This window comes from Ahaetulla prasina, chromosome 17 (genome assembly GCF_028640845.1).
Source record: "Ahaetulla prasina isolate Xishuangbanna chromosome 17, ASM2864084v1, whole genome shotgun sequence".
Lineage (NCBI taxonomy): Eukaryota > Metazoa > Chordata > Lepidosauria > Squamata > Colubridae > Ahaetulla > Ahaetulla prasina.
Genome location: NC_080555.1, coordinates 12,013,860 through 12,085,201, shown reverse-complemented (window position 1 = coordinate 12,085,201; position 71,342 = coordinate 12,013,860). Strand labels below are relative to the sequence as shown.

The 71,342-nt window shown below is 46.8% G+C and overlaps 1 protein-coding gene across 1 annotated transcript; it reads left to right on the top strand.

Moving 5' to 3' along the window:
- The first annotated feature begins 16,753 nt into the window (after positions 1-16,753).
- On the top strand, positions 16,754-52,577 carry EHD1 (EH domain containing 1). Its single transcript, XM_058160536.1, has 5 exons — positions 16,754-17,216; positions 27,692-27,789; positions 39,145-39,557; positions 48,503-48,667; positions 50,918-52,577. The coding sequence occupies exons 1-5, from the start codon at positions 16,813-16,815 to the stop codon at positions 51,440-51,442; spliced, it is 1,605 nt and encodes a 534-aa protein (XP_058016519.1). The 5' UTR covers positions 16,754-16,812; the 3' UTR covers positions 51,443-52,577.
- The last annotated feature ends 18,765 nt before the right edge of the window (positions 52,578-71,342 follow it).

Sequence of the window (71,342 nt, the reverse complement as noted above, 5' to 3'; positions counted from 1 at the left end):
AAGAAGAGGAGGCAGCATGGGAGTCACAGCCAGCATCAACGCAACCTGGGATCTCCGAGGGTGAAGAGGGAGTGGAGCTGTCAGAGAGAGAGAGAGACAGAGGCGGAGCCTGGACCGCCCGTCAACCCTCAGATGGAGAGTCAACAGCCCCCAGGTGTGGAGGTGTCTGATGAGGAAGAGGAGGAACAGCTGGGTCCAGTGCCTGACGCACGGATGCACTGAAGGCAGAGGAGAGGAGAGCAGTGGAAATCTATGGGCCGGTCCTCAGGACGGAAGAGCCATCGCTGCTAACGAAGCCCCACCCTAGCTCTGGAGATAAAAGGCAGGAGGCGGAGATGAATAGGTGTGGCAGACAACTATTCATCTCCCTATTGGACAGACTTGTTAGCCTGTAGTGAGAGAGAAACTTTTTAACGAGGCTGCTGACGCTCCTAATAAAGGAATCATTGATTTAACTACAGAGGGTTTAGCGTGTTTGGGGATCTGGGTCAGAACACTGAGTCACTCTCCTTAACCTACTCCACAAGGTTGTTGGGAAGGCGAAACTGGGTATGAGACAAAACTGCTGACATTTTAGCGACGTGAAGAGGAGTCAAGTCTCCCCAAATCGATCTCACGACAGCATCCTAGAAAGGTTAGCGGCTGCCTTTTTCTTTCAAGAGACTTTGCAACTTCCCACTGTGGTCCTAGTGTGGTCCTAGATCGCCTAGTGGCCTCCTTTTGAAGGGAAAAAAAATGCTTAAGCTAAATGCAGAAGGCAGCCAGGCTCAACTAGGCACTGCCCCCTGCTGGATCAGCGCGGAATCGCTGTAAGAAATCTCCAGCTTTGGTTCAATGAAAAAAACATTCCTCCAAACTCAATCTGGAATTCAACAATAAATTGAACTAACAAACAAATAAATAAATTTGGTCTTTGGTCTTTTCAGGTCACAGATGACCTCACTCATGTATCCCTCTTTGAATAAGCATATCGCAAGTTGCATTGTGCGTGTGTGTCTATCTTAAACTAAACAGAGTCATGTGGCTGATTAATAGCTTACTTACTAAACTGCACTGTTGTGGTGTGCTTTTGTTGTTTGTGTTCTCTTGAAAACTATGGTCAAAGTTCATACATCAATGTTTGCGATAGCCTTAAAACCTCTCAGCTCCTGCACTGCAGTAATGGAACGGTTTATTGCAGTGGTTTTTTTTTTCAAATTTAGTCACTTTAAGATAAGTGGACTTCGACTCACAGAATTCCCCTTAAAGCCAGCATGCTTTAAGAGGAATTGGACTTCGACTCCCAGAATTCTTCAGGTAGCATGCTTTAAAATGCGTGGACTTCAACTCCCAGAATTCCCCAGCCAGTATTTTTTTAAGATGGGTGGCTGGGGAATTCTGGGAGTTGAAATCCCCAGATTTTAAAAGTGGCTAAATTTGAAAAACACAGGCCTATTCGGTTAGTTTAAACTTTGATCCATTGAGCAACGTCTGTAAATGTAGGAGCAGAGTTAAGAGCAGGGGTGAAATCCAAAATTTTCCCATACTGGTTCTGTGGACGTGACTTGGTGGGCGTGGCAGGGGAAGGATATTGCAAAATTTCCATTTCCCCCTCCCCCCCACGCCAGGGGAAGGATATTGCAAAATCTTTTTATTTTATTTATTTTTATCATTTATTTATTTATTTATTTGTCACAACAGTATATATAAGCATAAGCATGAAATAACTATATGATATATAAGCATATATAATAATAATAATAATAATAATAATAATAATAACAATAACAATAACAATAACAATAACAATAACAATAACAACAATAACAATAACAATAACAACAATAACAAAATAATAATAATAATAATAATAATAATAATAATAATAATAATAATAATAATAATAATAATATAATAATATTTTAATTTGTGTATCGCCCTTCTCCCGAAGGACTCAGGGCAGTGCACAGCCAGAATAAAATACAAAGAAAACAGTACATATAATATTAAGAACAACCCCTTAAAAAACTTATTCGATTGGCCAAAAATTTTAAAATACAGTAACACCCTATAAAAATTTATAAAAATCTAAAACCCATAAAAGCAAATTAAAATTTTTTAAATCAAGCCATATATATAAGCATAAGCATGAAATAACTATGCGAATTGGATATAATCAAAGGGAACATTAGGACAGGAACGGTAGGCATGCTTGCGCTCTTATGCACGCCCCTTACAGACCTCTTAGGAATGGGGTGAGGTCAATAGTAGATAGTCTTTGGTTAAAGCTTTGGGGATTTTGGGAAGAGACCACAGAGTCAGGTAGTGCGTTCCAGGCATTAACAACTCTGTTACTGAAGTCATGTTTTCTGCAATCAAGATTGGAGCGGTTCACATTAAGCTTAAATCTATTGTGTGCTCATGTATTGTTGTGATTGAAGCTGAAGTAGTCTTCAACAGGAAGGACATTGTAACAGATGATTCTATGAGTTAAACTCAGGTCATGTCGAAGGCGGCGGACTTCTAAATTTTCTAAACCCAGGATTTCAAGTCTGGTGGCATAAGGTATTTTGTTGTAATCAGAGGAGTGGAGAACTCTTCTTGTAAAATATTTCTGGACACGCTCAATTGTATTTATGTCAGAAATGAGGTGTGGGTTCCAGACAGGCGAGCTGTATTCAAGAATTGGTCTAGCAAATGTTTTATATTCTCTGATTAGTAGTGTAATCTTTCTGGAGAAGAAGCTACGCAAGATTAAGTTTACAACTCTTAAAGCCTTTTTTGCGATGTAGTTGCAGTGGGCTTTGGCACTTAGATCATTTGATATGAAAACTCCAAGGTCTTTAATGGGGTGAGGGTCATCAACAAGGTAATGTCCATCGAGCTTGTATTTAGTGGCTTGGTGGGCGTGGCAGGGGAAGGATATTGCAAAGTCTCCATTCCCACCCCACTCCAGGGGAAGGATACTGCAAAATCTTCATTCCCTCCCCTCCTGGGGCAAGGATATTGCCAAATCCCCATTCCCTCGCCACTTTGGGGCCAGCCAGAGGTGGTATTTGCCGGTTCTCCAAACTACTCAAAATTTCTGCTACCGGTTCTCCAGAACCTGTTAGAACTGCTGGAAATGTAAAATTTGTTACCGGTTCTGTGGGCGTGGCTTGATGGAGGGGTAATGTGACGGTGGGCGTGGCCAACTTTTTTTTTCTTTTACAAGCATTTTTTCTACAAACTCTTTGGTCGAAGAGGCTGTAGAAAAAATGCTTTTAAAATGTTTTGACAATTTCAGCTGAGCCGCGCGATCATCAGAGGCTTTTTTTTTACTTTTAAAAGCATTTTTTCAGCCGAAGAAAAAATGCTGTTAAAAGTTAAAAAAAAAAACCCCTCTGATGATTGCGTGGCTCAGCTGGGGCGGGGGGGATTTTTGCTACTGGTTCTCTGAACCACCCACTGCCATTGCTACCGGATCAGGCGATCCGGTCCGAACCGGTAGCATTTGGGTGGTTAAGGGGCTGTGTGAATGCAACCAGTGTCTTTTTTCTGAACCATGATGTACCGAACAAGTAGAAATGGCTGGATTGCACATTACATTATAAATAATGGCTTACTAATCCATGGTAAAAGTAAGGTTCTACATTTGCACCTCTATAACTGTCTAGTTTGTTTCTGCAACCCAACAAGAAAGACACAGACTTCAGAGAATAATTAGAATTGCAGAAAAAATAATTGCTACCAACCTGCCTTCCATTGAGGACCTGTATACTGCACGAATCAAGAAGAGGGCCGTGAAAATATTTACAGATCCCTCGCATCCTGGACATAAACTGTTTTTTTTTTTTAATTTGCATTTATATCCCGCCCTTCTCCGAAGACTCAGGGTGGCTTACACTATGTTAATCTTCATCCATTTGTATATTATATACAAAGTCAACTTATTGCCCCCAACAATCTGGGTCCTCATTTTACCTACCTTATAAAGGATGGAAGGCTGAGTCAACCTTGGGCCTGGTGGGACTTGAACCTGCAGTAATTGCAAGCAGCTGTGTTAATAACAGACTGTCTTAGCAGTCTGAGCCACCAGAGGCCCTCAAAACGACGCTATAGAGCACTGCACACCAGAACAACTAGACACAAGAACAGTTTTTTCCCGAAGGCCATCACTCCGCTAAACAAATAATTCCCTCAACACTGTCAAACTATTGACTAAATCTGCACTACTATTAATCTTCTCATTGTTCCCATCACCAATCTCTTTCCACTTATGACTGTATGACTGTAACTTTGTTGCTGGCAATCCTTATGATTTATATTGATATATTGACCATCATTTGTGTTGTAAATGTTCTACCTTGATGAAGGTATCTTTTCTTTTATATACACTGAGAGCCTATGCACCAAGACAAATTCCTTATGTGTCCAATCACACTTGGCCAATAAAAAAAAATTCTATTCTATTCTATTCTATTCTATTCTATTCTATTCTATTCTATTCTATTCTATTCTATTCTATTCTATTCTATTTTTCTATTAGGCAAGAAAAACCAAATGTACAGCTACTTGCATTTTTTACGTGCTTTTGAACTGCTGGGTTGGCAGAAGCTGGGACAAGGAACGGGAGCTACGCAGCACTAGAGATTTGAACCACCGAAATGGGGAACTCATCAAATTTGCAGATGACACCAAGCTGGCAGGAATAGCCAACACTCCAGAAGATAGGCTCAAGTTACAGAAAGATCTTGACAGACTTGAACATTGGGCGCTATCTAACAAAATGAAATTCAACAGTGAAAAAAGTAAGGTTCTACATTAAGGCAAAACAACCCAAAATGCACAGGTACTGTATATGGGGTACCTTGCTCAATAGTAGCACCTGTGAGAGGGACCTTGGAGTCCTATTGAACAACCATTTAAATATGAGCCAGCCATGTGCAGAAGCTGCCAAAAAAGCCAACACAGTTCTGGGCTGCATAAACAGAGGGATAGAATCAAGATCACGTGAACTGTCAATACCACTTTATAATGCCTTGGTAAGGCCACACTTGGAATACTGCATTCAGTTTTGGTCGCCACGATGTAAAAAAGATGTTGAGACTTTAGAAAGAGTGCAGAGAAGAGCAACAAAGATGATTAGAGGACTGGAGGCTAAAACATAAAGAAGGGTTCCAGGAATTGGGTGTGTCTAGCTCTAGTCTAATGAATAAAAGGACTAGGGGTGACATGATAGCAGTCTTCTAAGGGGCTACCAAAAGCAGAGGAGGTTATTATTTATTATTATGAATTATTTTCCAAAGCACCTGAAATCAAGGCAAGAAGCAACCGAGACCTAAGGAGAAATTTTCTGAAAGTCAGACCAATTATCAGTGGAACAACTTGCCTCCAGAAGTTGTGGGTGCTCCCCACAATGGAAGTTTTTAAGAAGAGATTGGACAACCATTTGTCTGAAATGGTGCAGGGTTTCCTGCCTGAGCAGGGGGTTGGACTAGAAGACCTCCGAGGTCCCTTCCAACTCTGTTATTCTGTTCTGTTATTCTGTGAATCTAATCCCAGTGACATGATGGTTGCGCTCATCCTGCACACTAAACGTGACACTGAATACCAAGCTGCCCGGTGAATTCTGGGAATTGAAGCCCACCCATCTTCAAGGTTGAGAAATATTGCCCTTAAATCATGCTTCGTAATGGCTGAGTTCACACAAGCAGCTAAACTAAAGGCAAGCTGAGTTTGGCACAATATGTAAATTCAAACAGGAATCACGACTAAAAAAGATGAACTCTCCTTCAGCTCAGCTGTGGGTGACTTCCTCTATTTTGGCAAATTTACAGATGTGGTACATGACCACATCCTCTCAATCTTTATTAAAACATTTTTTATATAGTAAAAAATCCATATCTATCTGAACAGCGTGTTGTCTGGGCACAATTCATTTTAAGTAAAATGTAAAGGTAAAGGTTCCCCTCGCACATATGTGCTAGTCGTTCCCGACTCTTGGGGGCGGTGCTCATCTCTGTTTCAAAGCCGAAGAGCCAGGGCTGTCCGAAGACGTCTCCGTGGTCATGTGGCCGGCATGACTAGACACCAAAGGCGCACGGAACGCTCTTCCCTTCCCACCAAAGGTGGTCCCTATTTTTCTACTTGCATTTTTTACCTGCTTTCGAACTGCTAGGTTGGCAGAAGCTGGGACAAGTTACGGGAGCTACGCGGCACTAGGGATTCGAACTGCCGAACTGCCGACCTTTCGATCGACAAGCTCAGCATCTTAGCCACTGAGCCACTGTGTCCCTGATTAATTTTAATTAATTGCTTATTAATTAATTAAATTAAAAATTAATTAATAATTAATTTTAAGTAGAAATGCCATATTGATCAACATTAATCATAATGATAAACATAATAAGCGTATCAGTAATAATCTCAAAATAATAATACAGTTAGTTTATCTATCTTACAAAGTTTTCAATAGAAATGTTCTGATTATCTTTTGGATCTTTTTAGATTCTAATCTCTGATTCTGTTAATTAACCATTGGTGAAACAAATCCCATGTCAAAAAATATTCTGTTTCTTCCTTTTCTTTTAAATGTTAATCTGTCCATCTCAGCACATTCTAATATTTTTTATAACACTTTCATCTGTAGAGATCTCTTCGTTTTTCCATAGTTGCGCAAACAAAATTCTTGCTGCCATTAATACATGTAAAATTAAATATATTTTCCCTTTGTCATATTGTTCTGGTAATATACCCAACAAGATATCTCTGGTTTCAAATCTATATGTTGTTTTACCATGTTTTCTAGCCAAGTATGTATTTTAGTCCAATATTTTTTCATCTTTGAGCATGTCCACCACATATAATAGTATGAACCTGGTATCTGAATTTAAATTTAACTGATAAAAGATAAAAGTGACCGAGGACATTTTTAAGCAGTCTAGAACAGGGATCTCCAACCTTGGCAACTTGAAGCCGGGAGCTTTGCTGGCTGGGGCATTCTTGGAGTTGAAGTCCTCCAGGCTTCAAGTTGCCAAGGTTAGAGACCCCTGGTCTAGAAGGAAATGGAGCATTTATATACAAAGAAGAAATTACATCAGATCCAGAATGGACCAGCAGTTGGTACATGTCGTCTTCGAATTACGACCACAAGGGAGGCTCAAAATTCTGTCGCCAACCAAGGCTGGTTAAGCGAGTTTTGCTCCATTTTATGACCTTTCTTGCCACGGTTGTTAAGCAAATCACTGCAGTTCTTAAATTAGTAACATGGTTGTTTAAGCGAATCTGGCTTCCCCATTGACTTTGCTTGTCAGAAGGTCTCAAAAGGTCATGACATGGCCCCACCCCAGGACACTGCAACCGTCATAAATACGACTCAGTTGCCAAGTGCCTGAATTTTGATCGTTTGACCCTGGGGAAGCTGCAAGTGTGAAAAAAGATTTGTCAGTTTTTTTTCAAGTGCTGTTGTAACTTCAAGCAGTCACTAAACGAACCGTTATAAATCAAGGATTTCCTGCAATGGGTGGAAGCTCGTTTAAAGATAGATCCAGCTTTGAGTACTACCTGTACTCTAAATCTATTTTTCTCAATTCTAGCCACTTTAATGTGGGTGGACTTCAACTCCCAGAATTCCCTAGCCAGCCTCTCTGGCTGAGGAATTCTGGGAGTTGAAGTACACCTGTCAGTGGTGGGTTTCAAATTTTTTTACTACCGGTTCTGTGAGCGTGGCTTGGTGGGCGTGGCATGGCTCAGTGGGGCGTGGCAAGGGAAGGATACTGTAAAATCTCCATTCCCACCATACTCCAGGGGAAGGATACTGCAAAATCCCCATTTCCTCCCGATCAGCTGGGACTCGGGAGGCAGAGAATAGATGAGAGCAGGGCCAGTCAGAATTTTTTACTACCAATTCCCCAAACTACTCAAAATTTCCGCTACTGGTTCTCCAGAACTGGTCAGAACCTGCTGAAACCCACCTCTGCCACCCGTTGTCAGGGGGCTTAAAGAACTGCTGCCTGGGGAATCCTGGTAGTTGAAGTCCATGCATTTGAAAAGATGCTATCTGAAGAATCCTGGCTATTGAAGTCCGCATATCTCAAAGCACACTGGCTGGGGAATTCTGGGTGTTGAAGTCCACCCATCTTCAACTTGCCAGGTTTGACAAACACTGCTCTAAATTGTTTTTTTTCCCAGGGTCTCATCTAGGCCAGCTCGGGGTCTCCTGAGGTTGCAGTGGGGGACCCCCCTAATGCAATCAGCCTCCTTCCCTCTTCAGCTGTGGCTTTCATCTCCTTCCAGCCTCAGCTTGGCCATCCTTGCTGAAAAGGCGTCTCCAGCTGGGCTCACGTGGCATGGAAGCAGCTGCAGGGCAGGAGGTGAGAGCTCAGATGTTGAGGGCTGCCGTCCAAATTTCCCTTCTCCGCTCTTGGATGGATCGAGAGAGAGAGACCTCCTCCTTCTGGGGAATGAGCTCCTTGGAGGCTGCAGGGATGTCCTGAGATGCCCCCTAGATTTAGGGGGGTGGGGGCTGCAACCACTCCCCCTACTGCCAACTTCTTGGCAAACCCCAGTAGAGAAGGAAAGGGGCTAAGGTTGCAACTCCCCTGTGCCAAGTGGCTGAAATAAATGCAGGCACTCTTGGATTGATTCTCCCCAGAAGTAGCAACGCAGTGTAGTGTATTGTATGTGTAGTGTATTATGTAGTGTATTATGTAGAGTAAAATTGGAGGTTTATATGCCAATTAGTGTATAAAGTGACAATAAAGTATGTCTCTCTTATCTATCTATTTATCTATCTATCTATCTATCTATCTATCTATCTATCTATCTATATTAAGGTGAACCAACTTTTTTACAATGAGAAGGGGAACACAAATAAATTGAAGAAAAAAAATATCTTAAATGAAAGAAACATTTTATTCATTGCAACAATAATACAGAATACACTATAATATGATAAATGCATAATAGAATAGAATAGAATAGAATTTTATATTGGCCAAGTGTGATTGGACACACAAGGAATTTGTCTTGGTGCAGATGCTCTCAGTGTACATAAAATAAAAGATACCTTCGTCAAGGTACAACATTTACAACACAAATGATGGGTCAATAAAATAAAATAAAATAAAATAAAATAAAAAACATCTGTAACAATAACATTTTATATATTGCAATTATGCTTACATGCCTGTTAATTATTCACATTATTTATTGTTGTTGTTGTTGTTGTTATTATTATTATTATTATTATTAACATTATTATTAAAGCTTCAACCAAAAACTGTCTACCATTGACCTCACCCCATTCCTAAGAGGTCTGTAAGGGGCGTGCATAAGAGCACCAACGTGCCTACCCTTCCTGTCCTATTGTTTCCTTTCGTTATATCCAATTAATATAGTTATTACATACTCTTACTTATATATATGCTTATATATTGTATTTATGTTTATATATACTGTGTGACAAAATAAAATAAAATAAAAAAAAAAATTTAAATGAGCACTTTTCCATTGAATAAACTTGTAAATAAAGTTATACATGTTTGGAAATTATTAAATAGATATTGAATTAATAAAAGGTGAATTATTGTGCTCACCTGCGTATGGTTGAATATTCACTAAGAAAGAAGTGAGTCTAATGCGTGCATGTGTGCCATGTCTGTTTCGGTAAGAAGTAAACAAAGCCACTTGCGTGCGGCGCACTCTCTCAAAACAATTCTCCTGCGCAGAGCGCATGCGTCTTATAATTGCGTCTCGCCGCACTGTACCGAGCCTTGACGAATCGTCATGTCAAATACAAACACGTCACATCACACGCAACGGATGGCTCAGCATCAATCGAATATGGAGATTTACAGATTTTTGTTGTTAGTTGCGAAGTCATGTCCGACCCATCGCGACCCCCTGGACAACGTTCCTCCAGGCCTTCCTGTCCTCTACCATCCTCTGGAGTCCATTTAGACTCATGCCTACTGCTTCAGTGACTCCATCCAGCCACCTCCTTCTCTGCCATCCCCTTCTTCTTTTGCCCTCAATCTTTCCCAGCATTAGGCTCTTCTCCAGGGAGTCCTTCCTTCTCATTAGGTGGCCAAAGGATTTGAGTTTCATCTTCAGGATCTGGCCTTCTAAAGAGCAGTCAGGGTTGATCTCCTCTAGGACTGACTTGTTTGTTCGCCTTGCAGTCCAAGGGACTCACAGGAGTCTTCTCCAGCACCAGAGTTCAAAGGCCCCAATTCTTTGGCGCTCAGCCTTTCTTATGGTCCAACTTTCACAGCCATCCATTGCAACTGGGAAAACTATCGCCTTGACTATACGCACTTTTGTTGGCAGGGTGATGTCTCTGCTTTTTAGTACGCTGTCTAGCTTTGCCATGGCTTTCTTCCCCAGGAGCAAGCGTCTTTTAATTTCTTGGCTGCAGTCCCCATCTGCGGTGATCTTGGAGCCCAGGAAAATAAAATCTGTCACTACCTCCATTTCTTCCCCATCTTTTTGCCAGGAATTGAGAGGGCTGGATGCCATGATCTTAGTTACGTTGAGTTTCAAGCCAACTTTTGCACTCTCCTCCTTCACTCACATCAAGGGGCTTTTTAGTTCCTCTTCACTTTCTGCCATTAGAGTGGTACAGATTAGTCTTCAAATATCGAAAAGGAGGTCATGTAGGAGGACACTTTTCGAGAGAGGACAGAACTTACAAAAGAAGGATTGTCCTCCCTAAAGGATGATTGGTCACCTTATTCTATCTATCTATCTATCTATCATCTGTCTGTCTGTCTGTCTGTCTGTCTGTCTGTCTGTCTGTCTGTCTGTCTATCATCTATCTATCTATCTATCTATCTATCTATCTATCTATCTATCTATCATCTATCTGTCTGTCTGTCTATCATCTCTATCTATCTATCTATCATCTATCTGTCTGTATGTCTATCATCTATCTATCTATCTATCTATCTATCTATCTATCTATCTATCTATCTATCATCTATCTGTCTGTCTGTCTATCATCTATCTATCTATCTATCTATCTATCTATCTATCTATCTATCTATCTATCTATCATCTATCTGTCTGTCTGTCTATCATCTATCTATCTATCTATCTATCTATCTATCTATCTATCTATCTATCTATCATCTATCTGTCTATCTATCTATCTATCTATCTATCTATCTATCTATCTATCTATCTATCTATCTATCTTTCTATCTATCTATCTATCTATCATCTCTGTCTGTCTGTCTATCATCTATCTATCTATCTATCTATCTATCTATCTATCTATCTATCTATCTATCTATCTATCTATCATCTATCTGTCTATCTATCTATCTATCTATCTATCTATCTATCTATCTATCTATCTATCTATCATCTATCATCTATCTGTCTATCTATCTATCTATCTATCTATCTATCTATCTATCATCTGTCTGTCTGTCTGTCTGTCTATCTATCTATCTATCTATCTATCTATCTATCTATCTATCTATCTATCTATCTATCTATCATCTGTCTATCTATCTATCTATCTACCTCCAAGACAGAGTGGCTGTGGATGCCGGCATCCCGGTACAGTCAGCTAAGTCCGCGGCTGACCGTCGGTGGCGAGTCACTGGCCCCGATGGAGAGGGTTCGCAACTTAGGCGTCCTCCTGGATGAACGGCTGTCTCTAGAAGATCATTTGACGGCCGTCTCCAGGAGAGCGTTCTACCAGGTTCGCCTGGTGCGCCAGTTGCGCCCCTTTCTGGACCGGGATGCCCTGTGCACAGTCACTCACGCATTCGTGACGTCTTGCCTGGATTACTGCAATGCTCTCTACATGGGGCTCCCCTTGAAGGGCATCCGGAGGCTGCAGTTAGTCCAGAATGCGACTGCGCGGGTGATAGAGGGAGCCCCTCGTGGCTCCCGCATGACACCTATCCTGCGCAGACTGCACTGGCTACCTGTGGCCTTCCGGGTGCGCTTCAAGGTTTTGGTGACCACCTTTAAAGCGCTCCATGGCATAGGGCCGGGTTACTTACGGGACCGCCTACTGCGACCGAATACCTCTCACCGACCCGTGCGCTCTCATAGAGAGGGACTCCTCAGGGTGCCGTCAGCGAGGCAATGTCGTCTGGCGGCGCCCAGGGGAAGGGCCTTCCCTGTGGGGGCTCCCACCCTCTGGAACAAACTGCCCCCAGGACTTCGTCAGCTTCGGACCTTGGACCTTCCATGAGCTTAAAACACACTTATTTATTTGCGCGGGACTGAGTTAGATTTTAAATTTATGGGTTTTAAATTGGGTTTTAGTTTTATATTTTTAATCATAATTTTAACTATCGGGCTTTTAGAATAAGTTTTTTAATTGTTTTTATGTTGTATTTATGTATTTATATGTTTTTTTAAGTGCCTGTTAACCGCCCCGAGTCCTTCGGGAGATAGGGCGGTATATAAATATGATTAAATAAATAAATAAATAAATAAATCTATCTATCTATCTATCATCTCTGTCTATTTATCTATCATCTATGTCTGTCTGTCTGTCTATCTATCTATCTATCTATCATCTCTGTCTGTGTCTCTGTCTGTCTATCTATCTATCTATCTATCTATCATCTATCTATCTATCTATCTATCTATCTATCTATCTATCTATCTATCTATCTATCTATCTATCATCTGTCTGTCTGTCTGTCTATCTATCTATCTATCTATCTATCTATCTATCTATCTATCTATCTATCTATCATCTATCTATCATCTATCTATCTATCTATCATCTATCTGTCTGTGTCTGTCTGTCTGTCTGTCTATCTATCTATCTATCTATCTATCTATCTATCTATCTATCTATCTATCTATCTATCTATCTATCTATCTATCATCTATCTGTCTGTGTCTGTCTGTCTGTCTGTCTGTCTATCTATCTATCTATCTATCTATCTATCTATCTATCTATCTATCTATCTATCTATCTATCATCTATCTATCTATCTATCTATCTATCTATCTATCTATCTATCTATCTATCTATCTATCTATCTCCTTCTCCTCCCTCCCTTGCAGTGAAAAATATGTGTCGCAGGTCTGTTGGGATTTGTCGGGATGTGGCTTTTCCCATATTTGGAAGGAAAACCTCATCCTTTTCCTTTTTCACCCAGCCCAACTTCCCTTCCTGGCTTCCTGGCCCGGCTCTGCCTGGAGCCCCTGATGCGCCCAGTCGGAATTTCTGGCTCCGATCCTCGGAATGCAAGGAAAACAGGCCAGGCGCAGCTTAGCAACGACTCAGCAGCCACGGAAAGCTCACGCCACCCAACCCAAGTTCCAGGATTCAGCTTCCTGACAGCCGAACTGCCGTGATTCACTTAACAACTGTGGAGAGAAGTTGTCGTAAAATGGGGCAAAATTAATGTAACAACTGCCTCACTTAGCAACAGAAATTTTGGGCTCAACTGTGGTCATAAGTCAAGGACTACCTGTACAGACTAAAATTCTGTTGCAGAGCCAAGTGGGTTGGACCTGATCTTATGACTGTTTTTGCCACAGCTGTTAAGCGAATCACTGCAGTTGCTAAGTGAATCAAGTGATCCAGTCTCCCTCCTTCAATTTGCTCGCTGGAAGCTAGCGAGGAAAGGTGAGAAAGGATGACCAGACGACCCCAGGACATCCTTAAATGTCACAAATGAATGCCAAGCGCCTGAATTTTGATCTTGTGACCGTGGGGGAAGCTGCAACGGTCATAACTGTGAGGACCAGACATAAGCCTTTTTTTCAGTGCCATTGTCACTTTGAAATGGTTGCTAAATGAATGCTTGTTAGGTTGAAGACAATCTGTAATTCCAATCTCCGCTTTGAAAGAATACCACTCCCCAAGAAAGCAGCTTCGCATTGGAGGGACTCAAAGTGCCAACCCACTAGGCTAACCCACCCAGAGCATGCACAGTCTTTAAAATGAAACTTTTGGGGCAGTTTTCTCAAGCTTGGCAACTTTAAGATCGTAGACTTTAACTCCCGGAATCCCCCATTCAGCCAGGGGAATTCTGGGAGTTGAAGTCCACGTGTCTCAAAGCATGCTGAGTAGGGAATTCTGGGAGTTGAGATCCACATATCTCAAAGCATGCTGAGTGGGGAATTCTGGGAGTTGAAGTCCACGTGTCTCAAAGCATGCTGAGTAGGGAATTCTGGGAGTTGAGATCCACATATCTCAAAGCATGCTGAGTGGGGAATTCTGGGAGTTGAAGTCCACATGTCTCAAAGCATGCTGAGTAGGGAATTCTGGGAGTTGAGATCCACATATCTCAAAGCATGCTGAGTGGGGAATTCTGGGAGTTGAAGTCCACGTGTCTCAAAGCATGCTGAGTAGGGAATTCTGGGAGTTGAAATCTACATATCTCAAAGCATGCTGAGTGTGGAATTCTGGAAGTTGAGATCCACATATCTCAAAGCATGCTGACTAGGGAATTCTGGGAGTTGAAGTCCACGTGTCTCAAAGCATGCTGAGTAGGGAATTCTGGGAGTTGAAGTCCACGTGTCTCAAAGCATGCTGAGTAGGGAATTCTGGGAGTTGAAGTCCAGGTATCTCAAAACATGCTGAGTGGGGAATTCTGGGAGTTGAAGTCCAAGTATCTCAAAGCATGCTGAGTAGGGAATTCTGGGAGTTGAAATCTACATATCTCAAAGCATGCTGAGTGGGGAATTCTGGGAGTTGAGATCCACATATCTCAAAGCATGCTGAGTAGGGAATTCTGGGAGTTGAAATCTACATATCTCAAAGCATGCTGAGTAGGGAATTCTGGGAGTTGAAGTCCAGGTATCTCAAAACATGCTGACTGGGGAATTCTGGGAGTTGAAGTCCACGTGTCTCAAAGCATGCTGAGTAGGGAATTCTGGGAGTTGAAATCTACAAGTCTTATAGTTTGATAAACACTGCTATCTCCCAGCCTTGGAAGGGGCTGGGGAGAAGGAACCAGTAGTATTTTCCAATCATTTAAGTAGCTCTTCAAGTAGCTTCTATGCAACAGAAAATCATGGTTTGCTTCACCTTGACTTATCCAGCAAGCCAGCATCTTACCCCAGGGCAGCCTGGCCATTCTGGAACCCTCTGACCTCAGCTGCAACCCACAGGCCGTTTCACAAAGAGGAATTCCATCTCAGGCGGGCGGTTCAACTGCCGAGGCTGTCATGCAAGGGGCTCAGGCTGGGGCCCTCCGGAATTTGGACATGGATGAAGGCAGCTCAGGTCAGGGGGCTTCCCTGCCCATCGAAACGGGAAGAGTGGGACGGTCAAAAAAGTCAAAAATGGCAGTCCAGAGAAGCCTGGTTTTTATAAGCCCTGATTGCAGGCTTCTTCAGGGGCCTCTTTGGGAACAGTTGAGAACAGGGAGTGTATTTTGCGGGAATCTAGGTTTGGGTCCATCTCATCCACGGAAGCTTATGGATGTCTTGCACCAGCCCACCTCGCAGGGTTGTTGGGAAGAACGGGAGGAAAGCATGCTGGCCTGAATTCAAGATAGATAAAATGCAGGAAGGATAGTTTATTTGGAAGAAAATTAAAAGTTTGACAGTTCTATCCCCGGCTTAGTCCCAGCAGGAGGGAAAGAAGAGTCCAAGGGGTTCAAAAAAGTCAAGATGGCGGAAGGTGGATGTGGCTGTAGGGGGGTAGGATCGAGGCTCAATTTCTTTATTTTACACATGTTGCATTGAACAAGGTCTAGGGCAACGTGGGTGGACTCCAACTCCCAGAATCCCCCAGCCAGCCTCCATGGGAGTTGAAATCCACCCATCAAACATGGCTGAACTTGGGGGGGAAATATTGTTTTTTAATCGGTTTGTGATCTTGGTGGTGCACATTTAATTTAGGCAGCCCTAGATCCGAAGATTAAAATTATGATGAAGTACTCTGCACATGCTCAGAGGCAGTCCCACGGCACCACACTCTCCTCTTCCCTTTTAGGTCACCTCTACATTCCCACCCACCCACGCCACTTCTCTTAAGCCACGGCTCTCCAACCTTGGCAATTTTAAGACTTGTGGACTTCAACTCCCAGAATTCCTCAGCCAGCAAAGCTGGCTGAGGAATTCTGGGAGTTGAAGTCCACAAGTCTTAAAGTTGCCAAGGTTGGAGACTCCTCCTCTGAGCGCCATTGATCCCTGAGCGGCGTTATACTTCCGCCTCGCCTGCTATGGCCGTAAGCCAATCGGAGCCGAGGGGGCGTGGCCTGGGCGGAGGCTTTTTGCAAGGGAGAGAAGCGTGGCCGGTAGAAAGTGGGAAGAGCCAATTGAGGGGCTGAGGGGGGGGCGTGCCCCTGGAGGTGGCCTTATAAGGGGAGGTCCTCCAGAGAGAGATTTAGGCCAATCAGCGCTAAGGGGTGTGTGCCCAAGACGAAAAACTTCGTACGAGGAATAAGCCCAGCGCTATGGGGCCGGGCAGGCGGAACTCAGCCAATCAGCGCCGAGAGGGTGCGGCCCGAGCGCAGGCTTTCTAAGAGGAACATCCCCGGGTGGGTGTGGCGAGGCAGGCTTAGAGGGGGAGAAGCCAATCAGAGCCGAGAGGGCGTGTCCCGAGCGCAGGCTTTCTAAGAGGAACATCCCCGGGTGGGTGTGGCGAGGCAGGCTTAGAGGGGGAGAAGCCAATCAGAGCCGAGAGGGCGTGTCCCGAGCGCAAGGCTTTCCAAGAGGAACATCCCCCGGTTGGGCGTGGCAAGGCGGGCGGAGAGGGCGCGGCCGCCGGGCAGGAGCCAATCCCGACCGGCGGGGCGTGTCCCGAGCGGAGGCTATATAAAGGGCGGCGCGGCGGGGCGCGTGCGTTCGTGCGTGCGTGGGGTCCGCGCTGGGACTGAGCGGCTTTTCTCCCCCGCAGCAGGGCTGAGCTCGGCCATGTTCAGCTGGGTGAGCCGCGACGCGCGGCGGCGCAAGGAGCCCGAGCTGTTCCGCACCGTCTCGGAGGGGCTGAAGCAGCTCTACGCCGGGAAGCTGCTGCCGCTGGAGGAGCACTACCGCTTCCACGACTTCCACTCGCCGGCGCTGGAGCCGGCCGACTGGGAGAGCAAGCCCATGGTGCTGCTGGTGGGCCAGTATAGCACGGGCAAGACCACCTTCATCCGCCACCTGCTGGAGCAGGACTTCCCCGGCATGCGCATCGGGCCCGAGCCCACCACCGACTCCTTCATCGCCGTCATGGGCGGAGAGAGCGAGGGCGTCGTCCCGGGCAACGCGCTGGTGGTCGACCCCCGACGCCCCTTCCGCAAGCTCAACGCCTTCGGCAACGCCTTCCTCAACAGGTGAGCTGGGCGGGGGGGACGGACGACCCCGCGGGGCTAGCTCTCCAGCTGCGGAGGGGGGGGGAGGAGAGAGAGCCGGATCCTGAGGACTAGAAACCCTGCTGCTGGCTTTGCAGCTGCAACTAGGGGAACAACACCCTCTTGAGTCTGGTCTTGAGGACTAGCAACGCCGTTTAGGATTGCAGATGTGGGTGGGGGGAGGAGAGGCAGCAAGGAGGGAAGAGGACTGGATCCTGAGGACTAGAAGCGCTGCTGCTAGCTTTCCAGGTGCAGGGGGGTGGGTGGGAGCAGGGCAGCACAACACAGGAGAGTCTTTTGAGTCTGGTCTTGAGGACTAGCAACACCGTTTAGGTTTGCAGATGTGGGGAGTGGGGGCAGCAAGGAGGGAGAGGACTGGATCCTGAGGACTAGAAGCACTGCTGCTAGCTCTCCAGCTGTGGGGGTGGGGGGGAGAAAGCCACTGTTGCTGGCTTTCCAGATCCAGGGTGGGTAGGAAGGTGGCAGTAGGGAGGAAAGAGGGTCTGATCTTGAGGACTAGAAGATTGCTGCTAGCTTTGCAGCTGCAAGCGGGGATGGCAACAGGGAAGCAGGAGAGTCTTTTGAATCTGGTCTTGGGGACTAGCAACACCATTTAGGTTTGCAGATGCAGGGGGGCAGCAAGGAGGGAAGAGGACTGATCTTGAGGACTAGAACCACTGCTGCTAGCTTTCCAGGTGCAGGGGGAAGCAGGAGAGTCTTTTGACTCTGATCTTGAGGATTAGGACCGCTGCTGCTCAACCCTTGGTGGCTTTAAGATGGGTAGACTCCCCCAACTCCCAGAATTCCCCAAACAGCCAGCCATGGAAAAGGTGCCATCTTTTCTTTTGCAGCCAAAAGAAATGCTTTGGTGCCCTCCTAGTGCCAGGTAGTGCCCAGGAGGTCAGGGCAGAATACAGAACCACAGAGTTGGAAAGGGCCCCTTGGGAGGTCCTGTAGTCCAACCCCCTTCTAGTCCAGCAAGAGACCCCATTCCTAGAAGGTGATTTATATATTTAAATTATATGCTGACCATCTCACGGGTCAAGTGACTCGGGTTTAAGTCTGACACCAGTGGTTTAGAGAGGCCTAGAGCTGGATAGAGGACAAGAGAGGAGCCAAAGCCGCCACAAGCCTGAATGACCAGAATATCGGAGCTGGGAGAGGGACCTTGGAGGTCTTCTAGTCCAGCCCGCTGCTCAGGCAGGAAGACCCTATAGTATTTCGGACAAATGCCTGTGCAATCCCATCTTAAAATCTTCAACAACTTCTGAAGGCAAGCCGGTCCTTGGATTAATTGTTCTCATTGTCAGGAAATTTCTCCTGAATTGGCATCGAGGGAGGGTCAGAGGTCAGCAGTCGCTCTTGCAAAAACATCTGAATAATGCCACATACAACAACACCCCCCTTGGTGTAGCTACACTGGAATTCTCTTCTCTCTGAATCACTGCAAACCCTGGGCGTGGCTGCTGGTTGGAGCTTTGCTTTTTTTGCTGCCAGCCTTTGCCCCTCTCGGTGGCCTGTTCACTTGCACCATTGCAGCCATCTCCTGCCCAGCTTCTCCTCCTCTCTGCTTCATGCTTGATTTCTCTCTCTTGGCAACGTCCGGTTGCACCCCACCCAAAAGCCTTTTGAAACTGGGAAAGTCTGAAAAACTCTTTTTTTAAAAAAAATCACATATAAATCTAAGTGGGCTTCCTTCCCCATTACAACAATCCATTATTCCTTTATTTGGTGCTGATCACATTAGAAAACTCCTGGAATAATAGACTAGAGGGTGCAGAAAAACTCCTGGAATAATAGACTAGAGGGTGCAAAAAAACCAGTGTGGATTTAATCTGCCTTTTTGAAAGTCAGAGTTGGTCCATTGTTCTCTTTATTGCCGGTGCTGGGAGGCGTCTGCCAATTGTGTTGGCCAACCAGCGTCATTAATTCACAAAAGAAAAGACAAAAATTTCTGGAATGTTGGCTTTGCAGCTGTAGAAACATGATTTTTTAAAAAGGAAGGAGGGTGGGGGTTCTGGTGGGGGACAGCTCTGGATATTTACAAATATTTACAAATCTTAAAAATAGCTCAGCGTGTTCTGAGCGAAAAGCCCAATAAAACACATTTGCTGAGTGTTCTCAGTGCTTAAAATCAGGGATATAAGCTGATTTTATCAGCTTATAAATGCCAGGGATGCAGGCAAGCGTGGCTTCCATATGAAAACGTTTGCAACTTTTCTGCTGTGTCAGATATTGGTTTTGTGGACTGGCAAAGGACTTTGTGGGCCTGGGATCAGCCCATCAATCCGCAGCCTAAATTTCTGCAGCCTAAATTTTCGAGTTTTGTTCACATACAACACAAACTGAACCCCAATTTTTTTTTTAAATTTTGCAACACCTTCGACTGCTGTTTTTCAAACTTGGCAAGTTTAAGAATGGGTGGACGGACTTCAGTTCCCAGAATTCCCCAGCTGGCTGTGCTGGGAGTTGAAGCCCGCCCATCTTAAACTTTGCCGAGTTTGGGGGGAAAAAATGCTGCTTTGAATTATGAGTTGCCCAAACTCTAAACCAGGGGTCCCCAAACTTGGCAACTGCTGGCTGGAGAATTTTGGGAGTTGAAGTCCACAAGTCTTAAAGCTGCCAAAGTTTGAAGACCTCTGCTCTAAACTTTCTTCGCCAAATACACCAGGGTTAAAAAAAACCCAAAAACCTGCCAACCTTAGTGTGTTGTGTAAATGTGGGCACCGTGTCCTTTTACCGGTGAAACTGAACTGGCTGGGTCAACGCAGAGCTGCAACGTTGGCAACTCAAAAGCGGGCAGAGCTCAGGGGAGGACCGTCGCTTGGGTTTGCAAACCCCCAGGTTCTGCAAATGGCGGCTTATGGTTTTCGGGATCCTTGCCACTGGCAGAGTTTGCAAAAAAATGTAAGGCACCTTTCTCTCGTTGCTCCTTTGGGTTGGGCAGTCTTGCGGGCGTGTTAATTCAGATTTCAGTCCTGGGCAGGAAGGATTTTTGCGCCAGTGAGCGCCAGGTGTCCTCTTCCCCACCCTGTCCAGTCATCGGGGAATGCCCGGTTCTTAAAGAGAAAGTGATGATCCCGACATTCTCAATGTGGCTCAACAGAATGGAAACTCCCCACCCACCCACCCACCCACAGGGACATCCAAGGCAGGAGGTCCTGGGGTCAAGGCTTTGGGTTTGGCCTGGTTAAAAAGCAGCCCCTGCAGAGACACCACAATCTGACTTTATTGTTGCAGAGCGAAGATAAGAGAAATTGGAAAGCAAGTTTCAGTAACGAGAAAGGAGAATATTTGTAGTCAGGGTTTGAATTGAGGCGTCGGCTGTGCTCTCTGAGCTTGGTTATTTTCTTGCAGGCGTTCCATTACCCAACTAGGTAACATCATCAGGGACAGAAGAGAAATGTAGTGCGCAGAATGGAGGAGGAGGAGTAGTTATGACACTGGAGGCTGTGGTGCTCTCTGAGCTTGGTTGTGTTATTGAAGATTTAGAATAGAAACATACTTCTCGCCCTATGAGAAATTAACCTGTGGAATTCATTGCCACCGGACGTGACCACTAAAGTCGACTTGCATGGCTTTCAGAAAGAGCTGGATAAATTTAAGGAGGCAGATTCTTTATGGCATATGGGAATAAAGATAGCCCTCAACTGACATCACAACTGGGACTTGCGAAGCGGTTGAATAAATTGTGTCTGCTTTTTACAGCCATGCTGGTTAATTAAGTGAATCACATCTAGTTGTTAAGTAAATTATGCAATCATGATGCAAATGTGACTTCCTCCATTGACTTTGGAAAGCCCACCAAAATCTTGAGAACCCACCAGAGTTTCAGTTTAACAGATTTAACAGAGTTGGAAGGGACCTTGGAGGTCATCTAGTCCAACCCCCCGCCCAAGCAGGAGACCCTACACCATTTCTGACAGGTGGCAGTCCGGTCTCTTCTTGAAAGCCTCCAGTGATGAAGCTCTCACAACTTCCAAAGGCAACTTCTGTTCCATGGGTTGATGGTTCTCACTGTCAGGAAAATTTCTCCTTATTTCCAGGTTGAATCTCTCCTTGATCCGTTTCCATCCATTATTCCTTGTCTGGCCTTCGGGTGGTTTGGAAAATAGCTTGACCCCCTTCCTCCTCTCTGGGGCAGCCCCTCAAATGCTGGAAGGCTGCTCTCTTGTCTCCCCTGGTCCTTCTCCTCACTAGACCAGCCATGTCCAGTTCCTGCAACCGTTCATCGTATGTTTGAGCCTCCAGTCCCCTCATCATCCTGGTTGCTCTTCTCTGCACTCTTTCTAGAGTCTCAACCTTTTTTTTATAGTGTGGTGACCAAAACTGGATGCAGGACTTTAGGTGTGGCCTTACTAAGGCTTTATAGAGTGGTATTAAGTACCTCACTTGATCTTGATCGTATCCCTCTATTAATGCAACTACCCCAAACAGGATATATTTATCAATATATATATATTTATCAATATATATATATTGATCATCAATTGTGTTGTAAATGTTGTACCTTGATGAACGTATCTTTTCTTTTATGTACACTGAGAGCATATGCACCAAGACAAATTCCTTGTGTGTCCAACCACACTTGGCCAATAAAAATTCTATTCTATTCTATTACTTTGTTTTTTCTCACGCTTTCCCGTTTTCCCACCATGAAGATTCTGCAACATGGAGTTGATCTCTCCGCTTTGCAACTTGGTTTTCTTGTGACAGCCGCGCCGATTTTGTCATCCTTGGCAATTTCAAAGAAAGGAAAGATATTTCTTCAGAAGCCAACTAAGCTGGTCTCAGTTTAAAGAGTGTTGAAAGATGAGAGCCTGGTCCAGTCTTCCTCATTCTCACAGCTTTTTGGGCTGTGAGGGGCGATTAACAAACCCACATGTGGTGGACTACAACTCCCATCGCCTCTCCAGCCAGCACCGGCTTGGGTAAGGCAAATCTTCCAAGGGGGAATATCTTCCCCATCTGCCTTTCCCAGCCTAAGTTTTTCGGTCCCCATCGCAGGGTTTTTGCGTGGAACTTCCTTTCTGCGGAAACCCGAAGCATTTTGTAATCGCACGGAGGATGTGGTTTGTGGCTACTGCGGGGGGGAAAAAAACATACAGAGGTACTCCTCGACTTACGACCACAATTGAGCCCGACATTTCTGTTCCTCTAAGCCAGGGGTCTGCAAACTTGGCTCTTTTAAGATTTGTGGACTTCAACTCTGGGAGTTGAAGTCCACAAGTCTTAAAAGAGCCAAGTTTGCAGACCTCTGCTCTAAGTGTAACAGTTGTTGAAGGAGTTCTGCTCCACTTTACGACTTGTTACGCGCGGTTGCAGTTGTTTGTTAGTGACGTGGTTGTTAAGTGAATGTGGCTTCCCTCATTGACTTCGCTTTTCGGGAAGTCACAAGTCGGGATCACATTACGGTCCCGGGACACTGCATAATACCGTCGTAAGTATGAGCCAGTGGCCAAGTGGCTGGCCATTTTTTTAAAAAATTTTTTTTAAACAAACATAAAAACATCTTCAATACAAATACAATGTGTTGGTTGGTTGATTTTACAAATCTTTTGTGCAATTTCAGCAAATGTATAACATACAATTTATCTAGTTTTACATTTTATCAATCTGCTATGTTCCAAATATGTTGGTTTAATCACTTGATTAAATATAAGTATTTTTTCCCCTCATTTCATGTAAAGTATTCTTGGTTTTAGGTTGATCATATTACATCATTTTATCTTCTTAAATCAATGTGTATTTCAACCATTTTTCCATTATAAAAACCTCTCAGACTTCATTAATATGTTTTTCCCTCTAACCAATGATAAAATAAGTCCCAATATCTTACAATATTGTTTATCTTCCAGCTCTCTAATTTCAAATGTCAATTTACTAATTTCTGCACGTTCCATTATTTTCTTGATAATTTCATCTTGCGTTGGTATTTTTTTTTCTTCATTTATCCAGTTTTTAGCAAACGCAATCCTAGCCGCTGTTACAACGTTCACAATCAAATATCTCAATTCTCTATTATAGGTTTCGGGTATGATCCCCAATAAGGAAACTTCAGGTTTAAAATCTATGTGGTTTTTTAATCGTTTTTTCCAACCACGTGTGCATTCTAGTCCAGTGATATATATATTTTTTGATCACGTGACTCGGGGGGGGGTCGTAAATGTGAAAAACTTTTTAAAAAGTTTTTTCCCCCAGTGCAGTCGTAACTTCAAACAGTCATTAAATGAATGGTTTGTAAGTAGAGGATTACCTGTAACAAAATTCCCCAAGATCTTCATCTCTTTAAGAAAAACCTCCCGGGAGGGGATTGGGGAAAACTTCTCTCGTGTTTGAGGGCCTGCTTGTTGGGGAAGGCAGGATGGACAAATGGCTGGATTTGCTGGTTGTGGCTGTCCCTGCTCCTCCGGTTGGCCAGTTTTCGTGCCCTTTGAACCCGCTGTGGCCTCCCGAGTCCTCCTGGCTGCTGGCTTGCTAAGTGCTTTTACAACAAGGCAGGAGTTTCTGCTACGGGGAGCCTGGACTTAGGACCGGAAAAGGGAGAATCTGAAAAATGCCACACGGAACCCTTGAGGTTTCTCCTTCAATTCTAGGTTGGATGGATACGCTCCCCCCACCCCACCCCCGTTACTTCTTAGTATCCTGTGACCATCACTAAGTGGTATCTTATGATTCTTGATGAATGTATTTTTCTTTATGTGCACTGAGAGCTTATGCAACAAAGACAAATTCCTTGTGTGTCCAATCACACTTGGCCAATAAAAAATTCTATTCTATTCTATTCTATTCTATTCTATTCTATTCTATTCTATTCTATTCTATTCTATTCTATTCTATTCTATTCTATTTGTTCTCTTCTATTTTCTATTTTCTCTTCTGTTTTCTTCTATTCTCTATTCTCTATTCTCTTTTCTATTTCTATTCTAATTTTCTATTCTATTCTATTTTCTATTCTATTTTCTATTTTCTATTCTATTTTCTATTCTCTATTCTATTTCTAATCTATTCTATTCTAATTTTCTATTCTCTATTCTCTTTTCTATTCTATTCTAATTTTCTGTTCTATTCTATATTCTTCCATTCTCTCTTTTCTATTTCTATTCTAATTTTCTATTCTATTCTATTTTCTATTCTATTTTCTATTCTATTTTCTATTCCCTATTCTATTTCTAATCTATTCTATTCTAATTTTCTATTCTCTATTCTCTTTTCTATTCTATTCTAATTTTCTGTTCTATTCTATATTCTTCCATTCTCTCTTTTCTTTTCTATTTCTATTCTATTTTCTATTCTATTTTTCTTTCTCTTCTCTTTTATTCTTCTCCTGCCCTCAGGTGCTATTCTCCAAAAGACCTGAGGACGACAAAGAAGCAGCAGATGGAAACTTATCAAAGAGAGAAGCAATCTGGAAATGAGACATTTCCTGCCAGTGGGAACAATTAACCAGTGGAACTACTTGCCTCCAGAAGTTGTGGATACTCCCATCACAGGAGGGTCTTCAAGAAGAGATTGGACAACAATCTGTCCGAAATGGTATAGGATTTCCTGCTTGAGCGGGCGAGTTGGACTAGGTGACCTCTGAGGTCCCTTCCAGCCCTAGGATTCTGTGTTCTATGTCTCAGTGCAGTCTCTGGAACTTGAAGCTTGCCATATCCTTAGGGTGCCATCCACCAGGCAGTGCCAACTGGTGACACCCAGGGGAAGGGCTTTCTCTGTGGGGGCTCCCACCCTTTGGAACGAGCTCCCCCCAGGACTGCGCCAACTTCCTGACCTTCGAACCTTCCGCCGCGAGCTTAAGACACATCTATTTATTTGTGCAGGGCTGGCCTAGGGTTTAGTTTTTAAAAATTAGTTTTAAATGGGGTTTTGTAGTATTTTAACCATAATTTTTTAAATTTGGCCTAATGTAATAAGTTTTTTAAAATGCTGTTTTAACTTGTATTTATTTTTATGTTTTTTATGTTTTATAAGGCTGTAAACCGCCCTGAGTCCTTCGGGAGATAGGGCGGTATAAAAATTTGAATAATAAATAAAAATAAATAAAATATCTGTCAGAAATGGTGTAGGGTCTCCTGCTTGGAAAGGGGGGGGGTTGGACTAGATGACCTACAAGGTCCCTTCCAACTCTGTTATTCTGTTATATCTCTGGGATGTTTTGATAATTTGAAAAGGAAGGACCCTGCGGAGGGTAGGATAATGAATGGGGAGGGGGGCTGGGATTGCACACATGTGCACACCCACCCACCCACAAACCCAACTTGGGATATCCTCCTTTGCTTTCTAACGCAGAAGCAGAACTTTTAAAAGACTCTCTCACTCATGTTTTCATGCTCTTCCAGGCATGAAAAGTTTGGCTCGGCAAAGCCAGAATTTTCAGCACTTGAGATTCTCAGTCATCCAGGTCACGTTTGTCCCAAAGGTGCTTTTTCAAGAGGCAACTGGACTTGCTTGTGTTTTTTTTTCTTTGAAGATGTTTCGCTTCTCATCCAAGGAGCTTCTTCAGCTCTGACTGGATGGTGGGGAAGGGAAGGATTTATACTCCTTGCGACAGCTGGTCCTTTGCATCCTTTTAGAGCAGTGGTAGTCAACCTGCTCCCTACCGCCCACTAGTGGTCGTTCCAGCTTTCATGGTGGGCGGTAGGGGTTTTGTCCGATACTGAAGCACTTTCCTTTTTTTTAAATTTAATTGACTTTTTAAAAAAAATTCATAGCATTATTTAAAAACATTTTCATTAGGTTCCCCGTGACAATTTAAATTTCTGAAAATATACTATTTGTATTGCCCGCGTATAAGTTTAGTTCACATTACATAAGTGGAATTAAATGGCGCTATAGTGCGACCGCAAACAAAAGAGCCTCGTCCCAGAATAGCTCGCGCATCTCCTCCCCCCCCACACCACCCAGCTGTAACAGACAAGCAGAGCTGGTAGCTGGCACACCCCCCACCCCCCAAACCCAATCCACGATGTGTGAGAGGCATGCGCAGATGACGATACACGGCACATTACTGTGGAACCGGTGGGCGGTTAGAAAATTTTACTACTAACAGAGATACAAAAGTGCTGTGAGTGTACAGCTGGACATTTGCATCCTTTTAGAGCAGGGGTCTCCAACCTTGGTCCCTTTAAGACTTGTGGACTTTAACTCCCAGAGTTAAAGCCCACAAGTCTTAAAGGGACCAAGGTTGATTACCCCTGTCTTAGAGGGTCGTTGAGGCCACTTGGAGGTTTATCTGCATCCTCAGGATCCATCTGAGTGGGGCAAATGGGTGTGGAGCCGCCTTGGAACTGCTGGCAGGACTGTGTCGTAGATTGGAGATATTTGGTGTGCATTGGGGAAACAAAACAGCCACTTCATAAACACGTGGCGCAACACAGCAGAACAAACCCATCAAGACAAAATCTAGCAGTTCACTTGCATTTAAAAGACATTTTAAAGGCCACTCTTTTGAAGGCAACAAAGTCCACATTTTGGACACACAGGACCGCTGGTTTGAAAGAGGGGTCCAAGAGGTCATCTATGTCCAAATTGAACAGCCCTCTCTCAACAGAGGGGGAGGGATACAACACAGTCTATCTCCGGTCTACAACACAGTCCTTTCAGCAGCTCCAAGAAGGCTCCACACCCATTTGCACTACTCAGGTGACTCTGAGGACACAGATAAACCTCTCAGTGGCCTCAACGACCGTCTAAAACAGGGGTCCCCAACCTTGGTCCCTTTTAAGACTTGTGGACTTCAACTCCCAGAGTTCAGCAAAGCTGGCTGAGGGACTCTGGGAGTTGAAGTCCATAAGTCTTAAAGGGACCAAGGTTGGAGACCCCTGCTCTAGACCTCAGCTTTGCTGGCTGAGGGACTCTGGGAGTTGAAGTCCACAAGACTTAAAGGGACAAAGGTTGGAGACCCCTGCTCTAAAAGGATGCAAATGACCAGCTGTCTGCAAAGAATATAAAACCTTCCATTCCTCACCCTCCAGTCAGAGCTGAAGAAGCCTCTTGGATGAGAATCGAAACGTCTTCAAAGAAAAAATAACAAGGAAATCCAGTGACCTTTTGAAAAAGCACCTCAAGGGTTTTCAGCACTGGTCATCTAGGGCAGGGGTCTCCAACCTTGGTCCCCTTTAAGACTTGTGGACTTCAACTCCCAGAGTCCTTCAGTTAGCTTTGCTGAACTCTGGGAGTTGAAGTCCACAAGTCTTAAAGGGACCAAGGTTGGAGACCCCCTAATCTAGGGAGGTTTTGAGGGGTCAGAATGGGAAGGTCTCGGGGTTTGCCCGTCCCCGAAGTCTACCATAGCCGTGGTCTCAGGTTTAGCGGATGAGTCCATCCTCGTTAAGTTTCAGGAAAAGAAATGAGTGGGTTCAAGCAGAATGGCAAAAATAAAATGTCACCCGGGGAGCCCCGTTTCTGTCCCGGCTCCGGCCGCCTCCTAACCCTGTCCCTTCCCTTCTTTGCAGATTTATGTGCGCGCAGCTGCCAAACCCCGTCCTGGACAGCATCAGTATCATAGACACGCCGGGCATCCTATCTGGGGAGAAACAGCGGATAAGCAGAGGTGAGGCTGAAGAGCAGGGCTTCAACAATTTTAGCAAAGGGTTCTCTGCCCAGTTGCCGGGTGGCCGTGGCCTAGTTGGCCGCCTGCACCAGGGCGGGGTTGGTGGGTGGTTTTTGCCCTCCCCGGGCTCTCGGGGCTTTTCTTGAGCCTCCAGGAGGACAAAAACGGCCTACCCAGGCTCTGGAGGCACTCTGGAGGCCAGAAATAGGCCCATTTCCGGCCTTCCCGAACTTCCGGTAGGCCCGTTTTTTGCCCTTCCCGAGCCTCCGTGCGCACCCTGCACTTACCTGCATCCAAAACGGGCCGCGTGTGGACACCTGGGCGGGGAGGGGCAGGAGGGGCCAGCCAGGAGTGGGATTTGGGGGGTTCTCTGAACTGCACAGAATCTTAGCTAGAGGTTTTCCCGAACCCCCAGCAGCAGCCCCAACCCCTGCTTAAGAGGTTGTGCGGATGGTTAAAGTCCTGGGTCCCCGTTTTTCCACCCTCCCGAAGAAAGAAAAATAAATAAATATAGGTTTTAAATACAGGTAGTCCCGTATTTAGTGACAGCCCACTTAGTGCCCGTTCACTTTAACGACCATTCGGAGTGACATCACTGAAAAAAAATGGCTTACGACCATTTTTCACACCTATGGCCGTTGCACCTTCCCCTCGGTCATGTGATCGAAATTCAGACACTTGGCAACTGGCTCATACTTATGATGGTGGGCAGGGTCTCCCGGGATCAAGTGGTCCCCTTTTGGCCACCTCCCAACGAGCAAAGTCAGTGGGGAAGCTGAAGCAAACTTAGGAATCGTGTTTCTAATTGAACAACGGCAGCGATTCACTTAACAAACGTGGCAAGAAAGTCGTGAAATGGGGCAAAACTCACTTAAGTACTCGCTTAGCAACATAAATGTTGGGCTCCGGTGCGGTCATAAGTTGCGTTACTCAGGGTCATATTGTGAGAAAGACCTTGGGGGACGCCCACAAGAAATAAATGCAGCAAGACAAGGAGCAAGGCTATCAACGTTGTTTTCCGGCAAAGAGCCCAAATGACGTTGCTGGTCTTTTAAGCCTTATGGGAGGGGCCAATCATCTCCTGGCCTTACTCCTGAGTCGTCCTCTCTGCTTGAGCTGCTCTTGCCTTCTGGCAGCTCTTCGCATGCATGCATTAGAAACGGGCTCCTCCTGTCCCTCTGCCTCACTACTGTCAGCCTCTGGAGGCTCCGGAGTCCGCAGATCACTACCAGATGGCCCTGGCCTCACCTCTCCCTCCGATGCAGAGCCCTCATCTGGGCCTTCCCCAGCCTCCAGGACTGGCCCGTGTTCTTCCTCAACCTCATCGCTCTCCGATTCCGTTGCCAGCTCCGCAGGCTGCTGGCGGACCACAACAATTTCCCCCCAATAAGTCTATAAGGGATGAGGGGCTCCATTTCCCCCCCGTTCCCCTCCCCCACTGTCTGGAGCCCATTCCTAGGAAGGAATTACATTCTGGGAGCAGAATAACAGAGTTGGAAGGGACCTTTGAAGGTCTCCTAGTCCACCCCGCGCTCAAGCAGGAGACCCTATACCAGTCCAGACAAATGGCTGTCCAGTCTCTTCTTGAAAGCCTTCAGTGATGGGGCCCCCCACAACATCTGGAAGCAAGTCATTCCACTGATTGATTGGTCTAGAGCAGGGGTCTGCAAACTTGGCTCTTTTAAGACTTGTGGACTTCAACTCCCAGAGTTCCTCAGCCAGCAAAGCAAAGCTGGCTGAGGAACTCTGGGAGTTGAAGTCCACAAGTCTTAAAAGAGCCAAGTTTGCAGACCCCTGCTCTAGAGTCTCCTGCTTGAGCCGGGGGATGGACTAGAAGACCTCTGAGGTCCCTTCCAATTGCTTTGTTCCATGGCTGGTGGGAAAATGTGGTTTCCCGTGCGGGTGGTGGATGAAATGAAACACTGGCCAAGGATAAAAATAGCTGCCCGTCCTCAAATGCTTTTCCTTCCTTGACGGAGCTCGGCGGGCACCCTCCTCGCTCTGGGGGAAGCCTTCCCATCCCAAGTTCTCCATCTGTGCCCCCACCCCCCCGCCGACCCCACCCAACCCCCGGCCACGGTTCGGGACTCCGAGCGGTGCATTCCTCTCTGCGGGAACTCAGGATGGAACGTTTCCTGGCTGAGTCGAAATCCCCCTCGTGCCGGGCCGCTGAAGGCAGGAAACGCTGCGATCCATGATAAGGCCCGGCTTGACCCCCGGCTAGGCGAGGAAACGGCGGGTGTGGCGCCCGGCGAAATTCAACGCGGGAGATTTGGCTGATTTTTGGGAGCCCACGATTAGACAGGCGCCCCTCTGCTCCGCAGGGCTCAATACCTTAGTTGCCCCCCCTCCCCTCTCCTGGGTGTGGAGAAATGCATGCGCTTATTTCCCCAGTTGGGCATTTGACCCCTTTGGGAGCTGCCTTCGGACATTCTAGGGACACCAGTGCCGCCAAATAAGGGAAGATGGGGGACGCAAACTCTGGTGTGGCGTGGTTTTATCCAGGCGGAAGGTGGATGAGGGTCCCTTCTCCCTGCTTCGCACACGTGCAAAGTTAGGACAAAACTTTTCGATCGAGATCAAGGGAGGTCCTAATGCCACTCTATAAAGCCTTAGTAAGGCCACACCTAGAGTCCTGCATCCAGTTTTGGTCACCACACTATAAAATAGATGTTGAGACTCAGAGTGCAGAGAAGAGCAACCAGGATGATGAGGGGACTGGATGCTATGAAGAACGGTTGCAGGAACTGGGCCTGGCTGGTCTAGTGACGAGAAGGACCAGGGGAGACAAGATAGCATCTTCCAATATTTGAGGGGCTGCCACAGAGAGGAGGAAGAGGGTCCAGCTATTCTCCAAAGCGCCCGAAGGCCAGACAAGGAAGAATGGAGGGAAACTGATCAAGGGAGAGATTCAACCTAGAAATAAAGAGGAATTTCCTGACAGTGAGAAAAATCAACCCATGGAACAGAAGTTGCCTTCAGAAGTTGTGGGAGCTTCATCCCTGGAGGCTTTCAAGAAGAGACTGGACAGTCACCTGTCAGAAATGGCGTAGGGTCTCCTGCTTGGGTGGGTGGGTTGGACTAGATGACCTACGAGGTCCCTTCCAACTCAGTTAATCTGTTAATGTCTAGTTTAATGAAAAGAAGGATTGAGGTGGCCTGATATCAGTGTTCAGCTATTTGAGGGACCGCCACAAAGAAGAGGGAGTCAAGCTGTTATCCAAAGCACCTGAAGGCAGGATAAGAAGTAACAGAAGGAAACTAATCAAGGAGAGAAGCAACCTAGAACTAAGGAGAAATTTCCTGTTAGGAAAAAATAATCAGTGGAACGACTTGCCTCCAGAAGTTGTGGGAGCTTCATCACTGGAGGCTTTCAAGAAGAGAGTAGACTGACATCTGTCAGAAATGGAGTAGGGTCTATTTGGGTGGGGGGTTGGACTAGATGACCCACAAGGTCCCTTCCAACCCTCTTATTCTGTTATTATTCTATTATTCAGAAGTTGTGGGAGCTTCATCGTTGGAGGCTTTCAAGGAGAGACTGGACTGCCATCCGTCAGAAATGGTGTAGGGTCTTCTGCTTGGGCGGGGGTGGGTGGGGGTTGGACTAGATGATCCACAAGGTCCCTTCCAACTCTGTTAATCTGTAAACTACCACCAGATGCCCAACCCAACTGTTACTGGATGGGAGGTTTACATGCAATGGTTTTTGCCTTCTAAGGGGAACATTTTTCTCTGCTGTTGCTACAGTTTTCCACAGGAAAATGTTTGGCTTTTAACGAGTTGAATTGTTCCATAACTTGAAACTTGGCGTAGATGAATTGTTTTTGAGTGCTTGGGGTTGGGTAAAAATCTAAGCTTTGGGCGTTTTTCCAGGTACCGATATGTTTTTTTTTTAAAAAAAAAATACACAACCTGCTTATTTATGCAAGTGTAAATCTAGCCTGCTAAAATTGATGCATTTGTGTTTCTCTTTCCTCGATTTTCCCTTGAAATTGTAAATACTGAGACGTAAGCTTGAGCATAAATCTGCAAAATACAGCCCTTTATTTCTGAGTTGTTTGCAAAGTATAGGGAGATAGTTTCTTTTAAAAAGGGCTTTGTTTTGGTTGAAACCCTTGCAATTAAAAGGGTCATAAGTCACTCTTGCCTGCTGGTTTCAGCCCAGTAAGTGGATTTCTGTAATATAGGTAGTGCACAATTGAGCCCAACATTTCTGTTGCTAAATGAGACATTCGTTAAGTGGGCTTTGCCCCGTTTTACGACCTTTCTTGCCACACTTGGTAAGTGAATCACGACGGTTCTTAAATCAGTAACACTGGTTGTTAAATAAATCTGGCTACCCCCTTGATTTTGCTGGTCAGAAGGTCGCAATAGGGCAGGGGTCTGCAAACTTGGCTCTTTTAAGACTTGTGGACTTCAACTCCCAGCTTTGCTGGCTGAGGGACTCTGGGAGTTGAAGTCCACAAGTCTTTAAAGAGCCAAGTTTGCAGACCTCTGCAATAGGGGATCACGTAACCCCGGGACACTGCAACGGTCATAAATATGAGTCAGAACTCTGGGAGTTGAAGTCCACAAGTCTTAAAAGAGCCAAGTTTGCAGACCTCAGGGATGCTACATCCTCTTTTAAAACGACCCCATGATCCCTCGCTGGGTGGTGTCTGGGCAACTGAATGGAGCCGAGTGTTTACTGGCCGGATGCCCTTCCTGTCGCCAAAGTGTAATTTTTTGCATCAGATCTATCCTCATTGTGCCCAGAGAGAGAAATATCTGCCTCTACCTAGGATCGAACTCGCAGCCTCCGGATTGTCAGGTGAGAGCTCCCTGCCTCTAGGCCACCTGCAGCACTGTCACCTCAGGGATGCTACAACGGTTTGCAAATGTGAAAAACAGTCATAAGTCATTTTTTTCCCCAATGCCGTCGTAACTTTGAACAGCTACAAAATGAACTGTTGTAAGTCAAGGATTACCTATAACCTGCTTTGGAATATTTTGAACTTTTCCATCTCTTGGAGACGAAGCAAACCAGGGGAAGCAAAATGCCTGTTATAAAACACTCATTTTTTTGAAAAGCAGTGATTTATTGGACTCTAAAGCAGGAGTCTCCAACCTTGGTCCCTTTAAGACTTGTAGACTTCAACTCCCAGAGTCCCTCAGCCAGCAAAGCTGGCTGAGGAACTCTGGGAGTTGAAGTCCACAAGTCTTAAGGGGACCAAGGTTGGAGATCCCTGCTCTAAAGAGACCCAGCATAGAAGATGTTGAGCCGACAAGATACTAAGACTCTACAAAGAGAAGAGCCACGAAGGTGATTAACTAACAGGTTAACAGAGTTGGAAGGGATCTTGTAGGTCATCTAGTCCAACCCACCCACCTCCGCCCAAGTAAGAGACCCTACACCATTTCTGACAGGTGGCAGTCCAGCCTCTTCTTGAAAGCCTCCAGTGATGAAGCTCCCACAGCTTCCGAAGGCAACTTCTGTTCCTTTGATTGATGTTTGTCACTGTCAGAAAAATTCTCCTTATTTTCCAAGTTAAATATCTCCATGTTCAGTTTCCCTCCATTCTTCCTTGTCTGGCCTTCGGGTGCTTTGGAAAATCGCTTGACCCCCTTCCTCCTCTCTGGGGCAGCCCCTCAAATATTGGAAGATGCTCTCCTGTCTCCCCTGGTCCTTCTCTTCCCTATACCAGCCAGGCCCGGTTCCTGCAACCGTTCTTCCTATGTTTTAGTCTCTAGTCCCCTAATCATCTTGGTTGCTCTTCTCTGCACTCTTTCTAGAGTCTCAAGATCTTTTTTATAGTGTTGTGACCAAAACTGGATGCAGGACTCTAGGTGTGGCCTTACTAAGGCTTTATAGAATGGTATTAATACCTCCCTTGATCTTGATTGTATCCCTCTGTTAATGCAATTTAGGATTGCGTTGGCTTTTTTAGCTAAGAAGATGATTCAGGGACTGGAAACTAAAACCTATGAAGAAGGGTTGCAGGACTTGGGAATGTCTAGTCCAGGGGTCTCCAAACTTTTTGAAGTTGAGTCCAGAAGTCTTAAAGTTGCCAAGTTTGGAGACCCCCCCGGTCTAGTCAAAACAAAGAGAAGGATCACGGGTGACACGATAGCAGCCTTAAAGTGCATCAGAAAACATTTTAAACAATGCGCTGGAGGGTCTCTGAAAGGCATTAAAGGGGATTTTGGTGGAAGCATGAAAAGAGAAATTGCAAGTAACTTGGATTGGAGGTGGGGGGAGGATGCCTCGGCAGCATTTTGACAGGTTTAGCAACACACAAGCACAAAGTTTTGGGTTTTCCCTGTTAACAGGAAAACGTTGAACTGCTGAGATCAGAAAAAAACGGGTGGGAAACTGTGGGCCACTCACCCCATCAGGGCCTGCAAAATGCTGATGCAATTTTTCTGGCCCTGAGAAAATTGCACATTTTTTTTTTTTAAATGTCCTTAAGCATTTTGTGGTCTGCAAAATGGGGATATTTCGTCGACTGCTGTTCTGTCCAAGCCTCTTGACACGACTTTTTTTTTAATTTCTTCTTCAAGATTGCGGTCTAAATTCTTGTGGAGTAAAACTGAAAATCCTAGAACTGCATTTTGATTCCTGGAATTGTGATTCAGACACTAATGCAGGTGGTCCTTGACATACGACCAGAGTTGAACCCAAAATTTCTGTTGCTAAGCAAGACGGTTATTTAAATGAGCTCTTCCTTCTTTCACGATCTTTCTTGCCAAGTTTAACAGAATCACAGAGTTGGAAGGGACCTTGTAGGTCATCTAGTCCAACTGGTGGTCCGTGAGAAAATTTTGGTGGTCCGCAGAAAAAGTTACTTGCGTTTTTAATATTGCACTAAATCAGGGTCCTCAAACTAAGGCCACCGGACTGGTTACGTGCAATGAATGTTTGTGTTGCTGCAGAGAGTCTCTCCCTTTGGGGTCTTTTTGTGAGGGTGGGGGGGGGGGGCAGAAATTCCGACTCGGGGTCTGCTTCAGCCTCCTGGTGTGGGGCTATGGGTGAAGGCTGGAGGGAAGCGCCGATGGTGGCAAAGAGCCGAAGGGCTTCGTTCCAGTGGGACTGCATCATGGCCTGGAACTAGCTGACCATCTCAGCCTGCTGAGCCTCCAGGCGCCGGTCCCTGGCCTTGCACTCCCGCAGGTCTTTCCTCTGCTTGGAAAGCCCATGCTCCTAGTCCTCAGTGAGGTGCTTCTACTGAGCCTCCTTCTCGGACCGATCCAATTTGAACTGAGCAGCTGTTTTGCCAACTCTTTCTCATGGTGGCTGCTTAGCTCCAACAACTGCTTCCTGTTGGGGCCGTAAGGAGCCCGGGCAGGCAGGCGAGGAGTGGCTGGGAGGGGAGGGGTGAGTAGAGGCCGGCAAGGCGCCCCTCGATGCGAGTGACATCAAGTTGGCCATTGAGTTGGCCATGCCCACCCAGCCAGTCATTAAACAGATCATATTAGTGGTCCACGGGATTTAAAATTATGAATTTAGCGCTCCCTGAGGTCCGAAAGGTTGGGGACCCCTGATCTAGTGCCCAAGCAGGAGACCCTACACCATTTCTGACAGACGGCAGCCCAGTCTCTTTCTTTTTTTTTATTTGCATTTATATCCCGCCCTTCTCCGAAGACTCAGGGCGGCTTACACTATGTCAAGCAATAGTCTTCATCCATTTGTATATTATATACAAAGTCAACTTTTTTTATTGCCCCCAACAATCTGGGTCCTCATTTTACCTACCTTATAAAGGATGGAAGGCTGAGTCAACCTTGGGCCTGGTGGGACTTGAACCTGCAGTAATTGCAGGCAGCTGCTGTTAATAACAGACTGCATTAGCCTGTTGAGCCACCAGAGGCCCTCTTCTTGAAAGCTTCCAGGGATGAAGCTCTAAACAGCTTCTGTATAACAGAATAACAGAGTTGGAAGGGACCCTGGAGGTCATCTAGTCCAACCCCCCTTTCCAAGCAGGAAGACCCTACACCAGAAGAGACTGGACTGGCGTAGGGTCTCTTGCTTGGGCGGGGGGTGGGGGGGTTGGACTAGATGACCTACAAGCTCCCTTCCAGCTCTGTTAATCTGTCTCACTTAACAGCAGAAATATTGGGCTCCGTTGCGGTCGTAAGTCGAGGGCTACCTGGATATCAAATCAAGTCAATCCTTATGTGCCCGGCTGACCCGCTCCCAACATTCTTGGCACGCCCCTGTGGACCGAAGTGGAACCGTCCACCCCTGAGTGTTTTTTCCTTTTCTTCCAAATGACTAACATCTGGGCAAAACTTGGGAGTTTTCCTGTCGCGGAGACCTTTGGGGAGGGCTGGGTGCAGCTAATTGCATGCATGGAATTTCCCCCCCCCCCCTTTCTCGAGAAAGCCTCCGTGCTCCCGTCTCCCTCCCGAGCGCATATTTCCATCGTTTGCAAATCGGTTTTGAGAGCCAGGAATGATTTCAGCGTGGAGCCACTCATCCCTCCCGCCCCCTTCCGAGAAAGCTGGCTTGTGCAACCTTGGAAGAGCGTTTTCTCTCCTTCGCCTTCCTGGATTTGAGACAATGGAGCCCTCTTTTTTCCTCTCTGCCCTTCTTCCTCCCCGCCTGGGCGGAGTAGCAAGGCTTCCCCTCCAGAGAAAACGAAGGTTCTAGTCCTCAGGGTTCAGAAGAAAAAAAGGAGAGATTGGGACCCGGTGCAAATCCGGACAAGGAGGGTGTCATGGGTGGGATTCCCCAGCTTGCTAAATAGATGGAATTTGCCAGAGATGGCTAAATTAAAGGGAAGACTATCTCTGCCTTTGTGGCCGAGTGGAAATCCCATAATAGATTTTTTTTTTTGCATTAAATAGGGGAAAAAATGCACTTACGATTTGTGGTTTTGACGATTATATGGAGAAAACAGTGAGCTCTTTTTTGTAAGCTTCGACTAGAGGAAGAGAGAGTTTGTAAATGGTACTTAGATTTCCTGCAATGGAAATCCCAAACTTGCTTCTCCCCCCCCTCCGTCTCTTTTCCTTCCTTCCTTCCTTTCTTCCTTTCTTTCTTTCCTTCCTTCCTCCCTCGCCTCCCTTCCTTTTCCTTCCTTCCTTGCCTCCCTGTCTCTTTTCCTTCCTTCCTTCCTTCCTTCCTTCCCTGTGTCCTTTCCTTCCTTCCTTCCTCCTGCCTCCCTCCCTTTTCCTTCCTTCCTTCTTCCATCTCCTTCCTTCCATCCTTTCTCTCTCTCTCTCTTTCTTTCTTTCTTATTTTTTATTTTCTTTCCTTCCTTCCTCCCTCCCTCCGCCTCTCTTCCTTTTCCTTCCTTTCTTGCCTCCCTGTCTCTTCCTTCCTTCCTTCCCTGTTTCCTTCCTTCCTTCCTGTTTTCTTTTTAAAGATTCTGTTCTTTTATGATCTGTTCTGTTCTTTTCTGTCCTTCATTTGTGTTTTTTGTAAAAGATGTAATAAACATTTTTAAAAATACACTTCTAGTCCTCATGGTTCAGAAGGAAACAGAGAAGTTTGGGCTCAGCAGGAATCCCTGCCTAGTGGGATGGTCGAGCCCTTTTCAAAGACCCATTGCCTACAGATTGTCTTTGACTTCCAACCGGGTTCTTACCGGCAGTTCAGAGTTACAACAGACCTCGGTCTCTGGGATACATACAACCTGGTTCTGAGGGCCAAATATTTCCCCTCTTCCCTCCGTGTTATATGACCCCTTTGGGCTGTGCTGCACAACCAGCCAGTCACCACCTTTCAAGACATTTTCAACCAAACCGGCCATTTACTTTCGGTTTTCTGCAAAGCCAACCTATAGACACCCATTGGTTCACTTAATGACCACGGGATTTGCTTCATGTCCGTTGCAACAAAAAAAAATATCATAAAATTGGTGCACTGAGGTGGGTTTTTGACCCTCACGACATACGACTCCTCTAAGGGGCAGCCCCATCGCGGTTTTAAGAGAAGGCCGGGCCCTCTAATCGTGGTTGGAGTCCACCTGTCTGAAAGCTGCCACGGTTAAGAAACAACAGAACAGAATGGAATAGAATGAGCTGGAAGGGACCTCGGAGGTCTTCTAGTCCAGCCCCTTGCTCAAGCAGGAGAATCTATACCATTTCGGACAAGTGGCTACCCGGTCTCTCCTTAAAAGTGATGAAGCACCCACGATTTCTGGTGGCTAGCTGTTCCACTGGTTAATTGTCGTCAGAGTTAGGAAGTTTCTCCTTAATTCCAGGTTGCTTCTCTCCTTGATTAGTTGCCATCCATCGTTTCTTGTTTGTTTTGTTTTGTTTTATTAGATTTTTATACCGCCCTTCTCCTGAAGGACTCAGGGCGGTGTACAGCCAAAATAAAATACAGAGTATATACAATTAAAAGAAATTAAAAGAAACTATTAATAAATGGCCGATAATTTAAAAATTTAAAAAATTTACAAATGTTTAAAATCTCTAAAACCCCAATTTAAAATCACTATTTATGCCAGTCCTGCTTGAATAAATAAGTATGTTTTTAGCTCACGACGGAAGGTCCGAAGATCAGGAACTTGACGTAAGCCAGGGGGGAGTTCGTTCCAGAGCGTCGGTGCTCCCACAGAGAAGGCCCTACCCCTGGGAGCCGCCAGCCGACACTGTTTGGCGGACGGCACCCTGAGATGTCCTGCCTTCAGGTGCTTTGGAAAATAGGTTGACTCTCTCTTCTTTGTGGTAGCCCCTCAAATATTGGAAGGCTGCTCTCCTGCCTCCCCTGGTCCTTCTCTTCACTAGACTGGCCAGGCCCAGTTCCTGCAACCGTTCATCGTATGTTTGAGCCTCCAGTCCCCCAATCATCTTAGTTGCTCTTTCCTGCACTCTTTCTAGAGTCTCAACCTCTTTTTTATAGTGTGGTGACCTAAACTGGATGCAGTATTCCAGGTGTGGTCTTTCATAAGACTACAAAGCAGTACATGAGAGGAGAAAAAGTTTGAATTTGTAAAGCTCATCCTGGCAGGGGACTTAGGGAGTGGTGTGGTGGCCTACAGGTAGAGTTCTCGCCTCACAATCGGGAGGCTGTGAGTTTGATCCTGGGTAGAGAGAGATATTGGGCACGCTGAGAATATATTTGCTGAACAAAACTCCGCATTGGCGATAGGAAGGGCATCCGGCCAGTAAAACACTCTGCTAGCTCCATTCAACTGAATGGACTCCGTCCCAGCAGGGATTATGGGGTCGTTAAAAGATGATGATGATGATGCTGGCAGGGGACTTGAACCATCCCCAGTTGCATGACAAGCTTTATGGCTTTTGAATATCCAAAATCTGGACGAGTTGGCCGTATGAGTTCAGCTCCTTTGAACGAGCTGGGCTTTCTCAACGGGACTGGCCAGGCCTCTCCAGCCACTGACCTCTGCCTCGGTTTCCCCGCAGGTTACGACTTTGCCGCCGTGCTGGAGTGGTTCGCAGAGCGTGTTGACCGCATCATCCTGCTCTTCGACGCCCACAAGCTGGACATCTCGGACGAGTTTTCGGAGGTGATCAAAGGTCTGAAGAACCACGAGGACAAGATCCGGGTGGTGTTGAACAAGGCGGACCAGATCGAGACTCAGCAGCTGATGCGAGTCTACGGGGCGCTGATGTGGTCGCTGGGCAAGATCATCAACACCCCGGAGGTGGTGCGCGTCTACATCGGATCCTTCTGGTCGCACCCGCTGCTCATCCCGGACAACCGTAAACTCTTCGAGGCGGAGGAACAAGATCTCTTCAAGGACATCCAGTCGCTGCCCCGCAACGCTGCCCTCCGGAAGCTGAACGACCTCATCAAGAGGGCCCGGCTGGCCAAGGTCAGTGTTCTGATCCAGCTCCCCAAACACGACCAAGTTGTAGCAGTGATTCCTTTATTAGGAGCACCAGCAGCCCCGGCAGAAAGTTCCTGTCTCACCGCAGGCTAACAGGTCCGTCCGGCAGGGAGACGAATAGTTGTCTACCACATCTATTCATCTCTGCTCCCTGCCTTTGATCCCCAGAGCTAGGGTGGGGCTTTGCTAGCAGCAGTGGCTCTTCTGTCCCGAGGACCGGCCCATAGATTTCCACGGTTCTCCTCTCCTCTGCCTTCTGCGAATCAGGCACTGGACCGAGCTGTTCCTCATCGGCCACCTCCAGACCTGGGGGCTGTTGACTCTCCATCTGACGGAGGGCCCAGGCTCCACCTCTGTCTGTCTCTCTCTCTCTGACTCCCACGCCTCCTCCTCCTCCTCCTCTGGAGGGCCCAGCAGCCGACAGGCCACAAAAATCAGAAGTGCTACCCGTGCAGACATTTGAGAGATGGCTGGGGATGATGGAGATTGCAGTGGTGATGGGGGATAGGTAGCCTTGGGCATCTTTGGAGTCTGGCTAGGATGCTATGGGCTGTCAGGGGCAAAGAATCAGGACTACGTGTCAAGAGCCCTTAGCTATCACACTTATAAGGTAATCCTCAAACTTACAATAGTGCATTTAGTGACCATTCGAAGTTACAGCACTGAAAAAAGTGACTTACGACCGCTTTTCACACTTACGACCGTTGCGGCATCTCCAAAATTCAGACGCTTGGCAACTGACTCATAATTATGACGGTCGCGGTGTCCCAGGATCACGTGATCACCTTTTGCAACCTTCTGATTGAAGCCAGGTTCGCTTAACGGCCGTGTTGCTAATTAAACAACTGCAGTGATTCACTTAAGAACTGTAGCAAAGGAAGGTTGTAAAACGGGGCAAAATTCACCTAACGAATGTTTATTTATTTATTATTTCAACTTTTATACCGCCCTTCTCCCGAAGGACTCAGGGCGGTTTACAGCCAAGTAAAAACAATAATACAAAAGTTAAGAACATTTAACAAAAGTTTTAGCACATGTTTACATTTCGGCCAATTTAAAATTAGTTTTTTTAAAAAACTAATTTTAAATTGGCCAAAATGTAAAAAATTTGCTAAAACCCATTAAAAAAACTAATTAAAACTATTAAAAACTATTAGGCCAGTCCTGCTCGATGAAATAAAAGAGTCTTCAGCTCACACCGGAAGGCTCGGAGGTCAGAGAGTTGGCGCAACGTTGGAGGTAGTTCGTTCCAGAGGGTTCCAGAATGTCTCCTTTAGCAGCCAAAAAATTGGGCTCAGTTGCGGTCGTAAGTCGAGGGTATACCTGTATACCACTTCATAGTTAACTTCCAGTTAAGCTGAGTTGATCGCTCTTGCCTATAGAAAATAAGTCTCGTTTAAAGGTTAGCAGAGAAGAGTAAAGGAAATTCAAGAGGATTTAAATCAGGGGTTTCCAACCTTGGTCCCTTTAAGACTTGTGGACTTCAACTCCCAGAGTCTGGGAGAACTCTGGGAGTTGAAGTCCACAAGTCTTAAAGGGACCAAGGTTGATTTAAATCATTTGTGAGAATGTAACGATTCCAGGCTAGTTCCTTTCTTGACACCCCCCCACCCCAAGGCTCTGCCTGTCCTCCTCCTACACAGGCAGGAAGGACCCTTGCCAATCCCCTAAAGCAGGACTGTCAAATTCAAGGCCTGCGGGCCAGATCCAACCCGTGGGGTGCTTAAATCCAGCCTGCAAATATCAAAGGACCAGCCCGGGGGGCCCTCTGCCACCCCAAAACAAGCTGCGCGAAGGCCTCCCCCAGCCCTCGTGCCCTGTTTTGCCCGGCAGGGTACTGCAGGAGGCGTCCATCCTGTCTCCACCCACCCATCCCGCTGGCTCATGGAGGAAAACTCAGAGGTGAAATGCTCCCAGTTCAGGCGAACTAGTAGCAGCGGCGGCACGAGGCTCCGCCCACCCCCGGATGTCATTACTTCCTGGTTTTAACTTGGAAGTAACCTGTTTTTGACCCTCTGCACATGCGCAGAAGGCTTTGCGCGTGCGCAGAGAGTCTACAATCGGACCCAATGATGGCACGTGCGGACTTCCAAACCGGTAGGGAAGGTAAGTCAATTTCACCCCTGGGAAAACTACAATGCTCATCCGGCTCTTAAAGAAATCCAGTTTGACACGCATGCTGGGAGTTGAAGTCCAGAAGTCTTAAAGTTGCCAGGTTTGAAGACCTCTACTCTAAAGCAGGGGTCTGCAACCTTGGTCCCTTTAAGACTTGTGGACTTCAACTCCCAGAGTTCCTCAGCCAGCTTTGCTGGCTGAGGGACTCTGGGAGTTGAAGTCCACAAGTCTTAAAGGGACCAAGGTTGGAGACCCCTGCGCTAAAGCGCCCCATTGTACGGAGAGCAGGCTGGTCTCTTGACCCCCTCCTGCAAATACAGATAGTCCTCGATTTATGACGGCCGGGACTGGTATGTCTGTCACAAGTCAGGGCAGCCATAAAACAAGTTATAAAACATAAAACAAGCAAGCAGAACTGATTTCACTACTATTTGGGGACCCTTTTTTTCTTTTTTTTGCCAAGGTCGTTAAGCCAGGAAGTCAAAGACTTTCTTTAAACTATTGAAGGGTTTTTCTTTAAATGTCCAACAATTTTTTTTTTCTCCCAAGTTTTAAAGAAAGCTTTAAAGTTTTAAAAATTAGATGTGTGTTTGTTTATTCTTTCGCTGCATGTCTGTACTGGCTCCGTTCACAGGAAATCTGGCCTTTTTGGGGCTTTAATTCCAAAAAGCCGGGACCGTAGGGATGGCTTAGAAAACTTCCCACCAAACGCATCCTATTTTTAGGAATGTGCTGTTTTTGTGAAGGCATAAACAGCCGCAGCAGAAGCCTTCTAGGGCACAACTCTCTTAAAAGCTCCCTTTGTAGAAACGCACAAATTTCCAACAGAGGATCCTTTAATATGGGGGGGGAAAAAAATCTGCATTAATGACCTCATTGAGGAAAAAAGAACGATGCACCTGGATGAGGGGAATGTGGGTAGAATTCTCTGAAATTGGGATTTAAAATTTAAATTTAACTCAGACCTTAATTTGGCCCTTTGTTTTTGCAATAATGTTCACATCTACAGTTGTCTGGCTACGCTTCAAGACAGGGGTCTCCAACCTTGGCCACTTTAAGAGTTGCGGACTTCAACTCCCAGAATTCCCCAGCCAGCCATGCTGGCTGGGGAATTCTGGGAGTTGAAGTCCGCAAGTCTTAAAGTGGCCAAGGTTGGAGACCCTTGCTTTGAGAGATGCACGACAATCAAAAGTGAAATCCCAGTTGACCTTTGAACTTCCTAACATGTATCCCCAACAAAAGGAGAACTTCTTCCTTTTTTTTTTTTCTGCTTTTCCGCCCAAAATTAATGTTTGATGTGCTAAAGGGGAAAAAAAAAAACCTTTTTCTGAAAGAGTTTTGCAGAATCACAAAACGAAAGAACAATGTGTGCTTTTTAAATAAATGCAGCCAATTAAAAGGAGAAGTCGCACGTAGAAAAATCTGATCTTTGTGAAAGTTTTTAAGGAATTAGAAAATTTTTTTTCCAGAAAACTCCCTTTCTGAGTTCCTGGTCCAAGTTGGCAAATTCTTGTCAAGTTCCATAAAACTTCCTTTGTGTCTTGCAAGGGTTTTTTTCGCCTCCACCCCCGCCTCCCCCAAAGTTTTGCCAACTTTAGGAAGTGTGGACTTCGCTTCCCAGAATTCCCCAACCGAGTTTAACAGACAGTGCCATGCAACTATAGAGGAATCACTTATCTCAGTTAATACATTGTCCTCGACTTACGACCCATTCATTCACCAACCATTCAAAGCAGGGGTCTCCAACCTTGGTCCCTTTAATACTTGTGGACTTCAATGCCCAGAATTGCTGGCTGAGAGACTCTGGGAGTTGAAGTCCACAAGTCCTAAAGGGACCAAGGTTGGAGACCCCTGATTCAAAGGTACAACAGGGGGAAAAATTGACAAGGCGATATAGGTAGCCCTTCACTTACAACCAGTAGTTTAGTGGCTGTTTGAAGTCATTTGATCAACTTTAATGACAATAATGGAAAAATAGTTTCTTATGACCTGGCCTCGCACTTACGACCATCACAGTTGGATTGCCATTTGTCAGAGATGGTGTAGGGTCTCCTGCTTGGGCAGGGTGTGGTGGGGGTTGGACTAGATGACCTTCAAGGTCCTTTCCAACTCTTGTTAATCTAATCTGAACAGTATCCCACCCCCCCAGTCCCATGATCAAAATTCAAGCACTTGAAAATACACCAGCATGGATTTACAACAGTTGCAGAGTCCTGGGGTCACGTGATCCCAGGGGGTGTCCAGTGGCTAAAGCCAGTCACTTTGTAACTCTGGGATTCGCTTAATGACCATGGCAAGAAAGACTGTAAAATTGGACGCAGCTCACCTAGTGCTTCAGTTAGTTTTGGTCCCGTTTTTAGTAAGTTGAGGACTACACATAAAGCTGAGCAGGATTGGATTTGTATTTCTTGGATGAGACACCACCAGGAGATGCCAAAGCCAACTTGAAAATTTAAAAAGATTTTTTATGTTTGTTAGTTACAATACCCTGTATTCTGTTCTGGGAAGTCTCGGGGGTGGGGGAGGAGGGGGGAAATGGAGTGGGGGAAGGGAAAGATTATAAATTGATTGATTGCCATTGTACAGGTATAATGGTAGAATTAAACAAGTTGGAATGGTGTAGAGTCGGGACTGCTCAGTAACCACTCCCGAAGGGAAAGGGTAAGGAAAGAGGAGTAAAGAAGGAAGAAAGTAGGTAGGTAGGTAGGAAAGAAGGGAGGGAGAAGAAAGGATAGGAGGAGAAGAAGAAGGAGAAGATAGAGGGTTAGAAAGGATGGCAGTGAGAAGTGGGGAAGAGGAGGGGAAGTAGGAAAGCGAGGAGAAGGATGGTGGGGAAAGTTGAAGAAGGATGAGAAGGGTAGAAAGGATTAAGGGAGGGAGTGGCGGTCGAGCAGCCCTGATTGAGTATAATTTGAGTATAGGATCGATTGTTGGATAAGTGATTGTATTGTACACTGGTCAAATTGTGGGAATTATTACGGAAAATAAAAAATTTTGCTCTGGAAAAAAATTTTTTTAAAAAGATTTAAAAGCCCAAAAAAAAAAATCTGGAAGAAGGTGATAGCAAACCATTTTTTTTTGGTATCACTGGTAAGACAACTACCAAGTTAAGAATCAGATATTTTTTTTTTATAATTCACATTTATATCCTGCCCTTCTCTGAAGACTCAGGGCGGCTTACACTGTGTTAAGCAATAGTCTTCATCCTATTTATATATTTATATACAAAGTCAACTTTTTTTATTGCCCCCAACAATCTGGATCCTCATTTTACCTACTTTATAAAGGATGGAAGGCTGAGTCAACCTTGGGCCTGGTGGGACTTGAACTTGCAGTAATTGCAGGCAGCTGTGTTAATAACAGACTGCATTAGTCTGTTGAGCCACAAGAGGCCCTTTAGATTTGAGTTGAGGTTGCCTTTCTTCATGTGTCTTAAAATTAAAATTACGTTTCTTAATCTTAAACAATGCTGGCTGTGGAATTCTGGGAGTTGAAGTCCAGACTTCAAGTTGCTGCGATTTAGAAACCCTGGTTTAAAGTGCTTTAAGCCAATTTGGATCTGAATGTATTTTTAGGGCTGCTTTGACCCTTTCAAACTTTTTAACCCCCTGAGAGCCCCATGGGAAGCCGTGTTGAGAGCACATCTGTCAACGCCATTGCATTGGCAGGTTTGAAGGGCTGCTCCCTTCTTCTGTTTATTTTATTTTAGATTTATTTTTATAACAGTCCTAGATCCAGTCCAGTCTGAACACTGGGCCTTATCCAACGAATTCTTTGGTGAGAAAAGTAAAGTCCTACACTTAGGCAAGAAAAAACAAAAGTACGCATATAGACTGGCTGAAACCAGACTTAATCCCAAGAACTGTGAGAGGGATCTTGGAGTCTTAGTGGACAACCAATTAAATATGAGTCAACAGTGTGCAGCGGCAGCTAAAAAAACCCAATGCAATCCTAAATTGCATTAACAGAGGGATACAAGTATTAGAGTACTAATAAAAGTAAAGGTTCCCCTCGCACATACGTGCTAGTTGTTCCCGGCTCTAGGGGGCGGTGCTCATCTCCGTTTCAAAGCCGAAGAGCCAGCGCTGTCCGAAGACGTCTCCGTGGTCATGTGGCCGGCATGACTCAACGCCAAAGGCGCACGGAACGCTGTTCCCTTCCCACCAAAGGTGGTCCCTATTTTTTCTACTTGCATTTTTACGTGCTTTCGAAACTGCTAGGTTGGCAGAAGCTGGGACAAGGAACGGGAGCTCATCCCATTACACGGCAGCACTAGGGATTCGAACCGCTGAGCTGCCGACCTTTCGATCGACAAGCTCAACGTCCTAGCCCCTGAGCCACCGGGTCCCTTATACACGGTGGCTCAGGAGCTAGGACATTGAGCTTAGTACTTTACAGAGTACTAATACTACTCTATAAAGCCTTAGTAAGGCCACACTCTGAATATTGCATCCAATTTTGGTTGCCACACTATAAAACAGATGTTGAGACTCCAGAAAGAGTGCAGAGAAGAGCAACCAGGATGATGAGGGGACTGGAGGCTCAAACATACGATGAACGGTTGCAGGAACTGGGCCTGGCTAGTCTAGTGAAGAGAAGGACCAGGGGAGACAGGAGAGCATCTTCCAATATTTGAGGGGCTGCCACAGAGAGGAGGAAGGGGGTCAAGCTATTTTCCAAAGCGCCCGAAGGCCAAACAAGGAACAATGGATGGAAACTGAACAAGGAGAGATTCAACCTGGAAATAAGGAGGGATTTCCTAACAGTGAGGACAATTAACCAGTGGAACAGCTTGCATTCAGAAGTTGTGGGAGCTTCATCATTAAAAAGAAACTAGACAGTCACTTGTTTGGAACGGTATAGGGTCTCTTTTGCTTGAGCAGTGGGTTGGACTAGAAGACCTCCAAGGTCCCTTCCAGTTGTATTCTGGTTTCCCCTACTTTGCTTCTGAGGAGCTTGGCTGAGAAGGTTGCAAGTGATATTCACATGACCCCCGAGATGCCGCAACGGTCATAAATAACATGCCAGTTGCCAAGCGCCCAAATTTTGATCCCGTGTAATCCCTTGAAGGCTGCGTTGGTCGTAAGGGTGAAAACCAGTCATAAGTCATCTTTTTTTTTTTTTTATTGAAAGAGTTTTAAAAAAACAAAAACATTTTTCCCCCTTTTTTTCCCCCTCCCTCCCAAAAAAAAACCAAAACACCCCCCTCCCTCCCCCATCCCCCGGCTTCCCGGGTCAATCACAAGGTAAAGTTAATGACTTAATGTGTTGCTTGAAATAGATTCGGAAAAGGATTTGGTAAAGGACTGTATGATAAAATGGGCACAGAATATTCAGGAACCAATAATGTTGGAAACATGGGAGAAAATCTGGGTTAGAAATGTTAAGTTTACACAAGCACAGAACTTAAGGGAAAATTTTTATAAGATGTTTTATAGATGGCACTTAGATCCCAAAAAATTATCATGTATGTATCCTAATATCCAAGCGAAATGTTGGAGGTGTGATTGTGATGACGCTACATATTTTCATATTTGGTGGACTTGCAAGAAAATTAAGGTCTTTTGGATAAGAATTTGGTGGATTATTCAAAATGTACTGAAGAAGAAGATAAAGTTCCTGCCACAATTTTTCCTTTTGGGAATTATAACGGATTGTACAGGGATTGAGACTAAATTGATTCTGAATTTAATAACAGCAGCAAGACTGTTGATTGGACAATACTGGAAGAAAGAAGAGATACCTACAATAGAAGAATGGATATTGAAAGTTATTAATTTGGCTGAGATGGCTAAAATCTCAGCGTTTTTAAAAGACAATACGCAGGAAAGATATTTAATTGAATGGAAAAAATGGATTGATTATCTACAAAACAGATATCAGATTAAGAAATATCAGATTGCCTTTGAATAATTAGAAAGTCATTTTATGTAATGGGGAGGGGGTTGGGAGACGAAAAGCTTTGGATGAGGTTATTTGGATTGGAAGGGAAAATTTTATTCTATGTTTGGTATAAGTCATCTTTTTCAGTGCCTTCATAACTTTGGACAGTTGCTAAACCCACTGTGTCAGGGTAACACATCCATAGCAATCAAAAACTCCGAGGCAGTACTTGAGTACTCAAGAAAAATATCTAAATGAATGGAAGAATTGGATTGACTATATTCAAAATAGATATCAGATTAAGAGATTTCAGATTGCCTTTGAATGAAGGACGTTTTGTTTTTGACTTTAATGGAAGAAGTCAGGTGATGTGAAAGAGAAGGATTATAATTGTGTTAGATTCTAAAAATTTAATGTATGACTGTTTGTTTATTGAACTATACCTTGTGTTTGCTCCGGGAAGCCAGGTGGGGGAGGGGGGTTCTGGAGGGAGGGGGGAGGGGGGAGGGGAGGGGAAAAATTATTTGTTTTTGTAAAACTTTTTCAATAAAAAAAATAAATGCAAAACCCAAGAGAGAGTATAAATAACCCTCACTCTCCACTCCATGCGTTCAACTGCACCGGGACCATGTGCTTGATGGTTCTGCTTCATTAAACCATCTTTCCAATTGGAAATTCACATGGTCCAGTCAGGATACAGTATCTGTATTTATATGTATTTTAACTGCCTGTGAACCGCCCTGAGTCCTTAGGGAGATAGGGCGGTATATAAATTTGAAAAATAAATAAATAAAAATAAAATAAATAAATACAGTCCAGTTGCTAGGTGTATTCTAAGGCTCCGACGTTGGCAAGCAGCCCCCACTGCCATCCCCAAATGGCTTGGATGAGAGGCCCCCTCCTCAAAACCTCTCCCTTCTGCTTCTCGGTAGGTCCACGCCTACATCATCAGTTCTTTGAAGAAGGAGATGCCCAACGTCTTCGGCAAGGAGAGCAAGAAGAAGGAGCTCTTGAGCAACCTGGGTGAGATCTACCTGAAGATCGAGCGGGAGCACCAGATCTCACCTGGAGATTTTCCCAGCCTCCGTAAGATGCAGGTAAGAATCCTGGGTCAGGCCCCGAGGGAGGAAGGGGGAAGCTGTGGGAAGAGGGTGCCCCAGTGGGATCACACAAGATCATGTTAACCTTGTACAATTGGTCCTTAAATTACGGCCAGAGTTGAGCCCAAAATTTTCTGCTGCTGAGTGAAACAGTTATTTAAGTTTCTGTTGCTAAATGAGACATTCGTTAAGTGGGCTTTGCCCCGTTTTACGACCTTTCTTGCCACAGTTGTTAAGGGAATCGGTGCTGTGGTTGTTAGTAACCTGGTTGTTAAGTGAACCTGGCTTGTCGGAAGGTCGCAAAAGAGGATCATATGGCCCCACTGCAACTGTCATAAATGCGTCTGGATTTTGATCACGTGTCCACGACGATGCTTCAAAGGTCGTAAGTCTGAAAAACGGTCATAAGTCACTTTTCTTTCAGTGCTGTTGTAACTTTAAACAGTCATTAAATGAAACTGTTGGACGTCGAGGACTACCTGTACTCTTGGGGGTGGGGTGGAGGCTGTTAAGAAAGCCGAATCCTGGAATTTGGGCTGGTGTGATTTTTTTTTTGCGGCCGCTGTGTCAGGGTTCCAAGTAACACATCCATAGCAATCAAAAACTCCGAGGCAGGTAGATACCTCAAAGAATAGATTTATTGGACATCATATTGGCACAACCCGGTGAAAACCGACTCTCAATGTTCCCGCGGTTTTCACCTAATTGAAAGTAAAAGTTCTTTCACTTTCTCCCAACAGTCAGTCACTTGGTCCAATAAGCTGTTAGATGACTCCAGCCTCCTCCTTCTGGACACCTGGTGGGAATGTCCTTGGTTTCCAGAGAAAGTGTTTTATTTTGGCTACAGCACCCCAGCTATCTCTACTTCCCCCCTCCCGTTCCCACAGCTCCAGTGGTGGCAACACTGAAGCCCCAAAACGGCCACTGCCAGGTCAGCTTCAGGGTTGACACGCTGAGTCGTTGCTAAGCTGCGCCTGGCCTGTTTTCCTTGCATTCCGAGAATTGGAGCCAGAAATTCCAACCGGACTTTTAAATGGTCACTAAATGAACACAAAGAACCTTGGTGGTGCAGTGGTTAAGAGTGCAGTAATGCAGGCTACTTCTGCTGCCTGCCAGCTGCCTGCAATTCGGCAGTTCGAATCTCACCAGGCTCAAGGTTGACTCAGCCTTCCGTCCTTCCGAGGTTGGTAAAACGAGGACCTAGATCAGGGGTCTCCAATCTTGGCAACTTTAAGCCTGGCGGACTTCAACTCCCAGAATTCCCTAGCTAGGTGGCTCCAGCCCCCCCCCCCCGGTCCTGGCCCCCTGCCAGAGAGTGACTCAAAGAGTGAGGGGGAAGAGCTGTCAGGGCTCCCCTCTGCAGGGCCAGCCTCTCTGGCTCAGCTCCAGGAGCCAGAGGCAGGCCAGGTGGAGGAGATGACAAGGCCTCTGTCTCCTGTATCTCTCTCCGCCCAGGCAATGCTTCCAGATCCAGCTGTGGACAATCAGTCCTGATTAGATCCCAGGTTTCGTAGACAAGAGAGGCGGGAACAACAAAAGAAGGGGTGGAGCAGGTCTAGAAAGTGCTGAGTCACGGAGCCACACCCCACAGGGTATAAAAGCAGGAGGGGCTGCTCTACTACTTCGTGACGGACAAATCAAACTGACTGGAGAAAACTTGAGCTGAACTATTTGACTGAGCATTTGGCCTGGATTGCTGTTTGTTTCTGACTTCCTGGTTGCTCCGGTAACGAGCTTCTGACACGCCAGCATCAAGGAAGATAAAAGAAAACCTTGGCAGACGTTCGCTGGTTTGCTGCCAGAGTTGATAGCTGCCGTGGACTAAATTGCCGGCTAATTGAGTCAGTTCACGTGCCTCCCGGACTGAGGTGGGGGGGATAGAACCAGGGGGATTCTGGGAGTTGAAGTCCTCCAGGCTTAAAATTGCCAAGGTTGGAGACCACTGACCTAGATTGTTGGGGGTGGGGGGATATGCTGACTCTGTCAACCGCTTAGAGAGGGCTGGAAAGGACTGTGAAGCACTATATAAATCTAAGTGCTGTTGCTATTGTTAAACTGAGGACTGCCTGCTGATTGTTTCCCATCAAACTTTTATGAAGGGGCAGTTAAAGCTCCAATATCCTCCCAGTTGGCCTCCTGTAGATTTGGGGGTGAGAAACCCGGTAGTTGACCTTTCCAACCGGTCAACACATCCCACTGTTGTCTCTTGGCCCAAAGTCACAACTCGGTGTGTTTGTGTGTCCTCAGGAACAGCTCCTGACCCAGGACTTCAGCAAGTTCCAGCCGCTGAAGCAGAAGTTGCTGGACTCGGTGGATGACATGCTGGCCAACGACATCGCCCGGCTGATGGTGATGGTGCGCCAGGAGGAGTCGCAGATGCCCTCCCAGGTGGTGAAGGGCGGGGCATTTGAGGGCACCATGAACGGGCCGTTCGGCCACGGCTACGGCGAGGGTGCCGGTGAGGGCATCGACGATGCGGAGTGGGTGGTCAGCAAGGACAAGCCCACTTACGACGAGATCTTCTACACCCTCTCGCCCGTCAATGGCAAGATCACGGGCGCCAGCGCCAAGAAGGAGATGGTCAAATCCAAGCTGCCCAACACCGTCCTGGGCAAGATCTGGAAGTTGGCTGACGTGGACAAGGACGGGCTGCTGGATGATGAGGAGTTCGCCCTGGCCAACCATCTCATCAAAGTCAAGCTGGAAGGGCATGAGTTGCCGGCCGAACTCCCTCCCCACTTGGTGCCGCCTTCCAAGCGCAGGCATGAGTGACCCTCCCTCCCCCAACTACAGACGGACAGGTCGAGCGCAGCAATGCGCTCTGGGTGGGAGATGCCAGAGCGCCCACAGGCGGGGACCAAGTTCGAATCTCCCTGCTCTGCGCGAAGCCGAGTCGCCCAGCCTTTCTCACATGTACAATACTGTATGTTCTGATATATATATATATATATATATATTGATATATCTACACTTGGGTAGATATGTCTGCATATATATGTGTGTGTGAGTTTGTCTCCTGGAAGAAAGTGTAATACAATGTTTTAAGGCTGTAATCTTCTGTGGTGCTGCGGGGTGGAAAAAATGGCTCGCTTTTTAAATTTTAGCCAGAATATAATCCTGGATTCCTTGCGGGATCCAGGAAATGGGGATAGCTGACCTCAGATTTTTACCATCTTCTGACAGGGCGTGTTTTTTCACAAGCCAGATGGCCGTCCCAGGACGAGACATGCAGGACTCTTTTTTTCTAGGGAGAATCGGTGGTCTTTCTCCCCTTTTATGCTTATCCTTATTCCTGGAACCCGTTGCCGAAGAGGAAAATTGGGTCACCGTTGAGCACACATCCTCACTGCCCACAAAAGTCCATTCTCACCGCATCTCTGCCGGAAGTCCCTCTCCTCTCCCAGTCTTACCTCTTCGCCCTTTTCTGGAGGAGGGATTCGTGTTCTCGTTGCCATTGCACACTTTTTTGGGGGGCCTAAATGGTGTCTGGCGGCGAAGCAGGTTTTCTCCGGAGTAGCTGTAACATCCTTGGGCACAAACCAGCATCCAGTAGAAACCAAAAAAGGTTCAGCTAACAGCAGAGCAATGTTTCCCAACTTTGGTGACGGGTGGACTTCAACTGGCTGGGGAATTCTGGGAGTTGGGAGTCCACCCATCTTAATTAACCTGGTTGAATTTGAGAAACGCTCCTGCAGACCGGGCTCTTGAGGCAAAGGCAGGAGACATGGGAGGGGGCAGAACGTGGAATGAGCATTGAGGCAAAGCAGAATGGACCCCTCCCCACCTCCCAGTTCCTTGCACCGGCTGATCCTGTTAATCTGTGGACCACCCCCCCTCCCCTCAAGACCCAATTAACTAGCCCTGGAATGGATTTGCAAGAGAGTACGGAGCCTCGAAGGGGACACAATGCTAAAGCTCACAATCTCCCTCACTGGGGAAGTTCTTGGGAATCTTCAGGTTCACTGGAAGGAAAGGTTGATGGGTTTAACGGCTGTCCTGAAAGGAGGGGGGGGAGAGGAAGCAGGGAAGGCCAGCTTAGATTCCCAGAATCCCCTAGCACAGGGGTCTGCAAACTTGGCTCTTTTAAGACTTGTGGATTTCAATTCCCAGAACTCTGGGAGTTGAAGTCCACAAGTCTTAAAAGAGCCAAGTTTGCAGACCCCTGGACTAGCGCATATGGACATTGCTGAGAATTGTGGGAATCTGGCTATTCATCAGCTGGGGGGGTGTCTTGTTTAAGGATGGCTGGTCTGAGCAGCTTTCAGTCTGGAGTGTACCCCAAGATTTTTTTGGGGGAGGGGGCAGATTAACTGCATCTCTTTGCAAAAGGGGGGCGAAGAGGAAGAAAGCCCCATCATTTTCCTTCTAACCACAAATCCCAGTTAATCTCTAGTCTCTGGGGGGGGGGTGGAAACAGTTTAAACACCTCACCCGTTATCCTCTGCATTAAAAGCTGAATTCAAGAGTTCTGCGTCTGGATGTTTCGTCGTCCCATCGTCCCCAAAATCCAGCGCTTGTCAATTCCGCATCCATTTTCAGCCCCGCAGATGCTTCCCACATCTTGGGCTTCCTGGAATTTTTTTTTTTTTATAAATTTCCCCCGCTGGGGCTCGCTTTGAACGTTGAGGACTAGAAACTTGGGTTGGGGTTTGATTTTCGCCAGCCCCCGTCCAAAAAAAATTCCCCAGCTGGTGCTGAATTGGGCGTGATGGTGAGGTGGATCCCAAAAGCAGGGAAGATTTGTCTCCTCCTTCGGTTTTCAAAACTTGCTGTTTGACCTCCTGAATCTTGGAAAAGTTGAAGAGAAAACAAATCCCTCACACCTCCTAGGACAAGGGTCTCCAACCTTGGTCCCTTTAAGACTTGTGGACTTCAACTCCCAGAGTTCCTCAGCCAGCTGGCTGAGGAACTCTGGGAGTTGAAGTCCACAAGTCTTAAAGGGACCAAGGTTGGAGACCCTTGTCCTAGGAGCTTGTGTTTTGCACAACTGTGGTTTTGCACAGACTTCAGCCTTTACCCGTTCCTCTGCTTGTTTAAATGCCTGCGTTTTCTCCAAATCTTTCTGCGAACTAAAAGCATTCACTACGTTGCAGAAATTTTCCTTTAAAAAAAGTACATAAAACAACAACCCCCCATAATATATTTCCCAACATCCTTACAAAGTCCTTGGAAACTTCAGGGAAAAAAATTTACATTATGGCTTAAAATAGGAGCATCTGTTTTGTCAAAGATAGAATTGGTTTCAGTCACTCTTTAGCTTGGGAGACCTATAGATATGTAGAACTCCAGTTCCCGTATTACTTTTCCACTGAGCTGGCATGGGATAATAGGGAATGTAGTTCCTAGTTAAATGTTTGGGTAGGAGTCTGATATTTGAGGGTACAGACAACTGTAGCTTGCAGTGCGATTTTGTTCACTCTGGGTGTGGTTTCTAAGCACTTTTCAAACAAGCCATGATTCAGGTTAACTGTGTTGGATCCTGTAATGGGGGTCACTTACTGTGTGAATGCAGCTTACTAACACAAAGAAAATAGGTGCTCTGGAGCAGAGGTGGGTTTCAGCAGGTTCTGACCAGTTCTGGAGAACCAGTAACGGAAATTTTGAATAGTTCGGAGAACCGGTAGTAAAAATTCTGACTGGTTTCGCTCGCATCTATTCTCTGCCTCCCGAGTCCCAGCTGATCGGGAGGAAATGGGGATTTTGCAGAAACCTTTCTCTGGAGTGGGGTGGGAATGGAGATTTAACAGTATCCTTCCCCTGCCATACCCGCCAAGCCATGCCACGCCCACCAAGCCCTGCCACGCCCACAGAACAGATAGTAAAAAAAAATAGAACCCACCACTGGTCTGGATATGATTGACGTTTTATCATGGTTTCTTTATTTTAGTATCTGGATCTAAACAATGCACCAAACCAGAAATTAAATCTTTAACAGATTTAACAGAGTTGGAAGGGGCCTTGTAGGTTATCTAATCCAACCCAAATCTTGCGTTCTTTGGGGTTAGGTTCTCACAGCTGCCTGGGGAAAAAATGTGATGGCTGAATTTTGGTTTAGTGCAGAGTTTTTCAAGCTTAGCAAGTTTTTAAGATGCGTGGACTTCAAGTCCCAGCATTCCCCAGCCAGCATGATTTAAGAGGGGTGGACCTCAACTCCATGTTGACTGAGGAATTCTGGGAGTTGAAGTCCACGCATCTTAAAAGTTGCTAAGCTTGAAAAACACTGGTTTAGTGTGTTGTCTTATGTTTGTACACTTTTTCTTTTTTTTCGCCCTCTGGTGTACGAAAGAGGTACCCTCTGGTGCTACACAACAGGCAGGGCCAAGACAAAACTTAATTTTGATTTATAAGATTATTCCTTATTTATTTGGGGTTTTTTTTCCGTGATATTCTTTTAAATATTTCTTGATACTAATATTTACCAAGTGGATTAGTTATCAACCACACTTAATTAATCCTGTCTGCCCTTAAGAAAGCGAAGCAGCGATGGGAGACTGGGTAATCCTTGATTTACGAACACAATTGGGACCATAACCTCTGTCACTAAGTGATGCGGTCATTAAGTGAGTCACCCTTGATATTTAGCAACCTTTTTTTCTGAGGTCATTAAGCGAATTTGGGTTTTGCATGCCAGTTGCTAAGTGCATGAATTTTGATCACAGGTAGAAGGATGATTTTGCGATGGTTGTAAGTGCTTGGACCGGTCATAAGTCTGAGGACTGTTTGGACGTGTGAGGACCAGTCGCAAGTAGCTTTCCTCAGCATCGTTGTAACTTCAAATGGTTGTTAAACAAATGATCGTAAGACGAGGACTAGGAACTCCAGAGTTGTAGTAGAGATAGAGAAGTTGGAAAATTCTCTGGGAAAAAGCAAAAATAATAATAATAATAATCATGTTTTAACGCTGAGAGGTCACCGAATCTTTGAAGGCAGCTGAATTTTGCCTCCAAAGAATCATAGAATTTTAAGGCTGGAAGGGACCTCAGAGGTCTTCTAGTCCAACCCCCTGCTCAAGCAGGAGACCTTATACCATTGTGGACAAAGGGCTGTCAAATCTCTTCTTAAAAGCCTCCAGCATTGGAGCACCCACAACCACAACTGGTGGCCAGTTGTTCCACTGGTTAATTGTTCTCACCGTCAGGAAAATTTCTCCTTAATTCCGTGTTGCTTCTTTCCTTGATGTGTTTCCATCCGTTCCTTCTTGTCCTGCCTTTTGATGCTTTGGAAAATAAGTTGACCCCCCTCCTCTTCTCCGTAGCAGCCCCTTCTCAAATACTGGAAGACTGCTGTCATGTTTTTAAGCCACAGTTTTGCTGAGCCGAGTTCACTGCACAATGAGCCAGATGTTCTGGGGTATATATATTCTACACATCCCCTGCAGATACAAAGTCTGTCTCTTTTCAAATTGACCGTAGTCTGGTCATATTTTTTTTTTCTTAGAAAGTTTCAATCCAAAATTTAATCGACGATGCTGATGATTAGATCAGGCAGGGGTGTCCAACTTCGGTAACTTCAAGGCCTGTGGATTTCCAACTCCCAGAATTCCTGAGCCAGCGTGAGTGGCGTAAGGAATTCTGGGAGCTGAAGTCTGCAAGCAGTGGTGGGATTCAAGTCATTTAACAACCGGTTCTCTGCCCTAATGATTTCTTCCAACAACCAGTTGGCCAAACTGCTCAGAAAGTTAATAACCGGTTCTGAAGTGGTGAGAACTGGCTGAATCCCACCACTGTGTCTGTCTATCTGTCTACAGTATCTATCTATCTATCTATCTATCTATCTATCTATCTATCTATCTATCTATCTATCTATCTATCTATCTATCTATCTGTCTGTATCCATCCGATGTCCTGTCTGTCTGTCTGTCTGTCTGTCTGTCTATCTGTCTGTCTGTCTGTCTGTCTGTCTGTCTGTCTGTCTGTCTGTATCCATCCGATGTCCTGTCTGTCTGTCTGTCTGTCTGTCTGTCTGTCTGTCTATCTATCTATCTATCTATCTATCTATCTATCTATCTATCTATCTATCTATCTATCTATCTATCTATCTATCTATCTATCTATCTATCTATCCAGTGATGGGATTCAAGTAATTTAACAACCGGTTCTCTGCCCTAATGATTTCTTCCAACAACCAGTTTGCCAAACTGCTCAGAAAGTTAACAACCGGTTCTCCAGAAGTGATACGAATTGGTTGAATCCCACCCACTGTCTGAAGGTCATCGGGGAGCATAGTTGCCCACCCCTCCGCCTTATACCATGACAGGCAGCAGAGAATTGAATTGCAGCCAAGAGTCTTGTCCATGCTGGGATTTTCCATAGTGTCTGCTTCAGGGAAGAGGGCTGGACAGATGGAGGATCCTTGGGGATCAACCAGGATCCCTGCCTAGTTTCCTCCTTACCAGGAAAGCCCAGTTCCAGGGCACAGTCACTGTGTGAGTCATCCCCCCCCCCCGGTCACCATCCATGTATAGCCTGCATTTCTGGCGTTCTTTAATGTCTTTCTTAGCTGTTAAGACTCAACTGGTCAGTCTATCACTGAACGGAGGAGAAACCAGGAAACAGACAAAGCCTTGGCCACTTGAAGATGGGCGGACTTCAACTCCCAGAATTCCCCAGCCAGACCCATGTTTCTCAGCCTTGGCCACTGGAGCAGGGGTCTTCAACCTTGGCAACTTTACGACTTGTGGACTTCAACTCCCAGAATTTCTCAACCAGCATGCCTTTAAGATGTCTGGGCTTCATGGCTGGCTGGGGAATTCTGGGAGTTGAAGTCCACAAACCTTACACCTCAAAAGTAAGATACTAAGGTGGGGGTGGGGGGAGAGTTGCCTGTGGAACTCCTCCTAGGAATCTTTTTCACATCACCTCATCCAGCAGTTACAAACCTAAAGCACTTTAGAATGAGGCAGAAAACCAGAAGCCTCTTCTACAGAGGAAATACCAGGTACTGTAAGAGGTTGGGTGTGGATTTGGGGGCAGACTCACAGAGTGTCCATGATGGCTGGGGGATTCTGGGAGTTGAAGGCCACCCATCTTAAAGCATGCTGGCTGGGGAATTCTGGGAGTTGAAATCCTCCCATCTTAAAGCATGCTGGCTGGGGGATTCTGGGAGTTGAAGTCCTCCCATCTTAAAGCATGCTGGCTGGGGAATTCTGGGAGTTGAAGTCCTCCCATCTTAAAGCATGCTGGCTGGGGGATTCTGGGAGTTGAAATCCTCCCATCTTAAAGGATGTTGGCTGGGGAATTCTGGGAGTTGAAGGCCACCCATCTTAAAGCATGCTGGCTGGGGGATTCTGGGAGTTGAAGTCCACCCATCTTAAAGCATCCTGGCTGGGGAATTCTGGGAGCTGAAGTCCACCCATCTTAAAGCATGAGGCTGGGGGATTTTGGGAGTTGAAGTCCACCCATCTTAAAACATTCTGGATGGGGAATTCTGGGAGTTGAAGTCCACCCGTCTTAAAGCATGAGATTGGGGAATTCTGGGAGTTGAAGTCCACCCATCTTAAAACATCCTGACTGGGGAATTCTGGGAGTTGAAGTCCATCCGTCTTAAAGCATGAGACTGGGGAATTCTGGGAGTTGAAGTCCACCCATCTTAAAGCATGAGACTGGGGAATTCTGGGAGTTGAAGTCCACCTATCTTAAAGCATGCTGGCTGGGGAATTCTGGGAGTTGAAGGCCACCCATCTTAAAGCATGCTGGCTGGGGAATTCTGGGAGTTGAAGGCCACCCATCTTAAAGCATGCTGGCTGGGGAATTCTAGGAGTTAAAGGCCACCCATCTTAAAGCATGCTGGCTGGGGAATTCTGGGAGTTGGTCCTCCCATCTTAAAGCATGCTGGCTGGGGAATTCTGGGAGTTGAAGGCCACCCATCTTAAAGCATGCTGGCTGGGGAATTCTGGGAGTTGAAGGCCACCCATCTTAAAGCATGCTGGCTGGGGAATTCTGGGAGTTGAAGTCCTCCCATCTTAAAGCATGCTGGCTGGGGGATTCTGGGAGTTGAAGTCCTCCCATCTTAAAGCATGCTGGCTGGGGAATTCTGGGAGTTGAAGTCCTCCCATCTTAAAGCATGCTGGCTGGGGAATTCTGGGAGTTGAAGGCCACCCATCTTAAAGCATGCTGGCTGGGGAATTCTAGGAGTTGGTCCTCCCATCTTAAAGCATGCTGGCTGGGGGATTCTGGGAGTTGAAGTCCTCCCATCTTAAAGCATGCTGGCTGGGGAATTCTGGGAGTTGAAGGCCACCCATCTTAAAGCATGCTGGCTGGGGAATTCTGGGAGTTGAAGTCCTCCCATCTTAAAGCATGCTGGCTGGGGAATTCTGGGAGTTGAAGGCCACCCATCTTAAAGGATGTTGGCTGGGGAATTCTGGGAGTTGAAGTCCTCCCATCTTAAAGCATGCTGGCTGGGGAATTCTAGGAGTTGAAGGCCACCCATCTTAAAGCATGCTGGCTGGGGAATGCTGGGAGTTGAAGTCCTCCCATCTTAAAGCATGCTGGCTGGGGAATTCTGGGAGTTGAAGGCCACCCATCTTAAAGCATGCTGGCTGGGGAATTCTAGGAGTTGGTCCTCCCATCTTAAAGCATGCTGGCTGGGGGATTCTGGGAGTTGAAGTCCTCCCATCTTAAAGCATGCTGGCTGGGGAATTCTGGGAGTTGAAGGCCACCCATCTTAAAGCATGCTGGCTGGGGAATTCTGGGAGTTGAAGGCCACCCATCTTAAAGCATGCTGGCTGGGGGATTCTGGGAGTTGAAGGCCATCTATCTTAAAGCATGCTGGCTGGGGAATTCTGGGAGTTGAAGGCCACCCATCTTAAAGCATGCTGGCTGGGGAATTCTGGGAGTTGGTCCTCCCATCTTAAAGCATGCTGGCTGGGGAATTCTGGGAGTTGAAGGCCACCCATCTTAAAGCATGCTGGCTGGGGAATTCTGGGAGTTGGTCCTCCCATCTTAAAGCATGCTGGCTGGGGGATTCTGGGAGTTGAAGTCCTCCCATCTTAAAGGATGTTGGCTGGGGAATTCTGGGAGTTGAAGTCCTCCCATCTTAAAGCATGCTGGCTGGGGAATTCTGGGAGTTGAAGGCCACCCATCTTAAAGCATGCTGGCTGGGGAATTCTGGGAGTTGAAGGCCACCCATCTTAAAGCATGCTGGCTGGGGAATTCTGGGAGTTGAAGGCCACCCATCTTAAAGCATGCTGGCTGGGGAATTCTGGGAGTTGAAGTCCTCCCATCTTAAAGCATGCTGGCTGGGGAATTCTGGGAGTTGAAGGCCACCCATCTTAAAGCATGCTGGCTGGGGAATTCTGGGAGTTGAAGTCCTCCCATCTTAAAGGATGCTGGCTGGGGAATTCTGGGAGTTGAAGTCCTCCCATCTTAAAGCATGCTGGCTGGGGAATTCTGGGAATTGAAGTCCTCCCATCTTAAAGGATGTTGGCTGGGGAATTCTGGGAGTTGAAGTCCTCCCATCTTAAAGCATGCTGGCTGGGGGATTCTGGGAGTTGAAGTCCTCCCATCTTAAAGGATGTTGGCTGGGGAATTCTGGGAGTTGAAGGCCACCCATCTTAAAGCATGCTGGCTGGGGAATTCTGGGAGTTGAAGTCCTCCCATCTTAAAGCATGCTGGCTGGGGAATTCTGGGAGTTGAAGGCCACCCATCTTAAAGCATGCTGGCTGGGGAATTCTGGGAGTTGAAGGCCATCTATCTTAAAGCATGCTGGCTGGGGAATTCTGGGAGTTGAAGTCCTCCCATCTTAAAGGATGTTGGCTGGGAATTCTGGGAGTTGAAGGCCACCCATCTTAAAGCATGCTGGGGAATTCTGGGAGTTGAAGGCCACCCATCTTAAAGCATGCTGGCTGGGGAATTCTGGGAGTTGAAGGCCATCTATCTTAAAGCATGCTGGCTGGGGAATTCTGGGAGTTGAAGTCCTCCCATCTTAAAGGATGTTGGCTGGGGAATTCTGGGAGTTGAAGGCCACCCATCTTAAAGCATGCTGGCTGGGGAATTCTGGGAGTTGAAGTCCTCCCATCTTAAAGGATGTTGGCTGGGGAATTCTGGGAGTTGAAGGCCACCCATCTTAAAGCATGCTGGCTGGGGAATTCTGGGAGTTGAAGTCCTCCCATCTTAAAGCATGCTGGCTGGGGAATTCTGGGAGTTGAAGTCCTCCCATCTTAAAGCATGCTGGCTGGGGAATTCTAGGAGTTGAAGGCCACCCATCTTAAAGCATGCTGGCTGGGGAATTCTGGGAGTTGAAATCCTCCCATCTTAAAGCATGCTGGCTGGGGAATTCTGGGAGTTGAAGGCCACCCATCTTAAAGCATGCTGGCTGGGGAATTCTGGGAGTTGAAGGCCATCTATCTTAAAACATGCTGGCTGGGGAATTCTGGGAGTTGAAGTCCTCCCATCTTAAAGGATGCTGGCTGGGGAATTCTGGGAGTTGAAGTCCTCCCATCTTAAAGCATGCTGGCTGGGGAATTCTGGGAGTTGAAGTCCTCCCATCTTAAAGGATGTTGGCTGGGGAATTCTGGGAGTTGAAGTCCTCCCATCTTAAAGCATGCTGGCTGGGGAATTCTGGGAGTTGAAGTCCTCCCATCTTAAAGCATGCTGGCTGGGGAATTCTGGGAGTTGAAGTCCTCCCATCTTAAAGCATGCTGGCTGGGGAATTCTGGGAGTTGAAGGCCATCTATCTTAAAACATGCTGGCTGGGGGATTCTGGGAGTTGAAGTCCTCCCATCTTAAAGGATGTTGGCTGGGGAATTCTGGGAGTTGAAGGCCACCCATCTTAAAGCATGCTGGCTGGGGAATTCTGGGAGTTAAAGGCCACCCATCTTAAAGCATGCTGGCTGGGGAATTCTGGGAGTTGAAGTCCATCTTAAAGCATGCTGGCTGGGGAATTCTGGGAGTTGAAGGCCACCCATCTTAAAGCATGCTGGCTGGGGAATTCTGGGAGTTGAAGGCCACCCATCTTAAAGCATGCTGGCTGGGGAATTCTGGGAGTTGAAGTCCTCCCATCTTAAAGCATGCTGGCTGGGGAATTCTGGGAGTTGAAGTCCTCCCATCTTAAAGCATGCTGGCTGGGGAATTCTGGGAGTTGAAGTCCTCCCATCTTAAAGCATGCTGGCTGGGGAATTCTGGGAGTTGAAGGCCACCCATCTTAAAGCATGCTGGCTGGGGAATTCTAGGAGTTGAAGGCCACCCATCTTAAGGGAATTCTAGGAGTTGAAGTCCTCCCATCTTAAAGCATGCTGGCTGGGGAATTCTGGGAGTTGAAGTCCTCCCATCTTAAAGCATGCTGGCTGGGGAATTCTGGGAGTTGAAGTCCTCCCATCTTAAAGCATGCTGGCTGGGGAATTCTGGGAGTTGAAGTCCTCCCATCTTAAAGCATGCTGGCTGGGGAATTCTGGGAGTTGAAGGCCATCTATCTTAAAACATGCTGGCTGGGGAATTCTGGGAGTTGAAGGCCACCCATCTTAAAGCAGGCTGGCTGGGGAATTCTGGGAGTTGAAGTCCACAGGTCTTAAAAGTTGCCAAATCTGGAGATCCCTGGTTTAAGGAAAGGCCAAGTGGCTGAAGAATCATTACCGTTTTGAAAAGGCCCACCAGGAACAGACGAGGCAGCCCAATGGAGGAACCATTAAAAGCTCTACAAACCAGTAAAGGTGCCACTAGCTGTCAGCACGGGTTTGTTAAAAACAGATCATGCCAAACCAATCTTATTTCATCCTTCAACATAGTGACTAAATTAATCGACCAGCGAAATACTATGGACATAATAGACTTAAACTTCAGCAAAGGCATGCGACAAAGTAGACCACAACCTACTTCTTGGTAAGCTAGAAAAAAGTGGGATAGATCACATCACCACCAGATGGATTTGTAACTGGCTGACAAACTGTACTCAATGAATAGTCCTTAATGGGTCTACATCTACATGGAGGGAAGTAAGCAGCTGGGTACCACAAGGCAGTACTCTTCAATATCTTCATAAACGACTTAGATGAGGGAATAGAAGAGGAGCCTACAAAATTTGCGGATGATACTGAGCTGGCATGAATAGCTAACACCCTAGAACAGGGGTGTCCAAACTTGGCCCCTTGAAGAGTGGTGGACTTCAACTCCCAGAATTCCCCGGCCAGCATGAGCTATAAATATGAGCAAGTTGCTGGCTGGGGAATTCTGGGAGCTGAAGTCCATCACTCTTCAAGGGGCCAAGTTTGGACATCCCTGCCCTAGAAGATAGGCTCAAGATCCAGATGGATCTTGACAAACTTGAACACTGGGCCGTATCCAGGGGTGAAATCCAATTTCTTTTACTACCGGTTCTGTGGGCGTAGCTTGGTGGGCGTGGCAGGGGAAGGCTACTGCAAAATCCCCATTCCCACCCCACTCTGGGACCAGCCAGAGGTGGTATTTGCCGGTTTTCCGAACTACTCAAAACTTCCGGTACCAGTTCTCCAGAAGCTGTCAGAACCTGCTGGATTTCACCCCTGGCCCTATCTAACAAAATGAAATTCAGTGTAGAGAAAAGTAAAGTCTTACACTTAGACAAGAAAAACCAAAAGTGCACATACAGTCTGGGTGAAACCAGGCTTAAGAGCGGTGACGTGTGAGAGGGATCTTGGAATCTTAGTGGACAACCAGTTAAATAGGAGCAAACAATGTGCGGCCGGCAGCCAAAAAAGATCTGGTAAATTCAACCTAGCAGAGATTCAGAGAAAGCCGAAGGAAATACCAGTCTATACATCCTGACTAGTGTATAGAAGTTGTGATGGGTAGTCCTCAACTTTTAACGGCAATTGGAACTAGCGTTTGTATGACCTTGGAATCCTAGTGGACGATCACTTGAATGTGAGCCGGCCATGTGCAGCAGAAACCAAAAAAAACTAATACGATCCTGGGTTGTATAAACGGAGGCATAGAATCAAGATCATGGGAAGTATTAGTACCGCTTTATAAAGCCCTAAGGAAAGCCACACCTAGAATCCTGCAACCAATTTGGGTCGCCATACTACAAAAAAGAGGTTGAGACTTTGGAAAAAGTTCAGAGAAGAACAACTAAGACGATCAAAGGCCTGGAGACTAAAACATACGAAGCACGGTTGCAGGAATTGGGCCTGGCTACTCCAGAGAACAGGAGAATGATAGCAGTCTTCCAGTATTTGAGGGGCTGCCCCAAAGAAGAGGGGGGTCAACTTATTCTCCAAAGCACCAGAAAGCAGGACAAGAAACAATGGTTGTAAACTCATCAAGGAGAGAAGCAGCCTGCAATTAAGGAGAAACTTCCTAACAGGGAGGACAATTAACCAGCGGAACAGCTTGACACCAGAAATCGTGGGCGCTCCATCACTGGAGGTTTTTAAGAAGAGACTAGACAGTCACTTGTCTGAAATGGTGTAGGTTCTCTTGTTTGAGCAGGGGACTGGACTAGAAGACCTCCAAGGTCCCTTCCAGCTCCTATTCTATTCCAATTCATATTGGTATTCTATTCATTTCTGTCACTAAGCGATATACAGTCTGTGGAACTGCATGCTCTGTAATACAAGGAGCCATTTACAAGTAGTCCTTGACTTATGACCACAACTGGTACTGGTATTCCGGTCGTAAATAGTTAAGGTTGTAAATCAAGGCACATGTGATGGGACCCGATATATTTTTTTACGGCGGTTGTTAAGCAGATCTTGCAATCATAAGCTGAATGCCCTTTCCTGAATGGGCATTTTTTGTTGTTAAATGCCTGGGCGTAAATCGAGGATTACCTGTACTAGAATCAATGGAGGTTGTCCTGGGGGGTTGGGATAGAGGACCTCTGAGGTTCTTAACGACTCTAATTCTAGGACGTTGCTCCCACTTATTAAACAAAAAAACTTGGCAAAAGCAATTTCTCCACAATTGTGAGCAGGAAAAGTGAGTCTTGTTGGATTTAAGTTCCAGGTGTATTGGGCACTCCCAAGAGTTCAGATCTCTGGTAAATCCTGTTCCGCTTTTGCACACAGATTTCCCAAATTCGATTCAGCAATCGATCTCAGCAAGGAGATCTTGGTGCCCAGCAGGATTTCGGAATTGCAAAATGACTCACCATGATGTCATCTGCAAACACTTCTTCCTTCCACCTTTGCTCTGCACAGAACAATCGTATGAAAGGAAACTGGCCAGGAAGAAATATTTGGATGTGGAACGCTGGCTGGAATTCTTGGCTCAGAATTGCTGTCAGTCCGGAGCTACGTTTGCACAACACAGACACACTGGGCTGGTCAAATTGAGTTGTGAAAAGCAGGCTTGCTGTGTCTCAACTCAGCATGTTAGGCAGACTATTTCAGGAATTATTTGGAATAATTTTGAAAATTTGGATATAAAGCAGTGTTTCCCAATTCACAATGCAAGACCAACCATAGGTCAATTCAGCAACCACGTTACGCATTTTTGAGAGTCTTCCCCCTTCAGCCAATATGCCTAGGTAAGTATTTCTCAACTTCTGCCACTTTAAGATAGGTGGACTCCAACTCCCAGAATTCCTTAGCCATCCACACACTTCAGGGGAATTCTGGGAGGTGAAGTCTACCCATCTGTGATTAAGACCATATATCGTCTTCTAAACATCATTGGTTGGCTAGACTGGCTCAGAGGAGAGTGGCTGATTCGATTGGGTGTCATCTGGACCTAGGACGAGTGGTGGCCGCTGGGTTTGGAGATGGAGTAGCGGCCCCATGGAGCCCTAGATGTCCGCGGTCCGTCCTGCCAGCCTGAGAGCCCGTTTTGCTGTGGTTGACATCTTGACCGGCTTCGATGGGCTGCTTACCGTACTTTTTGATATGCGAAGATTTTCAACTGCGGACCTTCTTGCCCTGCGAGATTCCCCTCTCTCGCAGGTTTGGCCCTCCACACTACCGAGGGCCCACCTTGAGGACGGGTTTTGGAACCCCGAGAGCTGGCATGCTAAATCCAGGAGACTTAGGGGATTTTTAACTAATTGTTTTAATAGATTTTTTAAGGGGAGTTTTAATGGGGATTTTAAGGGTGAGGGATTCTTAAGGGTGGGAGGGTAGGGCGGTGTTGGGGAAACCCGCGGGTGGGAGTTTTAATGGAAATTTTAAGGGGAGGAAACCGACGGGTTTGGGTTGGGGGTGGGTGGGAGGGTTAGGGTGGGTGATGGGGGTAGCCCGTCGGGAGGGAAACCAGTTCCAGCGCATGCTCGTGGCGACTATCAAATCGGTTCGGAGGTTATGGGGGGGGAGTGTGTTCCTTTGTGTGAGGGTGAGTCCATCTGCACGGTAAGTGGGAGGGGCAGATATGGCGGAAGGGGGGGATCGCATCGGTTTAGGGGGTCACGCGTTCGATGTATACAGGCGATTGCGTGCCCCGATCCCCCTGACTTCTCCCGTTCCCCGGATGGTCAAGACCCTCAGAGCCTGGGCCTTCGTCTGATGTTATGCAACGCACGGTCCGTGGCCAATAAGGCCCCCCTAATACATGATCTGATTCAGGGGGGTGCCGCGGATATTATAGGCGTTACGGAGACCTGGCTGGGCACTGAAGGGGGCGTGCCCCTGGTTGAGATGTGCCCACCGGGTTCCCGTGCATCCCACCAGCCGAGGGCCCAGGGTAGGGGTGGGGGGGTGGCGGTTGTTATTAAAGAGAGTCTAGAGCCGAGGGAGACCACTGTACCTCAGATTGCCGGGTGTGAATCCCTCTTTGTGAGGTGGGGTCATAGATGTCAGATGGGCTTGCTGGTCGCGTACCTGGCTCCTTGCTGCGTGACAGCGGCCCTGCCCGAGCTCCTGGAGGTGCTTGCCGGGGTGGCAGTGGAGACCCCCAGACTTTTAGTCATGGGGGACTTTAACTTGCCATCTGCTGGCTCGTCATCGACAGTAGCTCGGGAGTTCATGGCCTCCATGACGGCCCTGGACCTGACTCAAGTAGTGGATGGCCCTACTCACATCGGGGGAGGCACACTGGACCTGATTTTTATCTCTGGTCAGTGGTTGAAGGATCTGGACTTGGGAGATATAGTCACAGAGCCTTTGTCATGGTCAGATCACTCTCCTTCGCCTGGACTTTCTGACCGCTACCCAACACCGCAGGGAGACGGAACCATTACGTTGGTACCGTCCCAGGCGCCTGATGGACCCAGAGAGGTTCGGACGGAGCTTGGGCCATTCCCTGAGGGTCTGGCTCACGGCACGGCAGAGGAACTGGCCGCAGCCTGGGAACGGGCTGCGGCTGGGGCTTTAGACCGTGTCGTGCCTCTGCGGCCTCTGACCCGGCGCAGATCCCAACCGGCTCCTTGGTTCTCCGAGGAGCTGAGGGGGATGAAACGCCGGAGAAGACGCCTAGAGAGTTTTTGGAGGTCCAGCCGTTCAGAGGCTGATCGGACACTAGTTAGATCCTATACTAGGACCTACCTAGTGGCACTGAGGGAAGCGGCGTTGCTCGCCTCCTCCCTCATTGCGCCGGCAGATAACCGCCCAGCTGCCCTGTTTGGTGGCCCGCTCCTCCTTCACCAGGGGAGCGGGATGACCCGTTGCAGGGACGTGCTGAGGAGTTTAACGGTTATCTATACGATAAAATTGTTCAGCTTCGGGACGGTCTGGACCAAAATTGTGGCGATTCGGACGGGGCGACTGAGGGCGGTCTTGGTGATATTGTTTGGGATGAGTTTGACCCTGTGGCTCCGAGGACATGGACAGGTTGCTGGGTAGATTGAATGCCACCACGTGTTTACTGGACCCGTGCCCTCCTGGCTGGTGCTGGCCACTCAGGAGGTGACACGAGGCTGGCTCAGGGATTCTGGCGCTTCTTTGGTGGAGGAGTCTTTCCGGCCGCCTTGAAAGAGGCGGTGGTGAGGCCCTCCTCAAGAAGCCTTCCTGGACCCGGCTGTTTTAGGTAATTATCGTCCGGTCTCCAACCCGCTCGGCGAAGGTTGTAGAGAGTATGGTGGCATATCAGTTTCCCCTGCACCTGGAGGAAACTGTCTATCTAGACCTGCTCCAGTCCGGCTTCCGCCCGGTTACAGCACTGAGACGGCTTTGGTCGCGTTGGTGGATGATCTCTGGAGGGCCAGGGATAGGGTTGTTCCTCTGCCCTGGTCCTATTAGACCTCTCAGCGGCTTTCGATACCATCGACCATGGTATCCTGCTGCGCCGCTGGAGGGATTGGGAGTGAGAGGCACCGTTTATCGGTGGTTCTCCTCCTATCTCTCCGACCGGACGCAGACGGTGTTGGCGGGGGCAGAGGTCGGCCGCGGCGCCTCACTTGTGGGTGCCGCAGGGCCGATTCTCTCGCCTTCTGTTCAACATCTACATGAAGCCGCTGGGTGAGATCATCAGTGGCTTCGTGTGAGGTACCAGCTGTACGCTGATGACACCCAGCTGTACTTTTCCACACCGGCCACCCCAATGAAGCTATCAAGTGCTGTCCCGGTGTCTGGAAGCCGACGGGTCTGGATGGGGAGAAACAGGCTCAAGCTCAATCCTCCAAGACGGAGTGGTTGTGGATGCCGGCATCCCGGTACAGTCAGCTGAGTCCACGGCTGACTGTTGGGAGCGAGTCATTGGCCCCGATGGAGAGGGTGCGCAACTTGGGCGTTCTCCTGGATGAACGGCTGTCTTTTGAAGACCACCTGACGGCCGCCTCCAGGAGAGCTTTCCACCAGGTTCGCCTGGTGCGCCAGCTGCGCCCCTTTCTAGACCGGGATGCCTTATGCACAGTCACTCACGCCCTTGTGACGCCTCGCCTGGATTACTGCAATGCTCTCTACATGGGGCTCCCTTGAGGGGCATCCGGAGGCTTCAGTTAGTCCAGAATGCAGCTGCGCCGGTGATAGATGGAGCCCCTCGTGGCTCCCACGTGACACCTATCCTGCGCAGGCTGCACTGGCTACCTGTGGCCTTCCGGTGCGCTTCAAGGTGTTGGTGAACGCCTTCAAAGCGCCCATGGCATAGGGCCGGGCTATCTACGGGACCGCCTGCTGCTACCGAATACCTCTCACCGACCCGGGCGCCCCCACGGAGGGGGCCCCCTCGGGGTGCCGCCGGCGCGACAGTGTCGCCTGGCGACGCCCAGGGGAAGGGCCTTCTCTGTGGGGGCTCCCGCCCTCTGGAACGAACTCCCCCCAGGACTCCGTCAACTTCCGGACCTCCGAACCTTTCGTCGCGAGCTTAAAACTCACCTATTCATTTGCGCTGGACTGGGTTAGTTTTTAAACTTATGGGTTTTTAATGGGTTTTATTCTAAATTTTAATCATGGCCAATTTAATAAGTTTTTTAATTATATTTTAATCGTATTTATATTGTATTATTTTGTATTTTTTATCAGGCTGTGAACCGCCCTGAGTCCTTCGGGAGAAGGGCGGTATAAAAATTTAAATAAATAAATAAATAAAATAAAATCTTAAAACATGCTGGCAGGGGAATTCTGGGAGTTGAAGTCCACACGCTTAAAACATGCAGGCTGTGGAATTCTGGGAGTTGGTCGGCCCATCTTCAAGTGGACAAGGTTGGGAAACATGGGTGTGGCTGTGGAATTCTGGGAGTTGAAGTCCACATGCTTAAAACATGGTGGCAGGGGAATTCTGGGAGTTGAAGTCCACCCATCTTAAAACATGCAGGCTGGGGAATTCTGGGAGTTGAAGTCCGCCCATCTTCAAGTGAACAAGGCTGGGAAACATGGTTGTGGCTGGGGAATTCTGGGAGTTGAAGTCCACACACTTAAAACATGCAGGCTGGGGAATTCTGGGAGTTGAAATCCACCCATCTTAAAACATACAGCCTGGGGAATTCTGGGAGTTGAAGTCTGCCTATCTTCAAGTGGACAAGGTTGGGAAACATGGGTGTGGCTAGGGAATTCTGGGAGTTGAAGTCCACACACTTAAAACATGCAGGCTGGGGACTTCTGGGAGTTGAAGTCCGCCCATCTTCAAGTGGACAAGGTTGGGAAACATGGGTGTGGCTGTGGAATTCTGGGAGTTGAAGTCCACCCATCTTAAAACATGCTGGCAGGGGAATTCTGGGAGTTGAAGTCCACACACTTAAAACATGCAGGCTGTGGAATTCTGGGAGTTGAAGTCCACACACTTAAAACATGCAGGCTGTGGAATTCTGGGAGTTGAAGTCTACATGCTTAAAACATGCTGGCAGGGGAATTCTGGGAGTTGAAGTCCACACACTTAAAACATGCTGGCAGGGGAATTCTGGGAGTTGAAGTCCGCCCATCTTCAAGTGAACAAGGCTGGGAAACATGGTTGTGGCTGGGGAATTCTGGGAGTTGAAATCCATCCATCTTAAAACATACAGCCTGGGGAATTCTGGGAGTTGAAATCCACCCATCTTAAAACATACAGCCTGGGGAATTCTGGGAGTTGAAGTCTGCCTATCTTCAAGTGGACAAGGTTGGGAAACATGGGTGTGGCTGGGGAATTCTGGGAGTTGAAGTCCACACACTTAAAACATGCAGGCTGGGGAATTCTGGGAGTTGAAGTCCGCCCATCTTCAAGTGGACAAGGCTGCGAAACAGTGCTACTGGGGGCTTATTGCAGGGGTTGATCCTAGCCCTTTGGGGACGCTAACCATGGTTTATGGCTGAGAGCAACTGTGGGAGGAAAGCGTTAGTCCTTGATGGCAAAAAACCAACAAAAAAAACCAGAAGTTAGGTGAGATAACTCCTCATTCACCTCACAATTCTGCCTTTTAATCACACTTGTAAATTGGAAAACATGCTGGCTGAGGGGGGTGAATCCCCTTTATCAGTGTTGCTATTGTTTCATTCTAACAATAACCCTTCCTACCTGACTCAGGCTTTGAATCATTCAATCACCGGGTTGGAAGGGACCTTGGAGGTCTTCTAGTCCAACCCCATCCCCCTCAAGCAGGAGACCCTGCACCATTTCAGACCAACGGCTGTCCAGCCTCTTTTTGAAAACCTCCAGCAATGGAGAACCCACAACTTCTGCAGGGAATCTGTCCCACCGTGTTGTGTCTCGTCCGATCTCACCACAGCCGGGGCCTTCTTATCTGCTTCCGAACACGGAGGAATGTCCTAGTATGCCTCCCGGCCCCAGCCCTGGCTCCATGCCCAGACAGGCTGAAGAGGAGGAAGTATCTCCAGCCCCCAGCTCTGGCTCCATGCCCAGGCAAACGGAGCAACTAGACCCCTCCCCCTCCTCCACAGCATGTGAGCCTGAGGGAGGTCAATTGCCAACAGCTGCCGACTGGAGTGACCCTCGCGTCAGAAGACTTGATAGACGGAGGCAACAGAAGGAAGGGAGGGGCAGGTCTGGATAAGTGCTGAGTCATGGAGCCACACCCCATGGCCTATATAAAGGACCTGCTTTCTGGCATTCTCTGAGTCAGGCAAAGTCTAAACATATCTTGCTGAAGTCACTTTCTGGTCTCCTGCCTGCCCTGAGGACTTTGCTAGGACTTTGGCAGAGCTGCAGAGGCACGCCTGATTCGGATTTCCCTGACCCGGCCGTCAGTGGAGGAGTGGGACACGACACACCGGGTTGGTTATTCTCACTGTCAAATGTCTCCTCAGCTCTAGGTTAGATTCCTCTTTAATGATCCTTCTAGATCCAGGACCACTGGACGCTAATCAATGCACTAAAAATGACAAGACGACGGTCGATTTGAAAGGAGGCCTGACTCTGCATCTGCAGCGGTTGTGTAGAATATGTACCCAGGATATCTGGCT

Bases quoted from the DNA above. Each gene is read 5' to 3' on its own strand.
- EHD1 (XM_058160536.1), top strand. From the start codon at position 16,813: ATGTTCAGCTGGGTGAGCCGCGACGCGCGGCGGCGCAAGGAGCCCGAG. The intron at 17,217-27,691 runs GTGAGCTGGGCG...CCTTCTTTGCAG, and splicing joins GGCAACGCCTTCCTCAACAG to ATTTATGTGCGCGCAGCTGC. The intron at 39,558-48,502 runs GTCAGTGTTCTG...GCTTCTCGGTAG, and splicing joins AGAGGGCCCGGCTGGCCAAG to GTCCACGCCTACATCATCAG.